Source organism: Siphateles boraxobius, unplaced genomic scaffold (assembly GCF_051911475.1).
Source record: "Siphateles boraxobius isolate OS27281-9 unplaced genomic scaffold, OSU_SipBor_1 16, whole genome shotgun sequence".
NCBI classification, from domain to species: domain Eukaryota; kingdom Metazoa; phylum Chordata; class Actinopteri; order Cypriniformes; family Leuciscidae; genus Siphateles; species Siphateles boraxobius.
This window is the reverse complement of record NW_027508766.1, coordinates 11250509-11322597: the sequence shown is the minus strand read 5'-3', so window position 1 is coordinate 11322597 and position 72089 is coordinate 11250509. Positions and strand designations below refer to the sequence as shown.

General features: G+C 38.9%; 2 protein-coding genes across 4 annotated transcripts; one reads left to right on the top strand and one right to left on the bottom strand.

The window, feature by feature from the left end:
- Positions 1-1753: 1753 nt before the first annotated feature.
- On the top strand, positions 1754-12333 carry hapln1a (hyaluronan and proteoglycan link protein 1a). Of its 2 annotated transcripts, none has more exons than XM_077231595.1 (4): positions 1754-2318; positions 6646-6972; positions 9982-10284; positions 10393-12333. In XM_077231595.1, exons 1-4 carry the CDS (start codon positions 2255-2257, stop codon positions 10680-10682), a joined length of 984 nt encoding a protein of 327 aa, XP_077087710.1. In that variant the 5' UTR covers positions 1754-2254; the 3' UTR covers positions 10683-12333. The 2 variants fall into 2 exon arrangements, with proteins under 2 accessions (XP_077087710.1, XP_077087709.1); XM_077231594.1 differs by having other exon boundaries at positions 2069-2318; positions 9958-10284.
- A 1552-nt stretch (positions 12334-13885) lies between these two features.
- Positions 13886-62402, bottom strand: vcana (versican a). 2 transcript variants are annotated; one of them, XM_077231591.1, is made up of 11 exons: positions 62051-62402; positions 61113-61287; positions 60654-60781; positions 58936-59229; positions 23203-23316; positions 21972-22085; positions 19697-19855; positions 19486-19568; positions 16442-16586; positions 16042-16224; positions 13886-15464 (listed from the first exon to the last, which is right to left on the bottom strand). In XM_077231591.1, exons 1-11 carry the CDS (start codon positions 62400-62402, stop codon positions 15319-15321), a joined length of 1893 nt encoding a protein of 630 aa, XP_077087706.1. In that variant the 3' UTR covers positions 13886-15318. The 2 variants fall into 2 exon arrangements, with proteins under 2 accessions (XP_077087706.1, XP_077087705.1); XM_077231590.1 differs by lacking the exons at positions 58936-59229; positions 60654-60781; positions 61113-61287; positions 62051-62402 and adding an exon at positions 23449-30723.
- Between the last annotated feature and the right edge of the window lie 9687 nt (positions 62403-72089).

Sequence of the window (72089 nt, the reverse complement as noted above, 5' to 3'; positions counted from 1 at the left end):
GGCGTGATTAGACTGGTAACCCCATTCGTCGTCATCCGACGTAACTCGGAGTGACAACGAAAGGGAACGTCTACGGTTACGTATGTAACCCTCGTTCCCTGAGTAGGGAACGGAGACGTTACGTCTGCCTGCCACTTCCGCTGTACCGCGGGGATCGCCTGAGCTCAGTCTTGGCTCCTCAGCGAAGAAACATATCTGCTTGCTGCCGGCTTCCTCCTTTTATACCCACGAGGTGGGGCGGAGTTACGCCATGCAAATTCCGCAGACCCATGGCATTTCCTTGCCATTGGCTCGTTTTGTAATACTCGAAGTTGATAGGCTTTCTAAGCGAAACCCCATTCGTCGTCATCCGACGTAACGTCTCCGTTCCCTACTCAGGGAACGAGGGTTACATACGTAACCGTAGACGTTTTCTTTTAGCTTAACAACTCAAAACTACACCTTGTTACACCTTTTAACCAAAAATAAAATGGCTCCAAGAGCAAACAGTCAAATTGCCTAAACTAGCTTCCATAACTGCCATAATTATTTCTGCAAATTGGTTTTGTTTTTAAGTGTTTGGATAGAAATAAGCAACTCATGACATCATCTGGGGTAATCAAGAATTAATAAGTGTTTTAGACCCAAATTTCCAGTCAGTCATGCTGCAACCCAGAGACCCTTCCTCATTTTCCATAGTGTGTGTGTGTGTGTGTGTGTGTGTGTGTGTGTGTGTGTGTGTGTGTGTGTGTGTGTGTGTGTGTGTGTGTGTGTGTGTGTGTGTGTGTGTGTGTGTGTGTGTGTGTGTGTGTGTAAATTAGTCACTGTGTAAATAAGTCACTGTGATGGTTTTGGCATAACGGCCTGTCGTCTGTGAGGTTTTTTTTTCAGGGTGGGGAACATATGGCTCGATGGAGCTTTAGTCTAAGACAAGGCCTTGTGGGGATGAAGGGTGTCTTCTCACCTAGAATCTGTAAATCACAGCTGAAATAACTGTAATAATTTGCATTGAACAGGTTCCACCCTTTCACCATCACTCCACTGAGAAAACATCCTTGATGGATACATTCTCCTTCCACATCCCCATCCTATCTCTTCTCCAGTGATAATGAGGTATTTTTAGAGTCCAGACATACTTTTGTTTAGGTGAAGTGGGCTATATCTTTACTTATCAGTACAAGCTTCCATATAATCTGAAAAGGGGGTTATGTCAGGTGAAGAAGAGTTTTCAAGAAGAACCAAGAAGATGGGCAGATGGGAAGGTGGATGTTTTTTTTGATTTCTTGGCTGATCAAAAATATGATGTACATTATGTTAATCATCATAACACAGCAGCTAGAAACACATGAAAAATCAATCAGCAAAGTCACACTGCACTAGTCATGTATTACAAGCATGTTGAGAGGTTGTGTAATTCAGCATTTGGAGAGCATGAATGGCGTTCAAGGTTTTGAATTAATATATTCTTACCGGGGAGTCCATTTTTTCCAGTGAGACATGCTCACTGTTGGACAGATTTACTTTGAAGACCTTAGACTAAATGCTGAGAAAGAAATATTTAAAGGGGGTTTCTGGTATTAATATACAATTAGACAAGATGCCTGTATAAAGTTGATCTATCAACATTTGGCGAACTTAAACTGTATTTAAAACAATGTGATGTCACAAAAGCCTTTAAAAAAATATTTCCATTCTTCAAAGCTTTTTTCTTCTCATTTTAAAGACATTGTTACATAATAGGCCTTATATAAATCCTGTTAACCATACTGTAGCCAGCACAAACAACACATTGTAGTCTGCACGTCTCCCCTTAAATCTAAACGGAGAGCCATGCATGGCAGAAAGGGAAGCTGTTCTTAAATGAGGGAGTCCACACACACACACACACACACACACACACACAGAGAGAGAGAGAGAGAGAGAGAGAGAGAGAGAGAGAGAGAGAGAGAGAGAGAGAGAGAGAGAGAGAGAGAGAGAGAGAGAGAGAGAGACAATGTAGGGTGATGGGCTGCATCTCTCTCTAAGGGGAGGGGGAGTGGCTACATTTGGCCAGGGCTTCAATATAAGCTTTTTGAATGGACCTCTTAGAAGCCCAATCTTTCTTGTGGCACAACTACCAACACCTACATCGACAACAACGGGAAGAAAGTATTTTTCTGGATTCACCAGTTTTATTGCCCAATTGCATTTGTATCTTGCCCCTGTTTTTTATTTTATTTTTGTTAATTTGCTTTTCTAGTCAAGAGGCCTTTAGACAAAGAAACAAAAAGACAAGATGATCACTCTGTTTTCCTTGGCAATGTTTTTCTTTGCAAGCAGTCTACATGTTGAAGCACAAGGTAAGAACCACTTTTGATCCCTTCTTGCATGAATGAATGAATGAATTTACGTTACAGAAAGCATCTGTGTATGTGTCTATGTGCAGATGAGAATGTGGTAAGATAAATGTAATGCTCAAAAACTACACAGTAGCCTATAATTTATAGAAATTAGATTATCAAAGTTAAACGCTAATTAGAATAAGGGATAAGACAAAAAAATATGTACCATGGATGAACATAATTTCCTCAATGCTATCACCAGATTTGAATTGTATTACTCCACTATTCATCTCTAAAATACTCCAAGACTCCCACTATACACACGCGCACCCACCCACACACACACACACACACACACATACAAAGATTCAGCTCACCACAGACTTTCATAAGCTCTAAAACATCTGCTGCAGGTAATTGAACAGTTGTTTTACAGTTGTTGACAGTTAGTGGAGGATGTGAGCCAACACTGAACTGACCGTGAAAAATGACTTGGATGATTACACCTGAGTGCAGATCTATTACCTTTCCTTGAGGCTAAATGCAAGATCAGTTCCTGACAGCCAGTGATGTCAGGAGCATATTAGTGGCTGAAGAGCCACACAGTGGGCCTTTATATTCCCAGCTGTATGCGGGCCGTTGCCAAATCCATTGATTTTACTGTGAAGACACTGAATGTATGTATGTGACAGGAGCTACAGCAAGATTAACAGCCTCTGAAAATGTAAAGTTACTTTCCTTCTGATGTAAGGGTCTGTAAATCATGGGTGTGTATGGATCGGGCTGGACTGGGGCTGGTGGAGAGAAGGTAGGGACTGGAGGAAGAAGTGAAAATTTCTTATAGTTTTGGGCACTTGGCGACTGCTCAAGACAGGCCTGATTCACGGAGGCTCTGTTCAAGACATAATGCAGCCATTAGTCAGGCATGGCTGAGTAGGGGGTGTGTGAAAAAGAAAGAGAATGGCTTTGTGTGTGATGGGCGAGAGAAAAGGGGAGATAATGAAGGAATGACTTTTAAATAAACTCACAATAACACATGAACACAGAGGGAGAAAGAGGCATAATCTAAATGTCAATGCTCAAGTAGGATGGTTATGATAGGGGGAGTGCTGTCCAGCTGTGTGCAATAATTCATGTTCATATCCCACTGACCTCTGCCTGCTCAGCAAACTGTCGGAAGTGAAGTTTAGCCATCAAGACTGTCTGACTGTGAGGAAGCGATTCCATATGTCACTTGTATACACAGATGTGAAGCTCTAATCAGTGTGCTTGTATACATTTAGGGTTGTGTACCTCACAACCATATAAACTGTGGGACTCCAACCCCATTTATGCAGCAGATGTGTACAAGATGCCAATGGGGCCCAAACACATGTATTACATGGTAATATTAAATGATTGTTTTATATTGAATTTATATCACCCTCTCTGTTTATATTTCAGTTTGCAAATGTCTCTGATGACCTGGTTATATAACCTATTGTCTAACTACTTGAAATATTATTTGGAGTCTGCTTGCTTACTTTACTTTTTCTTTTTTTTAATAAATTGTCAAGCATTATTTTATTTGAATATTTTTATTTTAACATTTTAATTTTGTTATTCTCTTGCTCTATTTTTCTCTATAATTGTTTTATTAAATTAACTGGTAACACTTTACAATATGGGTACACTAATAAGCATTAATTCATGCTTAGCTAATGCACAGACAATACTGAATTAATGTGTAACTAATGATTATCTAAGCTATTCATTAATGATTGCCACATTAGGACCTAATTAAGAGTCTGTATGGTTAATGTATTAGTTCATACATGAATTGTTATTAATTAAATATGTAAATGTGAATGAATTCCCAAATAACTCAATTATTTAACTAATAGTGTTAATTAATATGTTAATTACCAGAATGAGCCAAAGCCTTGTATTTCAACTTCCAGATTATACAGGTACACATTAATACATAATTAATTACTTCATTGTTAGTGCAAATTCATGTGTAAATTACTACAATTACTAAATGACTAGTTAATAATGATGTGCCTCAACAAGTAAAGTCATAACATAATGATACCTTTGCAAATCATTAGCTAATGATTAATTAAAGCAGACAACTGGTAGTTGAAGTGCATAGCTTTGACTAATTGTGGTAATTAACACATTAATTTACACTATTAGTTAATAAAATATGTTATTAAGGAATTAATACACAATGACACATTGAATTAATAGCAATTCATGTATTACTTAATCTATTAATCATATAGACTCTTTATTAGTTGCTGATGCAGTAATAATTAATTAATGGTTTAGTTCTTCATGAATCATACATTAACTCATGATTATCTGTGCATTAGTTAAACATGAATTAATGCATATTAGTGCACCCGTATTGTAAATTGTTATCAATTAACTTTTTAACAATATTAATATATATATATATATATATATATATATATATATATAGAGATTTATTATTCCTATTTGTTGTTATCGTTTTGTAACACATTATTTATTATTATAATCATTTTGATTATTACTACATTATTATGACTCCTTCAGTCACGAACCTCAATTACAGTTTTCTTTGGGGAAAAAAAATCAATTTATGTTAAATTAATATATATATACATATCCTTTCTTACACCAAATAGCTGAATTCTTGGTGGGTGGGATAGAGGCACTTAAATATTTAAACCAACACGACACTTCCATTCTGCTGTTCAAGAGTAAACACTTTCCTTCTGTTTGCTTACAAGAGCAGGAATAAAGGGTGGGTGGAGATGGGGGATGGGGTGTCACGGGAACTAATGGGAGTTGGGTATATGGAGAACATTATGGGTTAAAGGATTTGAGATGATATTTGAGAGTTGTGCAAAACTGGTACAAAATCACACCAGCAATGGTGTACAGATAGTCAGCCAACAAAGAGAACTCTTGCATGTGTGGAGCCCTAATCCAAAAAGCTTAGTTATAAATTTCCAAAACTGGTAGCTGCTGTCATTACTGGAGGGTGTACTTGATCATTTGAAGGGAGATTATTAATCTGTTCCTTCTGGTTACAGCATGACACTTTGGCACACAGTCTCTTAAGCAAGAGTTTATTTGGAAGAAATTGAGAGTGAGAAAGAGAATGACTCACAATGAAGTGTAAAAAGGGATCAGATGTGTTAATGATTGTAAGAAATGGGCTAGGATTTAATTACTTCTGGAAAGAGGAGAATATTTCAGCAATTGGTCATAATGTGAATTAGGTGCTGTATAATTTAAAGTGGAGAACAGTACAGTTTAACATGGCTTCTGATCCATGAAACACTCAGATGTTAAGAACATTCATTCTGAGCACAGGTTGGGCACATGTTATTATGGTTAAGAAGTTTCCAGCTTAGTCGAGTGAGGAGTAATAAAGAACTACGGTAAAGTATATGGTTTGATGCAGAAGACAGAAAGTCTTGCAAATGAGTGCCATATTTTGAGCATATGGGAAAGGTTTTCCTGCAGATACACTTCACCTGAGTGTAAAGGTTATTTGTAGAACATGCTGGTCAAGGCTTAACAGAAAAAGTGCCTTTGCCTTTGTCTTAATCTTTTTAGATTAACAGGTTGCCCAGCCCATGCTTACCTGAATCAAGATAAACAAAAAGGATTTGAGTTTACTTGATAATATGGGTTGAATGATTTGGCAAAGCACATCTGTAGACAGTTTAAACCATAGAGAAAAGAGAGACTGAATGGTGCCTTAAGCTAAATCGAATTATGTCTGCTGTGCAATCGACACTTTGATAGCGGTGTATAGCTGGCATGGAGAATTCTTGGGTCGATTTTAGTTTCCTTGATATCTATCAAATCTTCCATCATGGAGCTGTGATGGATTAGGGCCTCCCAAGGCTCAAGCAGAGATCAGGAAACATCTTGAGGAACTGAATGAGACAATTATGCCCCTAACCAGCAGACATAGGAACTACTACCAGAGATACAGACACAGCATCAGCTAGCAAACAGTTTAAGAGGGGTCGGGGAACATAATGTCCTAAAAATGGGAGAACAATGTCTCTGGTATGTTTGTGTGCAAGAAAACCATCTGATTCCATTAAATTTTAGTATTTCTTCGGCTGAGATTTGTGTGGTACTGTGTTTCTTCCTGTTTTGTGAAGATTGCAGGCTTTAATACCTTAAGACAAAACATATGGATAGCAATAAATTCAAATCAATAAAAGGATGGAAGGAAATATCATATAATTAAACTCATCCTGTCCTTGTAAACATATAAAACAATTATACTAGACCTACTGTGTGGTTTCAATACAAACCATTGAGAGAGAAACCTCTATTTGTTTCATTTTAGATGATGAAAGAATCAAGGTCTACGCCAACAGAGGAGACAATATCACTCTGCCCTGCAGACTGGAAGGTCTGTCCAATTTGTTCGGAAACAGAATCAAGTGGACAAAGCTTGAGGATGACTCGACAGAGACCGACGTGTTGATGTCCATGGGGTTCCACAAGAAGAGCTACGGAAATTTCGAGGACCGCGTTTACCTGTTGGAGGCGGATGGCAATGATGCTACCTTGGTTATTACAAACCTAGATCTGAAGGACTATGGCACATACAGGTGTGAGGTCATCAATGGCTTGACTGACAAGATGGTTGAAGTGGACCTTGAATTGCAAGGTAACTTTAGTTTTTCATGCTGTCACATAAGTAATCATTTAACCTGTAACATTTATATGTATTCATTTAGCAGGCTCTTTTCAACCAAAGTGACTTAATTGAAATGAAAATTTCAATTAATGAAAATTTAACAATCAATAGCCAAATGGTCATAAAACAGAAGCGATTTTACATATGTGACCCTGGACCACAAAACCAATCAAATGGGTATATTTTTTTATTTATTTAGATATATACATCACATGAAGGCTGAATAAGTAAGCTTTCCATTGATGTAAGGTTTGTTAGGATAGGGCAACATTTGGCCAAGATACAACTATTGGAAAATCTGGAATCTGAGGGTGAAAAAAAAAAAAAAAAAAAAAAAATATATATATATATATATATATATATATATATATATATATATATATATATATATAAATTTATATATATATATATATATATATATATATATATATTATTTAATACTGATGATTTTGGCATACAGCTCATGAAAACCCAAAATTCCTATCTCAAAAAATTAGCATATTTCATCCGACCAATAAAAGAAGTGTTTTTAATACAAAAAAAGTCAACCTTCAAATAATTATGTTCAGTTATGCACTCAATACTTGGTCGGGAATCCTTTTGCAGAAATGACTGCTTCAGTGCGGCGTGGCATGGAGGCAATCAGCCTGTGGCACTGCTGAGGTGTTATGGAGGCCCAGGATGCTTCGATAGCGGCCTTAAGCTCATCCAGAGTGTTGGGTCTTGCGTCTCTCAACTTTCTCTTCACAATATCCCACAGATTCTCTATGGGGTTCAGGTCAGGAGAGTTGGCAGGCCAATTGAGCACAGTCATACCATGGTCAGTAAACCATTTACCAGTGGTTTTGGCACTGTGAGCAGGTAAAAAAAAAAAACAGATCGTGCTGAAAAATCAAATCTTCATCTCCATAAAGCTTTTCAGCAGATGGAAGCATGAAGTGCTCTAAAATCTCCTGATAGCTAGCTGCATTGACCCTGCCCTTGATAAAACACAGTGAACCAACACCAGCAGCTGACATGGCACCTCAGACCATCACTGACTGTGGGTACTTGACACTGGACTTCAGGCATTTTGGCATTTCCTTCTCCCAAGTCTTCCTCCAGACTCTGGCACCTTGATTTCCGAATGACATGCAAAATTTGCTTTCATCCGAAAAAAGTACTTTGGACCACTGAGCAACAGTCCAGTGCTGCTTCTCTGTAGCCCAGGTCAGGCGCTTCTGCCGCTGTTTCTGGTTAAAAAGTGGCTTGACCTGGGGAATGCGGCACCTGTAGCCCATTTCCTGCACACGCCTGTGCACGGTGGCTCTGGATGTTCTACTCCAGACTTAGTCCACTGCTTCCGCAGGTCCCCCAAGGTCTGGAATCGGTCCTTCTCCACAATCTTCCTCAGGGTCCGGTCACCTCTTCTCATTGTGGAGCGTTTTTTGCCACACTTTTTCCTTCCCACAGACTTCCCACTGAGGTGCCTTGATACAGCACTCTAGGAACAGCCTATTTGTTCAGAAATGTCTTTCGGTGTCTTACCCTCTTGCTTGAGGGTGTCAATGATGGCCTTCTGGACAGCAGTCAGGTCGGCAGTCTTACCCATGATTGCGGTTTTGAGTAATGAAACAGGCTGGGAGTTTTTAAAAGCCTCAGGAATCTTTTGCAGGTGTGTAGAGTTAATTAGTTGATTCAGATGATTAGGTTAATTGCTCGTTTAGAGACCCTTTTCATGATATGCAAATTGTTTGAGGTTTTCATGAGCTGTATGCCAAAATCATCAGTATTAAAACAATAAAAGACCTGAAATATTTCAGTTGGTGTGCAATGAATCTAAAATATATGAAAGTTTGATTTTTATCATTACATTATGGAAAATAATGAATATTTATCACAATATGCTAATTTTTTTGAGAAGGACCTAGATATATATAAAGGTGCTGTGTTCACTCACAAACATAAATGTTTTATATATTTAAGGTAGGAAATGTACAAAATATCTTCATGGGAAATTATCTTTACTTAATATCCTAATGATTTTTGGCATAAAATAAAAATCGATAATTTTGACCTATACAATGTATTGTTGGCTATTGCCACACATATACCCGTGCGACTTGTGACTGGTTTTGTGATCCAGGTTCACATATGTGTCTGCATTGGCATGTATAGTAAAAAGTTGATGATGTGTCTCCAGTTCCTTACACTGTAGAAAAATGAAGCCAAAACAGAAACCCAGAAATGGTCATTGCCGGTTACATCAGTTGGAGCACAAGTCTGCATCAAGGTCCTGCCCATATTACCACTCCCACAGATTCAATCACAAGCACAGTTTGAAAGATCGAGATATTTTGGCTTCATTTTTCAGGACGTGTGTAGCACACTTGACAAATGAACTGACTATAATGTAAAACACATTGCCATTACTTTACAAATATATTTTATTTACTTTCTATATAGTTCAGAATTTGTATTTGAACAGATAATTTTAGTAAACAGTCATCAACATTATCACAGAACTATACATATACACTTGAAATGTGAAGATGCTCTCTTATGCCTGTTTCAACTTTTGTATGTGCCACTTATCATTATCTCCTTCTCCTGTAATACCCTGTAGTTCTTGTTCTTGGCCAAGTCCACCATTGCAGACTTGGTTCCAGAGAAACAATGGGGATCTTTACACAGAAAAGTGAGGTGCATGAGCATAATGAAGCAGGCTGGCATAACTAGCCATTGTTACTTTGTAACAAAGGAGTATAAGATTGAAAAGCCTAAACCCTGCACATAATTTCTCTCTTTTTGAATAGCTTTGTTTTATAACACTGTACCATGTAAATATTTTTAACTAAACTCTGTAAAACTAAGGCTTTTATTAATATAGCTCTGTGTTCATTCATTCATTTGGGCAGTCATAAAATACATTCATCTAATCAACGTAATGTTAAACACAGTCAAACTTTTCCTCAGGGGAAAATTCACTTTCATTCACAGGGGTTGTTTTCCCATACTCCCCTCGTTTGGGGCGGTACAACTTCAACTTCCAAAACGCAGAGGCTGCGTGTCTGGAGCAGGACGCTGTGGTCGCCTCTTTCGAGCAGCTCTACGAGGAATGGAGAAATGGACTGGATTGGTGCAATGCCGGCTGGCTCAATGACGGAACCGTGCAGTATCCCATCACCAAACCCAGAGAGCCCTGTGGAGGCGCAAGGACCTCAGCCGGACTGAGAAACTACGGCAGGAGGGACAAGTCCAACAGCCGCTATGATGTGTTCTGCTTCACAGCCAGCCTCAAAGGTGGTTTAAACAGTTAAATTCTTCAATTCTAGTATAAAATGGTCTATAACATTTAGCAGTGTCTGTGTCCACAAATCAGACCCTGAAACTCTTTGTTTTACATCACAGGCCTCTTTTACTACCTGATCCAGCCCAAGAAGCTGGACTATGAGGAGGCTGTTAATGCGTGCGAGAGAGATGGAGCTGAGATTGCAAAGGTGGGGCATATGTATGCTGCCTGGAAGCTGCATGGATACGACCGCTGTGATGCTGGTTGGCTGGCCGACGGTAGCGTTCGTTACCCTATCTCCAGGCCCAGGAAGAACTGCAGCCCCACGGAGGCTGCGGTTCGCCTTGTTGGCTTCCCCGACAAAAAGCAGAAGCTGTACGGTGTCTATTGCTACAAACCTCAACCGTGAAGTGCTTGATGTCACGTTAGCTGTCACCAACCAAAGAGCAGCAATACATCCGTGTCCTTCTCCAAACTTATGAAACTTTTATTGCATGAACTAGCCTTAACTGTGACAATGGTCACCGTGAGTTTGCCAAGTAAGACATGTTCCTGGGTCAATATAGTTTGTTTATCCTGAAACAGCATTCTTGCCCGAAAATTTAGTCCTACCCCTAAACCTTACCCATAGGTTATCCCTAAAAACAGAGGGATATTACAGGTGAATAACACTGATGTAAGCCTAAACTTGACATTAACTTTAAACATGTCCATCAAATCTGATTGGTTGATTGGAATGTTGTTCCAGCACCAACAAAGATGTTGCTCCAGGAACATCTTGCATTAGGTGAAATCACGTTCATCCTGTGATAACTATTATAGAAAGCAAACTGTAAAGACCGTACTGCAACATTCACATCACAATATTATTGTAAACAGTTATTTTATCTATCAGTTACATTTTATATAGATTTGTACACCATATGTATGAAAAACAAACACAAATTGCATTCATGAAGTATATTCAGCTGGAAGGAAAGTTGAAGTCACACTATTTTGATGAAAACCCCTTTTAGTAAGTAGTAAATGTGAGTTTGTCAACAATCTCAATTGTGACATTGCAATAAAATATTTAAACATAACAAATAGTATAAACTTGACAGAAAGTTTTTTAAACTTTCCCAAACAGAAAAGCAAAGTAAATGAGTAAATGGACCTGACACCTTTCTATTCCTGAAACACTTTTATGATCGTACTCAAATTCTAATTTCCTTAATAGCTTTCTTTTCTTGTGTTGGTGCATTATCCAGAGCTCTGAACTGTGACCTTATTTTATCTGTTTGAAATATCAAATGAATGTGTTTGCACTGTAATGTTAAGGCTTTATATTCATAAATAATTCCATTGTTTCACTATTCATGTCTACCCTTTGTTTGCAATATTGTGATGTACTTTCTCACCTGTTACTTGCTCTATTTTATTTTATTTTTTTCAATCATGAGAGAATCTATTTCTCAGTTTTGAACTTGTTGGCCTTTATTTCACCAGAGATTGACAGAATTTGACAAACTGCTGATGATGCATTGAGCTTTGCTATATGGCAGAGAACTGCACACATAATTTACTCTAGGAGAATCATTTAGGACCCAGTTGTATTTTTGCAACAATATTTCAAGACTAGCTTCAGCCTTAGTTGCTTTAGTGTATATGTAAATTTCAATTTAATGATGTTGTAATGCCACTGTTCTCTGTAAAAAGGGGGAGACAGCTCTAAAAACCACATACACATACATACAGTTTGATTCTAATAGATTCTAACATTGGAATGTTATGACAGGCAAAGTGTAGCTTACTTCAGATAATGAGATCTGTGAACGTAACATCTATTAATTGTCCCTTTGTATTGATAGATGTTTGTTTATGGTATTGGGAGGGGGAAAGATTCTCCACCTTTAAGCTTTGAACTGCAGAAGCCACAGTGCACATAAATTACATTTTGTTTGATTTTGTCTATGCACAAAATATAATTTTCTTTTCTTTTCTTTTAATCTGAAGTGCAGAGTACGGTTTATGAATGAAATCAATGTTAAATGAAAAATAAAAACCCATAAAAACTGAAATGGCTTTTGTTCTATTCTCCACTAAACTGTGTTGTAAATCTACAGTGCCTATAACCATGGATGTTGAAGGGCCAGATGCTGAGAATGCAATGTTTGTTGCCGTATGGATGCCAGCTTGGGTGGGCATGGATTAAATTACCCAAAAAAAACATTAAAACAAAATGAAAACAAGATGAAATAAACTGATTGCATAGTATATTCCACTTCTTTTGGGAACAGTGAGTTCTCAACATGTTAATGATTTTGTGTGTGTACGTGTGTTAGCAAGCTTGTGTGTGTGCTTGTGTGTGTGTGTGTGTGTGTGTGTGTGTGTGTGTGTGTGTGTGTGTGTGTGTGTGTGTGTGTGTGTGTGTGTGTGTGTGTGTGTGTGTGTGTGTGTGTGTGTGTGCGTGCGTGCGTGCGTGCGTGCGTGCGTGCGTGTGTGTGTGCGTGTGCGTGTGCGTGTGTGCGTGTGTGTGTGTGCCTATAATATGAGGATATTTATTAAATACTTTATTCAGAGGAGCTCTGTCTCAACTTTAGATCTTTGAGAATCTCTATGAGAAGTCTGGGAAGCATTTGCAGGGAAAGTTGCTGATTATACAATAGTCTGTGACTAATTCTGCCCTTTTTTTACATGTAAATTAATACCAGTTGTTTAACGTGAATAAATAAATTATTTCTGCAATGGAAAATGGTTGTCTTCCAATACATAAATAATAAAACTACAAGTATTAATGAACAATGACACAGCGGTATACCTGCAGGGAAATTCATGTCAACTGAAAATATAGCAATGGGACTTCAAACAACCAAGGTCTTTTTTTCCTTCTACAGTACATTACATTGGGACTTTAAATGCAACATTTTTATAAAACTATAATCCACAAAGGTATGCAACTTGAGAACATATCCTAAAGTGCAATGTCTGACTGTTATTACAATAGAAAACACAATATCAAACCAAATGGGAAATGAGCAAATGTTTTGTTTTGTTGTTTGTCCTCAGAACTAACATTTAACTTTTAGATAACTTTTTTCAACATTTTTACTAAGGAACACTAATCCTGAAACACTAGGAACACTGTTTAACTAAGAACTAAGAAACCTTGAATTTTTATTTTATTATACATTTATTTTTTTGTGAAACATTTTAACTATTTTTTTATTATTATTATTGACTATCATTAATGTTTCAATGAAACTCAACTTCACAAAACATAATTTACATAATTTTGCTATCTGATAGAACTATTCACATGTTCAAGTGTCTTTGTTTTAGTGAACTGATACCATCTGGTGGTCAACATTAGGCACTGCTGATGAACTTTAGTAATAACTTTTTAATAGTAATAAAAATGTGTATAGTTATACTAAAAACATGAAGTGCAATGTCTTTACTCCAGTCACAGTGAATTTCATTATATTGATATATAGATTTATGTAAATTTAAAAAGAAATCGAATTACGTCCCATATTAACATGCTAGTTAACTATGTCTACCCTTAAGCCCTTCCCTATAGCTAAAACTCACTCTATATATCAGAATGAAAAAATACTAGGAACACAAGTATAATATAATAAACTTTGTTTACATAGAAGGCATAAAAACCTTCCTTACAATCTTTCCATTTCACAAACATTCTAGACGATCACATTTGACAATAAACAAGTTATACTATAAATATAAAAAGATATGTGCACTTTAAAAAAAATGACAACAAGTAAACACACAAATGAAAAGATCTTAAAGAAAAAATGCTTGGGGATAAACAAATGGATGACCAGTTCAACAACAAACTGTTACTATGAATCGTCTTCTTTTGGTCCATTGATGCACCCCAAATGTCATAATGAAATCCATCTAAATTCTGTGAGTTGCAAATGTCGTCTATTAGTCACATCAATGCCAGCTATTGACACACTGTCCTTTATTCTAATATACTGAATTCTGTCAATGTGCAGTTTGGCCAAGTTAAATCCTCTGTATGTTGTATTTATTACAACAATGAGAAGACAATGAGCAGCTCAAGAAATAAATTATAGGCATCTTGTTAAAAAGACATTTGTTCAAGTCTTTTAAGCATCTCACAAAATACATTCTCTTTAAAGTAGTTTTAAAAAGTCCGAGAAAAAAAAATGAAAGTTGAAATTATGTGAAATACATACAGTAAGTTTCTTTGGTTTATAGATAAAAAATGGTGGAATTAAATGTATGTGAAAGAAGATTTGCATAGTAAACACTTGAAAGAGACATCAAACAGAGGAATATAAATAATTTAAAATCTACATGGCTTTTCAATATTGAATACCTTAAAATCAAAGTATTAAACATACTGTGTTGACTTTCAGATATCAAAACCATCCACTGCATTGTGCATAGAGGTGTTTTCATGATATTATTGACCTTTTTCTACCACAACAAACACTAACTCAAAGTGAGCCATTGCTCACTCTCTCTATATAAATATATCCGTTCACATGCATATGTATGATTTCTCATTTGTTCAGTAAGCAGAGGGATGTCTGCACACTGTGGTTCTTGTAAACTTGAAGAAAGACTGAAAGAAATCATACGGCAATTTTTAGTGTTAAAAATGTATCATTATGTTTGCAGGCTAAAATGCCACAAACTTTATAATATGATTCTGGTTGCACTATTATAGCTCACTATATCTGGATTGTAAAATGTTATGTATGAAGGCACTGCGTATTCCAAAGCAGAACAGATAGAGGGCAGGTCAGATAATCTTTTTGTGTTTTCAGAGGCCAGCTGAATGTGTCCTTTATATAGTTTATAAAAAAAAAATAAAAAAAACATCTCTCTTACAAGATAAAAACAAGGGGAAAAAAGCACTGTTTCATTCCAGTGATATTCCACTCTATGTTGAACCTATTTAAGTTCCTTTTCATAATATTTTCTTTTCGTTTTTTTTTTTCTTTCCGTCACATGTTATCAAAATACATTAAAATGGACCTTACATTATGGTTGTGTCACCAAAGCAACTATTGTTGTGTCCGGTTGTGTTTTACACCATGACGATGGTGTCGTCGTAGTGCATCAACTGATTTTTCTGCAGATCTCTTCGGATAACTGCGAAGGACTCTGTATGTCTGATACCGTTTTGTATATAACCTTTGGAAGTTGGAGGCTGGAAAGTAAATACAAGTACATTGAATTATTTTTCTTTTTTTTTAATAAAAACTATTCTAACAAGGCTACTTTAAATGTATCAAAATATACAATAAAGACTTTTACACTGTTACAAAATATTTCTATTTTAAATAAATGCTGTTCTTTTGAACTTTCTATTTCATCAAAGAATCCTAAAATTTCTTAAAATCCAATCCTAAAATCCAACTATTTCTACAACAATATTAAGCAGCACAACTGTTTTTAACACGGATGATAATACGTTTTTAAATGTATTTATTTATGTATGGACCACCAGATCACCGTATTAAAATGAGTTCTGATGGATCATGTGACACTGAAGACTGGAGTAATGGCTGCTGTAAGTTCACCTTTGTTTTACAGGATGAAATTACATTTTTAAATATATTCAAATAGAAAACTTTAATAATATTTGACAATACTAATGTTTTTACTGTATTTTTGATCAAATATGTAGCCTTGGTGAGCATAAGAGAAAAAATATATATAAAAAATAAATGTTATATTGGGATGGTTACTTAAAAAGCTTTGTTGGATTTTCACAGAATACTCACGACTCGTGCAGGAAATCCTAGGCATGTCCCATGAGCCGTCTCCTCTGCAGCGAACGGTGGGAACATGTCTCTGGATGAAGCCGTCCATGCACTGGTACCTAATCAGGGAGTTGATCTCATAGCGTGGGCGCAGCTGGCCAAAAGTGCGGGCGTTATGGACAAGAGGAGGCTGACTGCAGGACACTATTGACAACAGAGTAACCATCAGTGGAGCACTGAATCTGAAATTTTCTTTTAAAATGTTAGTTGCTTTAAACCATTATAGACATGATTGTAAGATGAGAGCAGTTTTAGATTTTTCTGCAAACCACCACAGATAAACCTTGACTGAAAATAAACATATACCTATACATGCCCTATTATTCTATAAATGATCTTCATCCAGAAGCTGAAACCTCACCTGTGCCTTTTTTGCAGGTGAAGGTGAGGTGGTAGTTGCAGGGAACATCATTCCACTGACCGTCCTCATGCCAGATCATTACCACACAATCTTCCCCTGAGGAGAAGAAACTGTCCGGCTGGTTCGGTCTCCAGTTTTCATATTGCTGTAGGGGAACCATACAGCTAGAGATGAGAACGGCAATGTGAGGGAGACAACAATCCTAAAAAGATTGTTTTAGATCTTATAATAATTATATGATGTACACTTATGCCAGTGTTTAAAAATAATTTGATTGTTACAGCCACACCACTTCAAATTCAATCTGGCTCAAAAACAGCAATATACAGTACTGTTACATTAAAGTCACTGAACACAGTGCTAAAGCAACGAGTATAGAAGCACCAAGAGGCAAAACTCAATAGAACGTTCCATTGCAACAAACGCACCCATGCGCAGAACTGCAGCTCCGAAAAGCTGAAAGCAACACACCTGTCATAGAATTGAACGGTACTGATTCCAATTCAAAAGCGGTTAAGTTTCTAGTTTTTTAATATCTCTATAGCCTAAATTAAAACGGTGTGTTGAATAATGTACAACAAAATAATGCTTATGGATCGGTTTATAATTAAACAATTTCATCATAAAGCATGAAGCTGTCAAATAGGCTATTTATTTACCCCAATAACTTTTGGGGATAACTCCCGTTTTCAAACACAGCGCACTTTTACAACACCAGTAACAACAGCCCATGTTTCTCATGAAATGATTGACAAATTCCTTGAAAAAGCCAAAACACAATGAACAGTGAGTAGGTGAAAGGGACAACACATTAGTCAAGAGAGACTATTTAATAGTAATAGAAGATCATCACAAAATGAACAGTAAAAAATTTGGTGATGGTAACTAGATCACCACATCATTTCTGCCTGCATTACACACAACAAATCAAACAATGTGCAAGTAACAAAGTGCACACATTTACTACAAATAGAAGGAGTCAATGGTAAGTATAATAGCTGTTCTATATGCTTTAGTCTTTAGTTTTATTATAATTTAATTAATCTTCACTGATAAAAACTTTGTACAACACATGTTACATTTGATACAGAAAGAGAGAGTTAATGTACAGATTTACAGATGAAACAATTTCTGTTGCGCTTCTGTTTGGGCTGTGAGAGTTGTTGATTTTGGGTCCGTAATATATGATGGATTCTGACTCTTGAATAGTTTCATCATGTATACAAGAGTGTTTTTGCACTTTTCCTTGTCACACACAACTTCCCTGCACTCACTGTTGTACATCCATGCCGCTATTTATGTATGGAGACGTACGTACGCTGCTCACTTTAACGTTAATAAAAACCTTTTTCTAATTACCTCTCTGGATCTTTGGGGAATCTATGAAATGCTAGTTGATTGTTTGTACACTGGTAGTTGTTGCAGATGATGGCAGAACACTGTTTTCTTTGTTTCCAATTATTTCCAGACATAATGCTGTACAGTTGTGCTAACGGTAAAACCATTGGTTCAGTCCAAAATGGTGACAGCGCGACAGCAGCGCCATCTAGCGATTGTTGTCAAAACTGCAACGGAGTTTCGCCTCTTGGTACAACACCATACTCTTTGGTTAAAGCCTTCAAAGGCTTTCAAGCAGAGAATGTTCATACTGGGACACATAGGAGGTCATTAAAATGACAATGATACAGACACATCAGTAGGGGGCGCTGAGTACATTTACTAAGGTGCAGAGAGAAGTGTATTTGAAAGATTAAAAAAAACCTCACAAAATACAAACAAAAATTGTTTTTGTTTTTTCAAGGAAGGATTTGATTTAGTGGCCGTATACTACAAGAGTAGGTCTAATATAAGGTCTAAGATACATTTCAAAGGAGGGATTATTCAAGGTCATGCCAGCATCTGTGCACACTTGCCCTTGAAGAAGTAGACAGCTAACTGCTCTTAAATGTTACAGAGACATTTTAAAAACAGTCAACAGTCACGGTAAGAGTAATTTACAATCATGGACAAACTTTATTCACTATATTTCTCTGCATCCTCTTTTTTTCTTGTCCAACTACTATATTTCCCCCCTGCAAACACCACATGGTGCAAATGTGATGTCTGCAGTCATCTTTCTCAGCTGTGGACAGATGCACTGTGGACAATATACATATGTGTTTCAATGTTTATTGGCACTCTTCTATATCTAGGGTATCTAATTTTTAGCTTAAATTAAAACTGCAAAGTTTGTACATGTATTAAAAATAGCGTAGGCTAATTATATCTGATTGACGTAGGCCGGAGCTACGATCTTTCAGCAAGCCAGTGAATATTACCTTCTTCAAACACAATTCACCTAACGTCCTGCTATTATCCTCTTACAAAAGGAATGTGCGCTCCCTGCTTGGAAATTGACGTAATGCAGTTTTTGACCGTCTGGATAACTCCAATGGCACATACTTAAATGCATGAAGAAACAAACTCTTAATAGAGTAACTCTTCTGTAAACAGAATAGAAAAAGAGTAGAGCAAACTCTAGTGGATTTGTTTATAGTAACTCACTAATACAAAATGGATTGAAATGTCACCCACTCACATTCTAGGTCTGTATTATCTTTAGTGCAGCCTGTTCCAGGTGCTGCTCATCCTTCACACCATCATTACCTGTCCACACCTGTAAGCTTCCTCTCAACTCATTTTATTTTTATCCTGAGAGGACTTCCACAGTTGAAAACTCCTATCTCGTGTCCCCCAGGGCTTTTTTGGCCCTTCCCCACAAAATGCTGCCATTATCTTTGAAGTGAGAGCCCAGTCAGGACTAAACAACTGTAATTGGCCACTTTCATGTTCAATGGAGGAACACCTCTAGAACCAGGGCGCTGTTTGCATATATCTTCTGTTTTCCTTTTTTTCACATCTACATATTCTTGCTTAAAGTTCCCATTGTTTTTATAGTAATAGCTTTTTAATGAAAAAAAGTTAACTTTGTATGTTTGCATCAACACCATTCTTTCAAAACACATTTTAGAAACTAATAAGTACGTTTTGAAGAATGTTCTTACCACAACTCTACCATCTGTCCACCGGAAATCATTCTCAAACATCTTATCATTCAGACCGATCCACTGGTAGTCATGGCCGAGGCCTACAAGAGGAGAGAGAAACAAAGGTAAATTCACTAGCAAAGTATCCTTCCTCATAAATAACCATCAGTAGTTTGCATGGAAATGTAACTGAAGGAGTAAATTAGAGTTGACGATAGACAGAACTCACGGTTGATGTAGTGCTGTTCATCATGGGACAAAACACTAGCAAGGTGTGCCCCCTGGAGACGACATTCACGCTCTGCTGTGTCCCAGTTACGTCGATGAGGATAGTATTTGTAGCAGTGGCCCTGGAACTTGTGCCAGCCGTAGCTACATGTTTCGGTGTCTGTGGAAAATCATGTATGCATTACTGTTGACTTACTACACATAAGATTGACATGTAGACCCTGAAACTGAGGTAATCATGTTGTTGCAAGTCGAAAAAACGGTGCTACATATTGTCTGCTGTCAATTTCTTTTTATTAGTCCTTACCTTTGGGCTTACACTGTAAGGCTGTTCTTATCAGTACAATAAATCAAACCTCTTTTGTTCAGGGGAACTCTTTTCAAGTGAGAATGATTTCCCGCTCACACTGGACCTGAGGGAATATGCTATAACTCCCTTTCATCCTCATTTTAAATTACATGCCAGTTCAGCAATATCACTTAGAGCATAAGTTACTCCCATGTGTCTATCATATCAGGAAGCCAATTCATTTTTGCATACGAATGTCTGCAGTGGGGAGAAGATTGGCTGCTTTGCTCTGAGGTATTGTTTAAGAAAGATATTATACCAAAGTAAATTATGTCAAACAAAAAGCCACTGTAACCGCTTGGGAAACTCAAAGAGTTTTAAAGTAAACATATTATTAACCCAGCAAGTTATTAGTCTTGTGTCTAGATCAGCATTTGAAGGCCTTACATTTGCAAATAAAGTGTGTCCTATCAGTAACAGTATGTTTATGTACGCCGTTACAATCAAGCTAGAGCTGGTTTTGAGCCACAGTCTTTTCTGGTACAACTTCAGTCAGACTAAAGCGTTCACATAATATTTCGAGAAGACAAATTATTTTTTTAGCTCAACTGAAAGCAAACTTTTAAAGTGCATGTAAACGCACTCACTGACTGTTTGTGGACCAGCCCTGCTCAACATCAGGCTGATAGCTTTGATTGCTTGTTTGAAATCACTGTGATTACAGCAGACTTGCCCTGACAGAACCACTAATTGGGGAAATATCTAAACCTTCAGCAAATTAACATACAGGAGAGAAAATGTCAGACCTGATGTGTCACTACTACACATACAACAAATAATACATCATTCCAAAGAGTAAAATCATTAAAACTATCCTTAACAAATTATTAACCATTATATTATGCATAACATCAGTAAAAATATATGTTAAAATATACATAATTGGCTTATGACTTAAATGACATAATTACTTAATTTTGCATAGATTGCATTCTACAGGTTTCAGCTTTTCTGGTTTCTCTGTAAACAGCTGTGTGCACTAACACTCTGAGGGGGCCTTCACAAAGAACTCCTCTTGACAGTTTAAAACAAGAGACACTGGTCAGAGGAATTAAAAACGTGTTTTATAAACAGAGTGTCATGTATGAGACATTGCAAAAGATGCCAGACGTGAGCCAGACAATGGTCAAACATGTCTGTCCAACGCATGTGCATAGTTAAGCAATGAAAAAGAGGCACAGAGGAATGCAAAAATTTGTTCTGTGTGAACGGTCCCTGAGAGTGAATTACATTATAAGTCACTTCTTAATCACTGAGTAGTAACAGGAGGCAGTTTCTCAACAAGAGACACTATTTCATATCTGTAATGTTGATGCTATCTCAAGTTTAAGATAAAGAGATTGTTCAGCGTACTCAAGACGGTAATGCACTCATGATGACAAAAGTCAGATGTGAGATGTGAGAGATTTTGATATTATTAGTATTTTAGTTTATGAGGCATTTTAATGTGTATAAACACTTGTAATGGTTTGACGGGGATAAAACTCTCAAGAAGGTAATCTCACTCATGTAAAGTGTAAATCAACGTATACAGTGTAATAAGGGAAAGAGTGATGGCTGATGGTCTTAACAGCTGTGCTCAAATGATCTGTGAGAAATGGTATCCTCTTAAATAGTGGAAAGTACAGCATCATTTTGTCTGTCTGCTAGCATAAAACAGTTTTTGGAACAAACCCAATTTCTTACATAGAATCAACATCTATCAACTTTCAGAATCTACCAAACTGTGAGTCACACGCATATGTCATCCAGCAATGACCTCATATGAAAGTTCAGAGATTCAGAGATTGTTACATCTCCACATCAACCTCAGTGGCTACAGTGGCGTCATGCAATAATCAGCAAGTTGAAAGATCTAGTATTTTGACTACAGTGATTACCTCTCTTAGGTATTGAACAAATGATTATTTGATAAATATAATCTTACCTTGCTCACACAGTGCTCCTGCATAACTCGGAAGACATACACAGGTGAATGAGTTTAGGCCATCAATACATGTTCCTCCATTCCGACAAGGGTTTGTATGACATTCATCAATGTCTAATAAATAAATAAAATTACATGATGAGTAAATAATGTACTGGAGTGCAATAAGATAAGTTCAAAAAGCCAGATGATGATGATTAGTTAAGGTGCACTACCAAGTATTTTTGTGTAAAAATGAACTAAATCCGATTCTTGACTAAGTACATTTTTAAAAAATCAGTTTGAAACAGTTTAAAAGTTGTCTAAGCTTGATCCACAACAGTGTATATGTTTCCATCCACCTATTCTTATGCTATTATAATTCTAAAAATGCGCATAAAAAACGTATGTGCTCATTTGAGTCGGATACATTTTTTATCCAATAAGAAAACATATGCATAAACTACAAAGGAAACACATTTACCAAATAAATTCCTCAATGCACATCAAACTTGTGACTTTTCGCGATGGGACGAAATAACTGGACTAACCAGCGGAACAATCTTTTTACACAGCATCTGAAATGCTGTTTTGATTGTTCTGAAATGCCTGAGCAAAGTCTTTTGTCAAAGTGGTTCAGTAAAATTACCGAACCGAAATTACCTTTTACACGTCTGTGTTCCCAAACATCAGCTTCTCCCTCCGAAAGCAAGATAGATAACATGTTTATTGCGTTTCGTCTGCACGCTCTGAGATGCAAGTAATTTATTATATATACTAAAATTATAATATACAGCAGCTTCTCCTACTTTTCTTAGTGATATTTAGTGCCAGTTTATCAGGAAGTGACAATTTTGTTCTCTTCGACTCGCTGGATTGAAATGGTGCTTTCTTAGCAAATGTTTTATGCGATATTATAATTTTGTGCATAAGTTACAATCGCAACTTTGGGTGGAAAAATAGCTGTTGGGATGTATTTGTTGGGAAATTAATGGTTTACATCATTTGCCTTGGCCTATTTATGCCATGTTCATAAACAGAGTAAAGAAGGTCCATCATTATAGCGACAGATATACTACTTATTTGCTCAAACTATCAGATTCTTCTGCGCAGAACAGCATTGCTGAAGCACCACGGATACAAAAATAAACAAGTAACATGTAATTTCATGTTTCGGCCACAGATGGCAACAGAGAGCCCAAAGTTATGCAGAGCACTTTTAATAAATAAATTACATATCACTGAAACGTACCCATTTCACAGTGTTCACCACTGTATCCAGGTAGACAGCTGCAGATCTGAGCACTTCCTATTTTTGCACAAGAACCGCCATTCAAGCAAACATGATCAGAACAGGAGTGAACACCTGCAGTAAGAGGGAAGATATAGTCATGCCATTGTGCACATGAAAAACAAGTATATTGATATAGGTATAGAAAGTACAGTAGCCTATATAAATTATGTTAAATTACTTTTTAAAACAGAGTTTACATCTTACCTGGAATATCTACTGTTTGCCCAATCATTGTGTATGCAAGGTCTGCTGCACTGCTTTCATTCTGTGACCTTGGGGGTGAGCTTTCAACCAAAGTGGCCTCAGAAACATCTTCATGAGAAGCAAATGGTGTTGCAGTCTCACTCAGAGTTGTAGGCACTGATGATGACATCTGATCTTCTGTTTCTTGAATAGGAATCTCAGTTGCAAGAGTTACAGCTTCCTCAATCTGACCAGCTGCCTCTTGTTTCCTTAAGGCAGTTTCCTTACTGACAATCTTTACATCAGTCTCAGGTGTTAGAGGTATAGATGAGGTTGTTGCAGTGGACAGAATCCCTGCCTGAACCTCATGAGATGATGGGATATATGTGATAACTGAATCCTCTGAACTGCTTTTCAAGATAGTGGAAGTTATAGAAGCAGAACTTGGTTTATCTGTGACATCAAAAAGTCTTGTTGTGATGTGATGCTTATTGGATGAGACTGTGTTCACCTCCCCAGACATGCTTCTATCTGAACCGCTTGTTCCACTGGTTGGTGAGCTGGTGAGTGAAGTATCACTCACAGTTCTTGAGACACTCTCAATATCTGGTTGCATGGTTATCTCAAAGTGTTTTTCAATGTCAAGATGAGAGGTGGTCTCTTCTGCTTGTGTGTTTTCATCAATATTTGTTGCACTATCCTCGGGTTTTGTAGAGATCTCAATGCCAATGTAAATTTTTGATTGTGAAATGGTCTCAAATCTAGTCTCAACTTCAGACTGTGAAGTGGACTCAAAACGAGTCTCAACATCTGGCTGTGAGGTGGTCTCAAAGCTTGTCTCAAAATTAGGCTGTGACATGGTCTCAAAATCAGTCACAACACCAAGCTGTGAGGTGGTGAAGCTCTTTACCCCTACAGGTTTGGTGATGTCATCAATGCTGGTCACATCTTCCGAGCTAATGTCTAAGGCAGTCTTATTCACAATGTCTGTTATGTTCATGAAATCTGGTATGGACTCAACTTTGTAAGGTTCAGTTTTTGTGTCATAATCTATTTCTTTCCCTTCCTCAGAGAAAAGCGGAGTTTCTGTTTTGTCACCCAGACCTTGTATGGATGTAGATGAAGGAGACCCCACTAATGTTACTATGTCCGTAGTCATGTTAATTATTGATGCAGATATACGAGGTGTGGGAATGGTTGTTGATGGCAACGGCACGTCTTCATCCGTCATAGTGTCTGTGTTGGGCTTATGTGTCACTGCCATCTCAGACAAAGCTTGCTGATATGGATTCCCATCAGTTACTGTGATTGTTTCAGGCAAGGGGGTCACAAACACAATATCAGTCTCCACAGATGTTGAAACTGAATCATCTGCATCTGTTAAAGGAGAGTCTGTTGAATCAGACAGTCCTTCAAACATTTCAATAGTTTGATCATCTGAGCCATCATCTGATAAAGACAATAATGCACTTGTGGTTTCCTCTGAAATACCAGATGCAATATCTGTGTTTGTTAATTCACTTCCCTGAATTACCTTGTCAGAAGTGGGACTATTTGATACAATGTCATCAACATTTGTGATGTCTAATGTTTCCTCTGTGTCAGCTATTAAATCATTAACATCTGTTACAACTGCTGTTTCAGTGTGTGTACTTGCAGGGGTGTTGGCAGGTTCAGCCATGCTAACACTTTCTAAATCCATAAGTACTGTTACTGAATCTGTGACAGACGTTTGATCTGATTCAGTATGGAAGGATGCAGTGTTTTTTAAATCTGATACTGGAGAGACTGACTGTTCAGAGTCTGTGATCTCATCTGAATGTTGAGTAGAAACATTCTCACCAGAAACTGATGAGGCAGAGGTTGCATCATTTCCAGTAAAGTAATTTGATTCTTCTGGTAAAACAGAATCAACATATAGAGAACTACTTGTAACAGCAATGGATGAAGTCAAATGGTGACTGGACATATTTGTTTGAACTAGTTCATATAGGTCTGTTAGTTCACTTGAAGCTTCCACCTCTAAAGATATTGTAAGAAGGGGTAGAGGTGGTGTCTTTCTTTCTAGGGCTGTTGGTGACATTGTTTCCGTTCTGGTCTTGGAAGCCTGTGTTGATAGGGTCTGAATGTTTAGAATATCCTCATATCGGTGCTCTTCAGTTGAAACTATGTCTATGACTCTGTTTGTGGCCACTTGAGATGATTTGGGGGTTAAAGTGGAAGTTTTCACATTATAATCTTTAGTAGACACTGTGTCTCTCGAGAAGTCGTCAGTCAGTGTCTCCATTGTAAATTGTTTGGATTCTGTGGAGGTCTGACTATTGTGATTTATTGTGTGTTCATTTACATCAGCATCAGTAGCCTCAGGAGTTTCTGTTTGTGTTGCCTGTGTTTCCTCATCTACATATGTTGAACTGCTCTGCGGGATGTCCGGGGTTGATGTTGTTTGTTGAACTATTAACTCATCTGTAGAGGTTCCAAATGGCACATGTAACTGAGGTAACTTGGTGCCATCCATTCCAGATCCTTCTAGTTCTTCTGTCATAATGCTTGAGGAATGTGGCATCATGAAAATTGGGGTTACTCCACCTGCTTCTTCTGTTACAATTGTGGGGGCAAAAGGTGAAGACTGCTCTAAAACAGACATAGTATCTGCATCAAGGATAATTTCATCCTTAGTGATAACATCTGGGTTGATCCTATGATCTCTCATACTCTCTGTTACAGCTGAAAACAACATATCTTCATCTTCCTCCTCCCCTGTCAATATTGAGACTTGGTTTGTTGGAGGGACTTGCTGATCAGCATTGTCCTTAGAGAAGACAGATGGAGTTGGGGTGGACACAGGACCTTGAGATGTCACTAAAGAAGGCAATACAGTGTGGCTGGTTACCACATCAGAAAGTGTTTCAGGAGCAGTAAAGCTAGTGGCTGTTGACTCTGAGACAGAACCACCAGAAGGTTCCTTCTCTGTCTGTGCTGTCTCTGAGACCAGAGTGAAACCTTCAGCATTTGTGCTTGAGAACACACTCTGCATTTGAGGTGTTGTGGTTCTGTGTGAAACAACTTTGTATGTACTGTATTCTCCACCTCTGACTGAGCTAACGGATGTAATGCTAATGGTTGTTTTTTTCATTTTTGAGAGCAAAGGTGTCGATGTCACAGGAGTTGTGTCATCACCTGATCCATAATCTTCTGCTCCATCCCCCTCTGTCGAGTCTTCCCCACTGCCATCCTCTGATAGTGAAGTTGTAAATGTTACAGTTGACAAGGTGGAGCTCAGGGATGAGGGAAACTGGGATAAAGTTGACTGATGTATGAAGTCTGTACTACCAGTGAAAGACGCAGCAATTGAGAATCCTGCTTTCTCCTCAGGTTCATAAACTTCTGCCTCATCAGTTCTTACAGTTAGGTCCTCATATGACTTAGTTGTTGCTGTTTTAGATATCTCATCAGTAGGATCTTCAGGTGAGGAAAATTCCTTGTCATATTCTGTGGTTAATAATGAAAAACCATCGAAGTTGATTTCTGTAGTACTTTGCTGTAAGGAACTCTTTTGTCTCTCTGAAACGGACGAAGCTTCAGATGTGCTTGACACTACTGCAACAGGTGCAGCTTCAGTTCTCTGTGGTTGTGTCTCAAGAGCTGCTGGGGATATTTCACCACCAGAGCCAGTATCTTCATCAACTTCACTTTCAGCTGTGATTTCACTACTTTCAGTAGGTGAGGATGTCACTGCTGTTTGGACTGTGCTAGACAGTAATGTTGACTCAGTTGTGAAGGATGTGGAATGGGAGGAAGCGGAAAAACTCACTGGCTCTGACGTAAGGTTAGCCTCACTGATTTCTACCTTATCTTTGGCCACAGTATTATCATAGTAATTATCATAGATTTCAGCTGTTGGACTCACTCTGTCCTCCTCACCAGAACCGTCTTCGTTAGTGGTTTCCTGGTCATCTTCAACAGTACCAGAGCCCTCTCTGTCTACCAAGGTAGATGTAATGGAGCTCAAACTTTCTGTTGTAGTGATGGCCCTGTCAAGTTCTGTAAAGCGATTGTTGGTTATACGAACTGTAGGAGAACCAGTCTGCATTTTGATGGCTGCTGATGAAACATGCATGACAGGGGACTCCCCTGATCCTTCATCATCTGCTGTGTCATCCTCTGAATCTACAGATGAGATTGTTGTGAGCTTGCTAAGGCTTTTGCTAGAAGATGGGGTAAACATTGTTCTGGTCCTGAGAAGAGCTGAAGTTGCTTCGTAACTTTCAGTGACTGTTGATGTCTGGCTGTGCTTAAAATAACCAGGTGTTGTTTGGATAGCTGGAGGTACAGTGTGGCCAGATTCATGTGTTGCTAAAGAAGTGTGGCTAGGTTTACTTGATCCAATTGCAGTATGACTTGATTCTGTGGTGTGACTAGTCAACTGTGTCAATTCTGTAATAGTATGAGAAGGTCTGGAAGACACTGGGGCTGTCTGGGTGGCAAAATCATACTCTGTGAATCTTGTACTAACAGGCTGTCTTTTTGTGTAACTTGATTCATATTCGGTTGCTAAGGAGACAATCTCTTTTTGAGATGTCATGACCTCTTGACTTGTGACTGATCTAGCTTCTCCCATCACAGTTGTTTTAACATCTATTCTTGCAGTTATATTTTCCGATGGCTGCACTCCAAAATCAGTAATTGACTCAAAACCAATAACAGTTGTCTTGTCCTTTGATGGTGTAACTTGGGAAGGAATTGATTCTACAACAAAAGAAGATATTTCACCAGAGCCACCATCTTCAACCACTTCATTTTCAGAAAGGTCTACACTGCCTTGTTCAGATGATGAGTCTGTAACCACTGTTTGGACTGTGCTAGAAAAAAGATCTGTTGTGGATGATGTGGAATGTGAAGAACTTCCATACCTCAATGGTTCTGATGTTTGGTCAGTCTCATGAATTTCTGTCTCATCAGTGGCTACAATATAATGATCATATGATTTTGTTGTCGATGTAATCCTGTCTTCATCACTTGAAACCTCTTGTTGAACTGTTTTCTCTGAGATGGTAGAGGGAAATGTGGAGAGGGATACTGTTTGATGTTTCTCTGTTGGCTGAATTATTGGGATCCCTGCATGAGTTAAAGTCCACACTGAGCTTGCATTTGTCATGTTAATAGAAGGTATTGTGGAAAGGGTTGGTGTGGCAGCTTGCTCTGTTTGCATTTTTACAGAAGCCGTATTGCTGCTGATTTCATCATCTGATTTAATTGTAATATGAAGCGATGAGCTTGTTGTGAACTCTTTACCGAACGTATGAGAGGTGTCATCTCCTGAACCATCATACTCTGAAGATGGCAAAATGGAAGCTAAACTTGACAGTGACAGAAAATCTATGGATGTTGTACTCTTTGGTAGCATTGTACTTTGTACAAAATGTCCAGTCTGAGCATAGGAGAACAGAGTCTCTGAAACATCAGTGACGGTGGACTCGGATGGTTTTGCTGACAGCTTTTTGTCTTCCAACACAGTTGCTGTTGCCTTATGTGATGTGATATCTTGACTTGTGACTGTTCGTCTGGTTGAGACCCCATTGCTTAATGTAAATGTAAGTTCTGTGCTATTCACAGTAGAGTCAGGAGAGGAAATAGGTTCTCTACTATGTGTCTCAGTCTGACCTCTTGTAGCTTCAGCATCTGTTGAGCTGGACACTGAGAATGTTTCTGCTGTGTCAGGGGTTGTTGTAGTGAATTCTTGGTCTGATTTGTTTGTGCTGTACAAAGGAGAACCTGATGTCATAAATTCTTTGGGAAACATGTCAGAGGTGTCATCTCCTGAAGCTTCAGACTCTGTGGACAGCAACACTGAAGCAAAACTTGAGAGTGACACTGCATCTTTTACTGTTGTTTTCTCTGAGGTCATTGTGCTTGTGACAGTGATTTCAGATAATTTCTCATTCAAATGTCCAGGCCAAGCAGAAGAGAAAAGAGTCTCTGAAAAATCAGTGATGGTAGACTCAGATGGTTTTGCTGACTGATCTTTGTCCTCCGTCACAGTCACTGTGGTTGTTGCTGTATGTGATGTAATATCTTCACTTGATACTGTTTGTCCTTTTGAGTCCCCAGTGCTCAATGATGTAAATGAATGTGTGGTACTAGTTACAGAAGAGTTAAGAGTGTAAACAGGTTTACTACTATGTGTCTCAGTTGTCTGATCTCTTGTGGCAACTGTCTCTGATGAGCTGGACACTGGGATTGTTCCTGTGGTTTTGGTAAGATCTTGGTCTGATTTGCTTGTGACGTACAATGAACTTGCTGTTGTGAACTCTTTGCTAAACATATTAGATGTGTCATCTCCTGATACTTCAGACTCTGTTGAAAAAATTTTTGAAGGTGACAGCATATCTTTGGGAGTTGTCATCTCTGAGTTCATTGCGACAAAGCTTTCGGATAATGTCTTTTCTAAATGTTCAGTCTGAGCATAGGAGGACAGAGTCTCTGAAACATTAATGACGGTAGACACAGATGGATTTGCTGATAGCTCTTTGTCCTCCATCACAGTAGCTGTGGTTGTTTCTGTATGTGATGTAATATCTTCACTTGTGACTGTTCCTCCTGTTGACTTCACAGTGCTCGGTGTCAATGTTTGTATAGTACTAGTATCAGTAGAATCAAGAGTAGAAACAGTTTCTCTACTGTGTGCCTCAATTGTCTGATTTCTTGTAGTTTCAGCATCTGTTGAGCTGGAAACTGAGATTTCTGCTTTATTAGATGGTGTTTTGGTAAGTTCTGGGTGTGATTTGGTTGCAGTATAAATTGAAGAACTTGTCGTTGTGATCTCTTTGATCAAATTATAAGAGGTCTCATTTCCTGAACCTTCAGACTCAGTTGATGGCAAGCTAAGAGACAAACTATACGGTGTAAGAGCATCTTTGACAGTTGTCTTCTCTGATGTCATTGTAACTGTCCTTACAGATAATGTCTTGTCTAAATGTTCAGTCTGATCGGAGGAGTAAAAGGTCTCTGAAACATCAATGATGGTGGATTCAGATGGTTTTAATGACAGCTCTTTGTCCTCCATAACAGTCACTGTGGTTCTTGCTGTATGTGAAGTAACATCTTGGCTTTTGAATGTTTGTCCCGTTGAGTGCTGAGTACTCAGTGATCTTAATGTATGTACTGTGCTTGATGATGTAGAGTCAAGAGAGGAAACAGGTTCTCTATTATGTGCCTCAGTTGTCTGATCTTGTGTAACTACAGAATCTGATGAGGTGGACACTGACATTGTTTCTGTTATGTCAGATGGTGTTTTAGAGAGATCTTCATCTGATTTTATTAAAGTATGAATTGAAAAACTGGTGGGCAAATCTTTGCTAAACATTTCAGAGGGTTCTTCTCCTGATGCTTCAGACTCTGTTGATGACAAGTTTGAAAAAAAACTTGACGGTGAAAGCAAATCTTTGGCAGTTGTCATGTCTGAGGCTATTGTGACAATGCTTTCAGATAATGTCTTGTCTAAATGTTCAGTCTGGGCAGAGGAGAAAAGAGTTTCTGAAAAAATATTTATGGTGGACTCAGATGGTTTTGAAAACAGCTCTTTGTCATCCATCACGGTCGCTGTGGTTGTTGTTGTATGTGATGCAATATCTTCACTTGTGACCGTTTGCCCTGTTGAGTGCTCAGTGCTCAGTGATGTTAATGTATGTACTGTGCTTGATGAAGTAGAGTCAAGAGAAGAAACAGGTTCTTTACTATGTGTCTCAGTTGTCTGATCTTGTGATCCTACAGCATCTGAAGAGATGGACAATGAGATTGTTTCTATTGTGTCAGATTGTGTTTTAGTGAGATCTTCGTCTGATTTTGTCGTAGTATGAAGTGAGGAAATGGTTGACAAATCTTCGCTAAACATTTCAGAGGTATCATCTCCTGATGCTTCAGACTCTGTTGATGGCACGCTTGAAAAAAAACTTGACGGTGACAGCAAAACTTTGGCAGTTGTCATCTCTGAGGTAATTGTGACTGTACTTTCCGATAATGTCTTGTCTAAATTTTCAGTTTGAGCAGAGGAGAAAAGAGCCTCTGAAACATTAATGATGGTGGAGTCAGATGGTTTTGCTGACAGCTCTTTATCCTCCATAATAGTCACTGTGGTTATTGCTGGATGTGAAGGAACATCTTGACTTGTGACTGTGTTCAATGATGTAAATGTCTGTATGGTACTAGTTACAGTAGAGTCAAGAGTGGAAACAGGTTCTCTACTATGTGTTTCAGTTGTCTGATCTCCTGTACCCACTGCATCTGATGAGCTGGACACTGAGATTTGTCCTGTTGTTTTGGTCAGCTCTTGGTCTGATTTGCTTGTTATGTACAATGAACTAGTTGTTGTGAAATCTTTGCTAAACATATCCGAGGTGTTATCTCCTGATGCTTCAGACTCTGTTGATGGCAAGCTTGAAAAAATACTTGGTAAAAACAAATCTTTAGCAGTTGTCATCTCTGAGTTCATTGTGCCAGCGCTTTCAGATGATGTCTTGTCTAAATGTCCAGTCTGAGCAGAGGAGGAAAGTGTCTCTGAAACATCAATAATGGTGGACTCAGATGGTTTTGATGACAGTTCTTTGTCCTCCATAACAGTCACTGTGGTTGCTGCTGTATGTGAAGTAACATCTTGACTTTTGAATGTGTGTCCCGTTGAGTGCTCAGTGCTCAGTGATGTTAACGTATGTTCTGTGCTTGATGAAGTAGAGTCAAGAGAGGAAACAGGTTTTCTACTATGTGTCTCTGTTGTCTGATCTTGTGTAACTAAGGTATCTGATGAGCTGGGCACTGAGATTGTTTCTGTTCTGTCAGACATTGTTTTAGTGAGATATTCGTCTGATTTTGTCGTAGTATGAAGTGAGGAACTGGTTGACAAATCTTTGATAAATGTTTCAGAGGTGTCCTCTCCTGATGCTTCAGACTCTGTTGATGGCAAGCTTGAAATAAAACTAGACGGTGACAGCAAACCTTTGGCAGTGGTCATCTCTAAGGTCATTGTGACTGTACTTTCAGAAACCGTCTTGTATAAATGTTCTGTCTGAGCAGAGGACGAAAGTGTCTCTGAAACATCAATGATGGTGGACTCAGATGGTTTTGATAACAGCTCTTTGTCCTTCATAACAGTGATTGTATTTGTTGCTGTATGTGAAATAACATCTTGACTTGTGAATGTTTGTCCCGTTGAGGGCTCAGTACTCTGTGATGTTAATGTATGTTCTGTGCTTGATGAGGTAGAGTCAAGAGAGGAAACAGGTTCTCTACTATGTGTCACATTTGTCTGATCTTGTCTAACTAAAGTATCTGATGAGGTAGACAACGAGATTGTTTCTGTTCTGTCAGACAGTGTTTTAGTGAGATCTTCGTCTGATTTCGTTGTAGTATGAAGTGAGGAACTGGTTGACAAATCTTTGCTAAACATTTCAGAGGTATCATCTCCTGATGCTTCAGACTCTGTTGATGGCAAGCTTGAAAAAAAACTTGACGATGACAGCAAACTTTTGGCAGTTGTCATCTCTGAGGTCATTGTGACTTTACTTTCAGATAATGTCTTGTCTAAATTTTCAGTCTGAGCAGAGGACAAAATAGCCTCTGAAACATTAATGATTGTGGATTCAGATGGTTTTGCTGACAGCTCTTTGTCCTCCATAATCGTCACTGTGGTTCGTGCTGTATGTGAAGTGACATCTTGACTTGTGACTGTTCTTCCTGTTGAGACCCCAGTGTTCAATGGTGTAAATGTCTGTATGGTACTAGTTACAGTAGAGTCAAGGGTGGAAACAGGTTCTCTATTGTGTGTCTCAGTTGTCTGATCTCCTGTACCCACTGCATCTGATAATCTGGACACGGAAATTTGTCCTGTTGTTTTGGTGAGCACTTGGTCTGATTTGCTTGTTATGTACAATGAACTAGTTGTTGTGAAATCTTTGCTAAACATATCAGAGGTGTCTTCTCCTGATGCTTCAGACTCTGTTGATGGCAAGCTTGAAAAAATACTTGGTGAAAGCAAATCTTTAGCAGTTGTTATCTCTGAGTTCATTGTGCCAGCTGTTTCAGATAATGTCTCGTCTAAATGTTCAGTCTGAGCAGAGGAAAGTGTCTCTGAAACATCAATGATGGTGGACTCAGATGGTGTTGATGACAGTTCTTTGTCCTCCATAACAGTCACTGTGGTTGCTGCTGTATGTGAAGTAACATCTTGACTTGTGAATGTTTGTACCATTGAGTGCTCAGTGCTCAGTGATGTTAACGTATGTTCTGTGCTTGATGAAGTAGAGTCAAGAGAGGAAACAGGTTCTCTACTATGTGTCTCCGTTGTCTGATCTTGTGTAACTAAAGTATCTGATGAGCTGGGCACTGAGATTGTTTCTGTTCTGTCAGACGTTGTTTTAGTGAGATATTCGTCTGATTTCGTTGTAGTATGAAGTGAGGAACTGGTTGACAAATCTTTGATAAACATTTCAGAGGTGTCATCTCCTGATGCTTCAGACTCTGTTGATGGCAAGCTTGAAATAAAACTTAACGGTGACAGCAAACCTTTGGCAGTAGTCATCTCTGATGTCATTCTGACTGTACTTTCAGAACCCGTCTTGTATAAATGTTCTGTCTGAGCAGAGGACGAAAGTGTCTCTGAAACATCAATGATGGTGGACTCAGATGGTTTTGATGACAGTTCTTTGTCCGCCATAACAGTCACTGTGGTTGCTGCTGTATGTGAAGTAACAGCTTTACTTGTGAAAGTTTGTCCCGTTGAGTGCTCAGTACTCAGTGATTTTAATGTATGTTCTGTGCTTGATGAAGTAGAGTCAAGAGAGGAAACAGGTTCTCTACTATGTGTCTCAGTTGTCTGATATTGTGTAATTAAAGTACCTGATGAGCTGGGCACTGAGATTGTTTCTGTTCTGTCAGACGTTGTTTTAGTGAGATCTTCATCTGATTTCGTTGTAGTATGAAGTGAGGAACTGGTTGGCAAATCTTTGCTAAACATTTCAGGGGTGTCATCTCCTGATGCTTCAGACTCTGTTGATGGCAAGCTTGAAATAAAATTTGACGGTGACAGCAGACCTTTGGCAGTTGTCATCTCTGAGGTCATTGTGACTGTACTTTCAGAAAACGTCTTGTCTAAGTGTTCTGTCTGAGCAGAGGAGGAAAGTGTCTCTGTAACATCAATGATGGTGGACTCAGATGGTTTTGATAACAGCTCTCTGTCCTCCATAACAGTCATTGTGGTTGCTGCTGTATGTGAAGTAACATCTTGACTTGTGAATGTTTGTCCCGTTGAGTGCTCAGCACTCAGTGATGTTAATGTATGTACTGTGTTTGATAAAGTAGAGCCAAGAGAGGAAACAGGTTCTCTACTATGTGTCTCAGTTGTCTGATCTTGTGTAACTAAAGTATCTGATGAGGTAGACACTGAGATTGTTTCTGTTCTGTCAGACGGTGTTTTAGTGAGATCTTCGTCTGATTTCGTTGTAGTATGAAGTGAGGAACTGGTTGACAAATCTTTGCTAAACATTTCAGAGGTGTCATCTCCTGATGCTTCAGACTCTGTTGATGGCAAGCTTGAAAAAATACTTGGTGACAGCAAATCTTGGGCAGTTGTCATATCTGAGGTCATTGTGACTGAACTTTCAGATAATGTCTTGTCTAAATTTTCAGTCTGAGCAGAGGAGGAAAGTGTCTCTGAATTATCAATGATGGTGGACTCAGATGGTTTTGATGACAGTTCTTTGTCCTCCATAACAGTCACTGTGGTTGCTGCTGTATGTGAAGTAACAGCTTTGCTTGTGAATGTTTGTCCCGTTAAGTGCTCAGCACTCAGTGATTTTAATGTATGGTCTGTGCTTGATGAAGTAGAGTCAAGAGAGGAAACAGGTTCTCTACTATGTGTCTCCGTTGTCTGATCTTGTTTAACTAAAGTATCTGATGAGCTGGGCACTGAGATTGTTTCTGTTCTATCAGACGTTGTTTTAGTGATATATTCATCTGATTTTGCCGTGGTATGAAGTGAGGAACTGGTTGACAAATCTTTGATAAACATTTCAGAGGTGTCATCTCCTGATGCTTCAGACTCTGTTGATGGCAAGCTTGAAATAAAACTTAACGGTGACAGCAAACCTTTGGCAGTAGTCATCTCTGATGTCATTCTGACTGTACTTTCAGAACCCGTCTTGTATAAATGTTCTGTCTGAGCAGAGGACGAAAGTGTCTCTGAAACATCAATGATGGTGGACTCAGATGGTTTTGATGACAGTTCTTTGTCCTCCATAACAGTCACTGTGGTTGCTGCTGTATGTGAAGTAACAGCTTTACTTGTGAAAGTTTGTCCCGTTGAGTGCTCAGTACTCAGTGATTTTAATGTATGTTCTGTGATTGATGAAGTAGAGTCAAGAGAGGAAACAGGTTCTCTACTATATGTCTCAGTTGTCTGATCTTGTGTAATTAAAGTACCTGATGAGCTGGGCACTGAGATTGTTTCTGTTCTGTCAGACGTTGTTTTAGTGAGATCTTCATCTGATTTCGTTGTAGTATGAAGTGAGGAACTGGTTGACAAATCTTTGCTAAACATTTCAGAGGTGTCATCTCCTGATGCTTCAGACTCTGTTGATGGCAAGCTTGAAATAAAATTTGACGGTGACAGCAGACCTTTGGCAGTTGTCATCTCTGAGGTCATTGTGACTGTACTTTCAGAAAACGTCTTGTCTAAGTGTTCTGTCTGAGCAGAGGAGGAAAGTGTCTCTGTAACATCAATGATGGTGGACTCAGATGGTTTTGATAACAGCTCTCTGTCCTCCATAACAGTCATTGTGGTTGCTGCTGTATGTGAAATAACATCTTGACTTGTGAATGTTTGTCCCGTTGAGTGCTCAGCACTCAGTGATGTTAATGTATGTACTGTGTTTGATAAAGTAGAGCCAAGAGAGGAAACAGGTTCTCTACTATGTGTCTCAGTTGTCTGATCTTGTGTAACTAAAGTATCTGATGAGGTAGACATTGAGATTGTTTCTGTTCTGTCAGACGGTGTTTTAGTGAGATCTTCATCTGATTTTGTTGTAGTATGAAGTAGGAAACTGGTTGACAAATCTTTGCTAAACATTTCAGAGGTGTCATCTCCTGATGCTTCAGACTCTGTTGATGGCAAGCTTGAAAAAATACTTGGTGACAGCAAATCTTTGGCAGTTGTCATCTCTGAGGTCATTGTGACTGTACTTTCAGATAATGTCGTGTCTAAATTTTCAGTCTGAGCAGGGGAGCAAAGAGCCTCTGAAACATCAATGATGGTGGACTCAGATGGTTTTGCTGACAGCTCTTTGTCCTCAATAATAGTCACTGTGGTTCTTGCTGTATGTGAAGTAGCATCTTGACTTGTGACTGTTCTTCCTGTTGAGACCCCAGTGTTCAATGATGTAAATGTATGTATTTCACTAGTTACAGTAGAGTCAAGTTTGGAAAGAGGTTCTCTACTATGTATCTCAGTTGTCTGATCTCCTGTACCCACTGCATCTGATGAGCTGGACACTGAGATTTGTCCTGTTGTCTTAGTGAGGTCTTGTTCTGATTTGCTTGTTATGTACAATGAACTAGTTGTTGTGAAAACTTTGCTAAACATATCAGATGTGTCATCTCCTGATGCTTCAGACTCTGTTGATGGCAAGCTTGACAAAATACTTGGTGACAGCAAATCTTTAGCAGTTGTCATCTCTGAGTTCATTGTGCCTGCGCTTTCAGATAATGTCTTGTCTAAATGTTCAGTCTGAGCAGAGGAGAAAAGAGCCTCTGAAACATTAATGATGGTGGACTCAGATGGTTTTGATGATAGTTCTTTGTCCTCCATAACAGTCATTGTGGTTCCTGCTGTATGTGATGTAACATCTTGACTTGTGAATGTTTGTCCCGTTGAGTGCTCAGTACTCTGTGATGTTAATGTATGTACGGTGCTTGATGAAGTAGAATCAAGAGAGGAAACAGGTTCTCTAATATGTGTCTCAGTTGTCTGATCTTGTGTAACTAAAGTATCTGATGAGGTGGACACTGAGATTGTTTCTGTTCGGTCAGACAGTGTTTTAGTGAGATCTTCATTTGATTTTGTTGTAGTATAAAGTGAGGAACTGGTTGACAAATCTTTGCTAAACATTTCAGAGGTATCATCTCCTGATGCTTCAGACTCTGTTGATGGCAAGCTTGAAAAAAAACTTGACGGTGACAGCAAACCTTTGGCAGTTGTCATCTCTGAGGTCATTGTGACTGTACTTTCAGAAAATGTCTTGTCTAAATGTTCTGTCTGAGCAGAGGAGGAAAGTGTATCTGAAACATCAATGATGGTGGACTCAGATGGATTTTCTGACAGCTCTTTGTCCTCCATAATAGTCACTGTGGTTGTTGCTGTATGTAAAGTAACATCTTGACTTGTGACTGTTCGTCCTGTTGTGACCCCAGTGTTCAATGATGTTAATTTATATATGGTACTAGTTGCAGTAGAGTCAAGAGTGGAAGAAGGTTCTCTACCAGGTGCCCCAGTTGTCTCATCTCTTCTAGCTTCAGCATCTGTTGAGCTGGACACTGAGATTTCTGCTTTATCAGATGGTGTTGTGGTAAGCTCTTGGTCCAATTTGGTTGCAGCATAAATGGAAGAACTTGTCTTCGTGATCTCTTTTTTAAACATATCAGAGGTCTCATTTTCTGAACCTTCAGATTCTGTTGTTGGCAAGGTTAAAGAAAAACTTGATGGTGTAAGTGCATCTTTGGCAGCTGTCATCTCTGAGGTCATTGTTACAGTGCTTTCAAATAATGTCTTGTCTAAATGTTCTGTCTGAGCAGAGGAGAAAAGAGTCTCTGAAACATCAATGGTGGATTCAGATGGTTTTGCTGACAACACTTTGTCCTCCATAACAGTCACTGTGGTTGTTGCTGTATGTGAAGTAACATCTTGACTAGGGACTGTTCGTCCTGTTGAGTGCTCAGTACTCAGTGATGTTAATGTATTTACTTTGCTTGATGAAGTAGAGTCAAGAGAGGAAACAGGTTTTCTACTATGTATCTCATTTGTCTGATTTTGTGTAGCTAAAGTATCTGATGAGGTGGACACTGAGATTGTTTCTGTTGTGTCAGATGGTGTTTTATGGAGATCTTTGTCTGATTTTGTTGTAGTATGAAGTGAGGAACTGGTTGAAAAAATTTTGCTAAACATTTCAGAGGTGTCATCTCCTGACTCTGTTGATGGCAAGCTTGGAGAAAAAAATGACAGAGTAAGAGCTTCTTTGGCAGTTGTCTTCTGTAAAGTTGTTGTGCTTTTATGTGTTTTTTCATCCATATATTCTGTTTTTGTTGAAGAGAACAGAGTCTCTGAAACATCAACGATGGTGGACTCAGATGGTTTTGCTGACAGTACTTTGTCCTTGATCGCTGTGGTTGCTGCTGTATGTAAAGTGACACCTTGGTTTATGATTGTTTTTCCCAATGAGACACCAGTGTTCAATGTTGTAAATGTATGTATGGTACTATTTACAGTAGAGTCAATGATGGAAACAGGTTCTGTACTATGTGTCTCAATAGTCTGATCTCTTGTAGCCACTGCATCTGATGAGCTGGACACTGAGATTTTCTCTGTGATTTTAGTGAGTTCTTGGTCTGATTTGCTTGTGATGTATATTGAACTTGCTGTTGTGAACTCTTTGCTAAACATATCAGCCGTTTCAACTCCTGATGCTTCAGACTCTGTTGATGGCAAATTTGAAAAAAAACTTGATGGTGACAACAAATCTTTGGCAGTTTTCATCTCTGAGGTCATTGTGACTGTACTTTCAGATAATGTCTTGTCTAAATGTTCAGTCTGAGCAGAGGAGAAAAGAGCCTCTGAAACATTAATGATGGTGGTCACAGGTTGTTTTGCTGACAAGTCTTTGTCCTCCATCACGGTCGCTGTGGTTGTTGCTTTATGTGATGTAATATCTTGACCTGTGACCATTCGCCCTGTTGATTCACTAGTACTTAATGTATGTACTGTGCTTGATGAAGTAGAGTCAGGAGAGGAAACAGGTTCTCTACCATGTACCTCAGTTGTCTGATCTCTTCTAGTCTCAGCATCTGTTAAGCTGGATCCTGAGATTGTTTTTGTGGTTTTGTTGAGCTCTTGGTCTGATTTGGTATATAATTCTGAACCTATCGTTGTGGTGTCAAACATATAAGATGTCTCATCTACTGACACTTCAGACACTGAAGACTGTAAAACCGATGAAAAATGTGATGGTGAAAGGTCATCTTTTGCTGTCGTCATCCCTAAATTCTTTGTTGATGGCATCATGGATTGTGAAGCTGCCTCTTTCTGCATTTTAACAGTCTCACTCGATGATGGTTTAAGTGTAAATATTATGCCCAGTTTACTTGTTGTTGTACTATGTGCTTGAGTTGGCAGTGTCAAAGTGAACACTTCAGGTGTCTGAACACCTACGCCTGCTTCATCTGTATTCAAATGGTCCATATGTTCAGAAGTAGACTCTAGGGCTGAAATAACTGTGGGTGTTGTCGAATCATCTTTTTGAGTTGTCATTCCCATGACCTGTGTTATACCAGATGTATATTTGGCTTTGTCTTCTGTTATAGAGCTAATACTGTGCACTGAACGAGATATAGATGACTTAGTAGAGTCATCAAGATCCAAAGGAATATCTGTCGATCCTATTGGGTGTACATATTTTACAGAATGTTGTTTTTCAGTTGTTGTGGTTGAAATGCTTGGAATGACAGTTCCTTCAGATATGAGAATCTCCTCTTCACTAATTGTAATGGGAGGTGATGGCGGAGTGGATTCTACTACTATTCCTGCTAGAACAAAATTAATGTCTGGATCAAGGGTTGTGGAAAACAAGGGGGACACTGTTGAAGATCCTGACACCAATGATTCATGTGGTGTTCTGCCAGCCTCCACTAATGAACTATCAAATTCAAATGTTGTTTCCATTTGTTCACTTAAGTTGTTTACTCTAAGGGAATCACTTCCAAACTTATCTCCTCTAACTTCTTCTGCCACATCTTTAGGATGAAGTGTCACCTCAAGCTTGCCGTTTATGAAGCTGACTGTTGGGGTTATGGAAATGGCAAGAGAGGACGAGAAATCCCCACTTGCCACAACAGTCTCCTGATCAACAGGAAGAAGATCAGCAGGTATCTCAGGAATTTGTACCAACTGGGGAATGTGAGGATGTTGTTCTCCCAAAGGCATCAGGTTTAGATTAACTGTTGAAAAATGGGGGATCAAAGAAATATGGGATTAAATTCATTGGCTCTTTTCTGTGGGTGTGACAAAATGACAAACATTTAACCTGTTAGCCAGCACCCCCGCTTTTGAAAAAATCCCCAAATGGCATACCCAAACTAAAACAGATACAGTTCATGAACCCTTTGCACTAAAAGCACAAGTATGGTCTCATTTGAAAGCAAACACTTTTGTTTATTGTAAAGTCAGAATTAATTATTGTCATAATGAAAAAATAGTTACAAATAGATTAGAAGTTTTGTAAAGTTATTAGAAATTTATTTTTATGAAATATATTTATGAGAATAAAATTAAAGTTGACATTGTATGAATCTAGAAATGCACTGCAGCTAAAGCCACATGTCTGACCATGTTATATTTTAAATCTGAAGAAGGTAAATCTATAAAACGTACTCGGTTACTAACGTAACCTCGGTTCTCTCTAGAGAGGGAACGAGTACTGCGTAATATCTTACGCTATGGGGAAAACCTCTTTTCCACGAGATATTGAAGCCAAAAATTATCCTTTAATTTTGATTAATGTAAAACGCTGTGCGGCAGCGTGCAGACATAGGCAAGACGGCTCGCGCGCCTATTGGCTGCCCTGCGGCAACAGCAGCAAGCCTATCGAGAGAGGCCCTGCGTGACGTGACATCCAATGGGGGTGCTTCGCGCCCATTTCGTCGCGTCCCGCCAGAATAGGCGTGGCCTTGGCCTATAAATACGCTCGACAGGCTGATACAAACTGGTTTTCAACGCTGAAGCGAACCAGCGCTGTTGTATGCACGGCAAGATACGCAGTACTCGTTCCCTCTCTAGAGAGAACCGAGGTTACGTTAGTAACCGAGTACGTTCTCTTACGAGAGTATCTCTCGTACTGCGTAATATCTTACGCTATGGGGAACACAATGTAAGACGCCGTGCGTACTGGGATCCGACACCAAAGTCCCAAGGGCAGTAGCCCGGGGCTCATATAGTGCATAATCACCGTAGACTCACAGAGAGTCGGAGAAGAGAGGCTACCAGCATCATTCCCCACGTAATAGCATCCCATAGGAGCTAGTTATGTCAACAATATATCCCGCAGACAGGGTGAACGCGTTCAGCCTGAACTGGGCAAAAATACGGGCCATTCAACACCCATGGAGGTGTTCCATCGATCAGTGAGTGATACTCAATCAAAACTCAGCATTTTGCGCCGGCGCAGCGGGACAGATAGTACTGAATTCTAGACCGACAGCAGCTTGGCCTGTAAGGCGGGAACTTCTAGGTTATAGAACCTTATAAATGTAGACGGCGAGGCCCAGCCTGCCGCCATACAGATATCATGCAAGGAAATCCCACTAGACCACGCCCACGAAGAGGCCACGCCTCTCGTGGAGTGCGCTCTGACACCCAAAGGACACTGCAGGCCCTTAGAGGTGTAAGCCAGCGCTATGGCATCGACTGTCCATCTGGATAGGCTCTGTTTTGATGCGGCCAGTCCCTTGGAGCGTCCGCCAAACAAAACAAAGAGCTGCTCGGTCTGCCTGAAGACAGACGAGCGGGACACATAAGCTCTCAGCACCCTGACGGGGCAAAGGAGATTAGCATCCGCTTCCTCATTGTTCACCGGGAGGGCGCACAGGGAAATAACCTGGGCCCTGAACGGTGTGTTGAGGGATTTTGGCACGTACCCGTGCCTTGGTTTGAGTATGACTTTTGAGTCATTAGGCCCAAACTCAATACAGGACGCGCTTACTGAAAGCGCTTGCAAGTCCCCCACGCGCTTCATTGAAGCAAGAGCCACAAGAAATACCGTTTTGAAAGACAGGTGCTTCATGTCTGACAAATGGATTGGCTCGAATGGGGCACCTTTCAGGGCTTCCAGAACCGTAGAAAGGTCCCACATAGGGACTGAGGGAGGTCTGGAAGGATTCAGCCTCCGCGCTCCCCTGAGGAATCGCACGACAAGGTCGTTCTTCCCCAGTGACTGGCCAGACGTCGGTTTTGCAAACGCCGCTATGGCCGCCACGTATACTTTGAGCGTGGACGGGGTTCTACCCTTATCCAGCAGCTCCTGAAGGAAGGAGAGCACTTCCGTAACCCCGCAGTCTACGGGTGTAAAGCCCTGAGCTTGACACCAGGTAGAGAACACTGACCATTTCGAGGAGTAGAGCCGTCTAGTAGACGGGGCCCTAGCCTGCGTGATCGTGTTTAACACTCCCTCCGGGAGGTTAGCGGGTACCCGTTGATGGCCCACACATGTAGGGACCATAACTCCGGGCGAGGATGCCAAATCGAGCCCTTTGCCTGAGAGAGGAGGTCTCTCCTCACCGGTATCGGCCACGGGGCAGTGCTGGCCAGCTGCATCAGGACTGGGAACCAGGTTTGGTTCGTCCATAGCGGAGCCACGAGCAGCACTGGGCATCCATTTTCCCTGATTCGTTCCAGCACTTGGGGCAGGAGCGAGACGGGGGGAAAAGCATAGAGGGGGCGTCGGGGCCATACGTGGGCCAGCGCGTCCCTGCTCTTGGAGAAAAAGACCGGACAGTGAGCGTTTTCCTGGGACGCGAACAGGTCCACCTGCGCTCTGCCGAATGTCTCCCACAGCAGTTGGATCGTCTGCGGGTGCAGCGACCATTCCCCTGCTGGGACATTGTTTCTGGACAGTCTGTCTGGTCCCAGATTCAGGTGACCAGGCACATGCGCTGCTTTCAGTGAAAGCAGGTTGTGCTGAGCCCAGCCCAGGAGGCGTTTCGTCAGCCTGTAAAGGCTTCGGGACCTGGTGCCGCCCTGGTGATTTATGTATGCCACCACTGACATGTTGTCCGACCGGACTAAGACGTGGCGGCCTTTTATCTGGGGACGAAAACGCCTTAGCGCGTTGTCTACTGCCAGCATTTCTAGACAGTTTATGTGTAGGAGCTTCTCCCGTTCTGACCACTGGCCAAAGAACGGTCTGCCCTCGAGCAGTGCTCCCCACCCCGAGGTGGAGGCGTCCGTGGACACCACCATCACACTCGAGGGAGTCCCCAGACTCACGCCTGACTGGTACCAGTCGGCTTTTTTTCCAAGGTTTCAGAGCCGAGACGCATTTCCTGTCGACCCTGAGGCGAAACAGACCAGCGGCCCAAGCCCCGGGCGGAACTCGTGCTTTCAGCCATAACTGCAGTGGGCGCATGCGAAGCAGGCCCAGCTGAAGTACTGAAGATGCTGAGGCCATAAGGCCCAGCATTTTCTGAAACCGTTTGAGCTGGACTATAGAGCCGCGGCGGAAGGATTTCACGGCGCGCTGAATGTTCAGTCCTCGCTCCGGCGACAGACGTGCTGTCATAGACAGGGAGTCCATCACTGTTCCCAGGAAGGAGATTTCCTGGCTGGGAGACAGCGAACTCTTCGCCCAATTGACTGTGAGACCCAAATTCTCGAGATGCTCGAGTAATGCGGTCTTGTGTTCTATGAGCTCTGATCGTGATCGAGCTAGAATCAACCAGTCGTCCAAGTAGTTCAAAACTCGCATGCCCTGAAGTCTCAGGGGTGCGAGAGCCGCGTCCATGCACTTCGTGAATATACGGGGTGCTGGAGACAGGCCGAACGGTAGGACTGTGTATTGATATGCCTGGCCCTCGAAGGCGAATCTCAAGAATCGCCTGTGACGTGACGCAATCTGTATTTGGAAATAGGCGTCTTTCAGATCTATTGACATGAACCAGTCTCCCTGGCGCACGTGCGCGAGGATTTTGCTGGTTGTCAGCATTTTGAACTTGCGTTTCAGAAGCGCTTTGTTCAATTGTCGCAGATCTAGAATGGGTCTGAGACCCCCGTCTTTTTTCGGTACCAGAAAATATCTGCTGTATACACCCCCTTCGCTCTGAGATAAAGGTTCTATGGCCCCTTTGCTCAGTAGTTTCGCTATTTCGGTTCGAAGTAGATGAGATACTTCATTGTCCACCGTGGTTTCGACACGCGCCGTGCAACGGCGGGGACGTCGAGCGAACTGTAGCGAATAGCCTCTCTTTATAGTGTTCAACACCGATTCTGATACCCCGGGAAGCATTGCCCATGCATTCGCGTGGATAGCTAGAGGCAGAATGATATCCGGGCTCTGGCCGCGGCACAGCGGCGGCTGCAGAGCTTCGGTGTGCTGAGACATGAACACTGTGTTTAAAGTGCGCGAGGCGGGGGGCGCGCCGATCACGGCGGGCAGCCTGTTCGCACTCGCTTTCTCTATGACAAATTGTGGAGAGAGAACGAGCGGGACAAACCCCGTAGGGTTCAGCGTGTCTGTGAGTGAATGTGGGCGCGGGACAGCGGGCACATTTACTGCACTGAAAACACCGTCGGCTTGCGCTGACTGAATATGTGTTGGTTTCGTTTTTACAGAAACCGTGGGACACGAACTGTGTAGTGTTTGTGGGCACTGTGTCGTGGGCACATTCACTACGTTTGCACAATCGACATGAGTCGATTTTATTTGTGCTAGCCCTGAACTGTGGCGGGCTGTGTCTGTGTGTGGGAATGGGCACTGTGACGTGGGCATTCTTACAACACTCATAACACCATCGGCTATGGCCGGGACACCAGAAAATACACTCTTTATTGGATTTATCTGGGTCGCCGTAAAAATGGCGTTAATGTGCAGGCAAGCGGGCTGTGGTACCGGCTTGTTTACTGCGAAATACACTGGAACAGTCACATTGTTTGGAACTGAACGAGCGAGAGGTTTCGGTGGAGTCTGGCCGCGGCGAGACTTAAACACCGTGGGTCTTAGCTGACTGTATGTGTGTTGGTTTCGTTTTACAGAAAACGTGGCACATGCAGCGTGTAGTGTTTGTGGGCACTGGGTTGTGGGCACATTCACTACATTTAATGCACAATTGACATGAGTCGATTTCATATGTGCGAGCCCTGCACTGTGGCGGGCTGTGTTTGTGTGTAGAAATGAACACTGGGCTGTGGGCATTTTCATTACACTCAAAACACCATCGGCTGTGGCCGGAATACCAGACAATACATTGCTTATATGATTTTTCTGGGTCGCCGTGGAAACAGCATTTGTGTGCAGGCAAGCGGGCCATGGTACCGGCTTGTTTACTGCAAAATACACTGGAACAGTCACATTTTCTTGGAACTGAACGAGCGAAAAGTATCAGTGCAAGTCTGGCCGGGCGAGACTAAATTTTATCTGCTGCGAGAGCTGGGATCGAACACGGGTCTCCCGTGCGATGGCTGTAGGTTTCGCCACTGAACCACAGGGGGAAACGACAAAAGCCTAAAATAGCTCGACCACATAATAGAGCGTCATCACAGTTTTGTGTGTGTTGGCGTTTGTTTGCATGTGTGCGTGTTATACAACAGGCTCATAGCTGCAATATTGACATTTTCAGCCGCTCAAACTAAGAGGAACTGAGAAATGTTTGAGGAATGGAGATTGGTCCGGCCTCGGCGGGACTAAAAATACACTCTATCCTCATTTCGCCGATGACGCATGCCCACGGGGGGCGGGGTAGCTTTCTTATAACGTAAAGAAAAGCTAGCCGCGGTTTAATGCTGGCCCGTTTCCCTGACGACTCGCGGGCAGAAGGGGGAGATCCACAGAGCTCGCCCAATCCTCACTGTCCGACGCGGGGATATAGCAGCTGGCCTCCTCTACAGATGCAGCTATCTCGTCGTCATTAATGGCGGAAGCGGCGGCGCGCGGCGGCCGTTGTCCGTCAGTGAGCGACTCGATTGAAGCTGGTGAAGCTGGCGGGCGAACCGGCGAGCTTTCACGGCTGGAGAAGGATCAGGGACCCGCTGAGTACGGCGCTTTGCGGCGCGGCACTACAGCGGGCGGGAGTCTCACTCACCATGGCAATAGCTGGCCTCCTCTACCGATGCAGCTATCTTGTCGTCACTAATGGCGGAAGCGGCGGCGCGCGGCGGCCGTTGTCCGTCAGTGAGCGACTCGATTGAAGCTGGTGAAGCTGGCGGGCGAACCGGCGAGCTTTCACGGGCTGGAGAAGGCTCGAGGACCCGCTGAATACGGCGCTTTGCGGCGCGGCACTACAGCGGGCGGGAGTGCAGACTCGGAGAGAAAATGCCAGGCAAGTCCTCAGAGTCACCATGGCAATAGTTCCACAGGAACGAAGCGTCTTCAAAAAGACGCTTGCTCTTTTAGAACAGATACAAAACAGAGATAGAGTGTGAGTCGCAGCGGCGAACACACACTCAGCAGTGAAAAGGATATGAACGCCGGAAAGCGTAGCAGGTACGGCGGCTGAAGGCGGCGAGGTGTAGGCCAGCGACTTCAGGCTCGAAGGCTCGTCCCGCAGAAGGCTTACAATCAGACGGCGCGGCTTCTCACTCCGGATCCAGCGATGCAGTAGTGCTTCGCTGAAGAGTTGAAAATCAGTTTGTATCAGCCTGTCGAGCGTATTTATAGGCCAAGGCCACGCCTATTCTGGCGGGACGCGACGAAATGGGCGCGAAGCACCCCCATTGGATGTCACGTCACGCAGGGCCTCTCTCGATAGGCTTGCTGCTGTTGCCGCAGGGCAGCCAATAGGCGCGCGAGCCGTCTTGCCTATGTCTGCACGCTGCCGCACAGCGTTTTACATTAATCAAAATTAAAGGATAATTTTTGGCTTCAATATCTCGTGGAAAAGAGGTTTTCCCCATAGCGTAAGATATTACGCAGTACGAGAGATACTCTCGTAAGAGAACTGAGTTTTATTAAATATTTTTAAAGATAATCTCGTGTGATTTTTTTTTAGAAGACTCTAAAATGCTTACTGTTGGTTATTGTCATTTTCTACGCATCAATTCAGTGTATTGTCTCTATTGTTTTGTGGTGCAAACGAGCCCCATTCAGTCTACGTCTTTCCTGCACACATTTACACCTCTCCGGCCTGGTTGTGGCTCTAATTATTCTTTTATTTTGTCTTCATTATAATTACTAACGACTGTCTGTTCACGCTGTTTCAATCCTAATGTCTTTGATCAATGTTCTCACTTCACATTTGAAACAGTATCAAATGCCCTTCTTCAAAAAATAAACATTTCAGTGAGCATTCCTATTCAAAATTATTCATAAAAATAACAGCTACACTCTAAATAAATATGGTTCTTTATAGGTTCTTCAAGCATAGTAACAGTTCTATTTATTACCGTATCGTCCTGAAGAATCCTTTGCTGTAATGGTTCGTTGTGTTAGAGTTTAGGGTTCTTTAACCATGCCTTTTTGTTTTTCAAATCTGTAACTGTCAAAGCCTCCTTATTACTGATTTTCTGGAGCTCAGCTATACAACTACAGTTACTACACAGACTGTCAACATACTCTCAACAGGTAAATTATTTCTTTCTTAAAATGTCTATAAATTATAACTTCCAAAATTGTAACAATCATTTCCTAACAATCATGTATTTTTCTCTTTTAGTTTAGAAGAACATGTAGTGTGAGCTACTCTGTTCAGTTAAGGATACTCATCTTCTCTTCTCCACAAAGTAACTAGTGATATGGAATTTATGATCCATATTGTTCGATTTTTTTTTTAATTATGACTTTATGCCTAAACATACCCAGTCACAAAAAACATTAAAGCTATACCATGACGTTATATTACTTTTTCCTTTTAACATGGTAAAGGGCTCATTCTGTCAATTTTTGCTCATTTTGGCCTTAATGAACATAATTGTTTTTACATAATCAAATGGAAGATACATAATGTAACTCTAAACTCAATTGTTTATTTCAGATGTTGTCCCGTACCATAACCTCATCATCTGCATAGAGAAACTGCCAATCAGAATACACACATAATGAAGGAGGTAAAGACATCACTGGGGATTGTGAAGATATTTCACTGGAACTTGGTCTTCATTACATCTATATCGTGTTCAATGTCAATTGTTATTTATTGAGAAAAAGTTTAACTTTTGCATTTGGGTGGCTGTAACAGGGTCATTTAAAAAATGGGCGTGTCAAAATACACTCAAAAGACCATAAATCATAAATAAAAAATCAGAACTTCACAAAAATTGGTGAGCATATGTGTCATAACATGATGAAGAAGCATGCAAAGTTTCATGGCGATCGGACCATAGGTGGCGCTATAACTGTTAAAAAGCCTCAAAACCATGTATTTCCTATGGTAAATTGCCTGTATTAGCTGTAAATGGTCTTTTCCATCTATGATCATATAATGTTCATATCATAATGTTCAAAACCATCAAAAATCATTATAGAATGTAGCATATCATGGTAAATCATCCTATAACATGGTAAATCAAGGTAAACCAAGATAAATCATGCTAGAATCATATTAAATCATACTAGAATGTGTTCAATTGTGGTAAACCATGGTAGAACAGGGTAAATCATGGTGAATCATACTAGAACTTGGTATATCATGGTAAACTATGGTAAATCATGCTAGATTCATCGTAAATCATACTGGAACATGGTAAATCATGAAAAATCTCACTAAAATTTGGTATATCATGGCTAAAACATGTCAACCATGTCAGTGGTTAAATGCTTGCTACATAAAACTTAATATCTTTTGATGCTTTTGAGCTTAACTGCCTTAACTGCTAAAACACAGATAAATGCTGCTTGCATAATATGATAAATGCTTCATATATATATATATGAAGATAATATACTAATAGTAATGGAAATAAATATTGTTGAAAAGGTTATTTATAACACCATTAAGGTTCTATATAGCACTTTCAAAGCATGGTTGTATATGGAACATTATAAAAAGTGTTCTATTTACCAAAACCAAAAAGTTCTATTTATTCTGCTATTGTTACAAGCCGAAGAACCCTAATTTGGTACTGTTTAGAACCATTTTTCTTAAGAGTGTAGGAGGCAGGTGAATCTTAGGGCTCGCTAGCATGTTAGCTAGCACACCATCAATACATGACAATTTATGAGATTAAAACCATGTTTTTGCTCTAAACTTACTTTATAACACAAGTCAAGTGTTTTAAATAACCTTCTGTGATCTGATTTGGCTTTGAATCAAAATATCTGACAGAAAATATTTTATTTTATAGTATTCTGCACAACGATAAAGGCTATATCGATTAGCATTGCATTATAAATATCAAATAAATTATTATTAAGAAAAAACTCGACATAGCTGACCAGGTGTGTGAGCCAGTACCCTTGTCCATCCCAGAGGGAGTTTTGGTGGAATTGGACTCCCTGGAGTGGCTCATTAAATTTAAACACACCCCTTTTTCAATGTATAGGCACATTATAATCTCAAACAATTTAATAGTAGAGGCTGTGTATTTGTGCCATATAAAAAGTCTTGGCCCAATAAAGCCAAAAAGAAATGTGAAATGTTTTGAGTAAACTGCCTAAGTTATATACTGGATCCAACAACACAATTGGGCTATTCATTGCATCCACACCAACAGACCCCACAATAACTGATCCTTTCCACAAAACATCCTTGTTGTGACAGTGTCATCAGAGCCCAGAGAAAGACAGACATCCGGTCCCTTCTTGACTTAGTAAACATGACCGGCTGCCACAAATTAAAGCCCTAAATCTACCATTTCATCTTACAGGAAAGTTGTTCATATCAGTTAAACATCCCACACAACTACTGATATACATTTCAAGGTTGGAAAAGGACCAATATTTCCCACAAGCCAAACTTAATTTAGTTTCCAGATTAGTAGCTGATGTTAGTAGCCTACTGGGACATAGCTTAATATCTGAAGACACCTGGTTAAGCCAATAGGAGGCTGGACAGACTGAATACAGAAAAAAAAAATTCCCCACCTCTCATTGTCATTTGTTTGCCTATTGCCCAACTTTCAGACACAGGGGAATGGTCAAACCCAAAGTTCCCAGCATCATTTATGCGTCTGTTAAAACAAGCTGGAGCATGCTCAAAAAAGGGAGCAGTGCATAGAGCTGAAGGCAGGCACAAATGTGCTTTTGTACCTAAATCATTACCTCACTGGCCTAAGCATCCTGGATAATGTCCTGAACTCATTAGTTTAATCTTTGTGTCATGATATTTTGACATTCAATGTGTAATATATCATTATTACACCCTTTCTTTCCTTTGGTCTTATGCTTATTTCTTACAAGCAAACAAGTAGGCCAACATAAAAAATGCTATTCTCACATTCTCTTCACTACCACTTACTCAGTCGTCTCTATACAGATGAGACTCTGCTGTAGAGATGACATCAGCCATGTTGTAGTGTCCAGACATCAGTGCACTAACAGAACTCTATGTCTATGCTGGTAAGAGTCCAAAGCCTCATTCTGCCAAGCCTGCTGTCACTGACAGAAATCACAACTCTCTAAACCAAATTTTATCTGTACTGAAAAAAAGCCAAATGGAGATAAACAGTCTGAATTAACAGATCAGACCTGCCAACTTGTGCTGCACCTGGGTGCAGTGTAAGTAATGGTTTCTGTCCTTGAGCTTCAAAATTGCTCAATCGTAATTTCATCCCAGCATGAATGTGTGTGTGTGTGTGTGTGTATGTGTGTATGTGTGTGTGTGTGTGTGTGTGTGTGTGTGTGTGTGTGTGTGTGTGTGTGTGTGTGTGTGTGTGTGTGTGTGTGTGTGTGTGTGTGTGTGTGTGTGTGTGTGTGTTTATAAATATGCATGTGTTTTTGATTGACCATATACTTGTTTTTTGATTTCCTTTTTCTTTTTTTATGCTAAGTCCTATTGAACACAACGTGGACCAGTTTGAATCATCATGAAAGCATCTTTTTTTTTTCACAGATTCACAGTGTCAAAAATCTGTTCCCCAGTACAATTAAAGTGAAGACTTCACAAAAAGCCTCTAAATGCCACCTCTGTCAAAAATGAGATGATGATATTGAGCGAATGCTCTCCGCACATAGTATACGTTCATTATATACTTTCCCTTCAAACCCGCTACATCCCAGCCTTAGCCCATTCAGAAATACAGGTTCGTTTGCAAAAACTGATAAACGCTACTTCCCTTTGTCAGCAAAAGCCTCTAAGGTCCCAGAACCAATCAGAAGACGTCAATCGAATAATATGATTTCATGATTTCAAGATTTCAAATGACGGTGTGTGTATAAACTGTCTTTCAATTATCGAGATTTTTTATCCTGTTTAAAGACATTTTTAGTCAAATAAGATTTTTAAAAATTTAGAAGAAGTTTATGCTAGAAATGTACATTTTATGACAATGGATTGTTTAGATTTGACTAATATCAGTTTAATGTTTACTGACTTAATGCACCTCTTAATGCATTAACTTTAAGAGTAAGAGTAAAATGTTATAGTTATTTATTTATTCTTTTTTATTTATTTTTGATACATCAAATTTATATATATTCTTAAATATATTTAATATTGTATATAGTTTATTATATTTTAAATATAAATTATGTTATATATTTTATTTATTTTGAGCGTAGTGGTGTAGTTATTATATAAAGCCTTCTATTTGTCTTCTGTTTGTTGTTGTTATCCAATAAAGTGTGCTGTCATTTTTTACCATATTTTTAACCGTTTTTCCTTTATTCAGAAAGGACAGTGAAGAGAGACTGGAGAGAGATATGCAGTGATTGGGAAACGACCATGGGTCACATTCGAACCTGGGTCCCCTGTGAGAACTTGGACCTGAATACGATACGGACGTGACAGAAGTGATTTTGCAACTGCTTACTATATCTTGTCCAAAAAGGTGGACATAGAGGTTTTTGCACAAATAAACACGCATGGACTTAGCTGGTATTGCAGCAAAAGACAATAAAAATTGGCAAATACCAATGAATTGACTGAAGTGTCATTTTTGAAAATAAGGCATTTCAATTACTGACTAACAATCTTTCCTTGCCACTGAAGTGAAATTACAAAACCTAAACATAGGAGCCTGATAAAAAAAAGAATTTAAAAGAAAAAAAGAAAAAAAGAAAAATGTCAGACGGACTTGGAGGTTTGTGCATCTGAAGTCTTCAAGTACTCCTGAATCCAATATAAAGAACACAGGACTAAATCTTTGCTGTGTGGCACTATGGTATCCATCCAAAATCTGACACGCTGTGTAAAATCCTGCAAATACGGCAGACAGTTCTGTTTCGAGAAGTGAGAGAATTTTCAGACAGAGATAGAACAAAGAGAGTTTTGATAGTGCCAAGGAAGTGCCAAGTTCTCAGGGCTTGACAGAATTAGGGATTTTGGATACTGATAAATACCTCTCTATAAACATTTTCAATGTATAGAGGTAAACATTTTTGGACCCTAAACAGCATTGTTAAGAGCCATTAACACAAAGAACAATCATTCTAACAATAATTTTAAAGGTTTAATAATCATTAATTATATAAGACCACGGAAGTCCACAACCCAGCTATAGAGATAACGACGCAGAGAAATGGTAATGTTGGAATCAATACTTTTTTTCTCCCAGCTGATGAATGATAAATGCTTTGACAGCAATCAGAATCTACCTGACTTTAAAGGGCTTGAGCATTTAAAGCACCAGACAGTATAACTGCAGCGTGTGTACACAGAACAAAGAATGTTATTGTCTGTTGGTGTGGATGCTAATATAGTCATATCTTTATAGTTATTGTTCTTAGTGTGAACACTCCTTTAGCAGTTTTTGGCATATTTATATTGAACCACAATTACTGAATAGTGGTAAAATGATGACCATTATTATTTCTGTGCTGCAAAATTTTTTTTCTATAATTTGTTGGTCAATAAACCAATAATAAACAATGATCAGACAATGAACTGATAATAAATGAAAATCACTGAGGATGAGAACATATACTATTCTTTTCATGTTTCATTTATCTTATGATAGTTCTGGGAATTATGGCATTTTTAAAATATGATGTTGAAGCCAATGCCTTACACATCTCTTTATTAAAAGTGATTAATAAGACGAATATGTCAAGCCACTTTCAGAAAGCATGTGAAAACTTGAAAAGAAAAAAAGAATAAGAAAAAAAGAAAAGCAAAGATATCATACCTAGGTCTTTAGAATCAGTGGAGGTGTGCATGGCCTCTGTTAGTGTCTCCTTGGGTGCCTTTGAAGGGCCTGAAGCGCCTTCTTCTGTGATGTTCATCTGTGATGTTTCTTGGTCAGTAAGTGAAAGTGTTGTTATCTCTGCTCCAGAAGCAATTGTGCCTGAACTAGTTGTAGTTAAACCTTGTGACTTTGTCACACTGTCAATCAATTCAGCAGTTTCACTTTCTGAATAGCTGGTGAATGTTTGAGACACTTTTTGTGTAGATTTGGAGGTTCCAGTTTCTCCAGGTTTTTGCATAAAAACAGTGGGTGTAACTGTAGAATCAGTGACGGTAACTCCACTGGAGGTCTCTGAAGTTTCAGGTTCTGAGCTTGTGGATCTCTGTGTAGACAGAGGTTGGGGGTCCGCCATAACAACCCCAACCCCAGTCTCATCTTCATACTCAGAGAAAACAGTAGACCTAGCACTCTCAAGAAAAGTGGCCTCTGTTGCCAATGAGAAAGATGACTGTGTGGAAGCATGTGATTCAGCTTCGACTTTACCATTACTGGTCTCACTAGCTGAGCGAGTCGGAATCTGGGTTGGGAATTTGTCATGATCACTTTGAGTGATGGATTCGCTAAGTGAGGATGATTCAGTTGTGTGTCCAGATTCTACATTGTTTACTAATGTTACCACAGAGGACTCTGGTTCTAAAACTCTGTCTGTTGTAATATCAACCAGAAGAGATTCCTCTGTTTTCCCGACTGCGAACATTGGTTTTGTGCTTAGTGAGGCTGACAGTAAAATATCAGGTAGAACGGTCCTCACTTCAATAATACTCTTATCCTCTGGTTCCTCCATTAGTACTTCCGTGGCTGTGGGAGCTGCAGTAGTAAGCTTGTCACGGACCACATCTCCACGAACCTTTGCTTCATCATCAGCCTTCTCAGTGCCAAAATCACTAATATCAAAATCTGGAACTTTTGTTGTGGGGAAGCTTTCCTCAGATTTCACACTGACTGGAGCTGCATATGGTGTATTGATGGATTCTAGTCTGTCAGGGAAGTGGCTTGTCTTTGGTGGTGCCATGCTTGTAGAAAACATAGAAGGGGCGTCGGTAAGAGACAGGTCATCATAAGAGGTGGCCTGTGATGTGTGAGAGTTACTGGCCTTAGAAGCCTGGCCTCTCGTGGTCTCTGTGGCAAAGAATGTAGTGGTGGGCTCTATAGTTGTACCACTCTTGATTGCGACATCCACCCAGGAGGACTGGTTGAATAAAAGCTTAGAGGGGCCTATAGGGAGAAAAAAAGTGTCACAATATTTACCCAATATTTTGATCATTTGTATTATAGACATGCACTAAAACATGAGCAGACGAGTGCATTCAATCAAAATACATCAAAACATAAAAATACTATCACTACCTTTCAAACTTTTTTGGAAATAAATAAATCACTATTTATGCATTAAATATGCATTAAAGGCTTTCAGATTTTAAGAAGGATAATTGTTTAACATTGATAATAATAAGAAATGAGCATGAGCACCAAATCAGCATTTCAGCATGATTTATGAAGGATCATGTGACACTGAAGACTGAAGTAACGATGCTGATAATTCAGCTTTGACTTGACAGGAATAAATAAAATTTAAAAAATATCTTTAAATATAAAACAGTTATTAAATTATCAAATTATTAAATTATTAAAAATCTTCATTATTAAATTAAAACAGTTATTAAACCGTTAAACAATATTTCACAATATTACTGTTTTTACTGTATTCAAAGAAATGCAGTCTTGGGGAGCATGAGAGACTTCTTTCAAAAACATTTAAAAAAATCTTACTGACCCCAAACAATTGAAGAGTGGCAGTAGTTTGAACCGAATAATTGGTTATTAGCTTGCAATCATTTAATCTGATTGTTTTTGTTTATAAAAATATAACAAAGTATTACCACTTTACTTTCTTTTGTTGTCAGATGGTTACTATGGTTTGATCTACTGGTATGTATTGTCTACTTTTCGCCACTGTATCAAAAATTTTGTAAACAGGATTTTTAGATAGATCTCTGCTATGGAAATTTGTTCCGTTTTCACACAGCAGCTTGCACATTATGGACATTGTGCTTGGTTGTATGATTATTTTAATTAAATTATTATGAAACATTATCCCAGTATTGCCGAAACAAGGCATGATTTGGTTATACCGTTTCTCAGAATCGTTGAGAGACCTATATTCCTCACAATTGTTGAAACACACTTAGGTCATACATTTTTTTAAATTGTTGCAATCTGAAAGTGATTTTCACCTTCAAATATGGGTCATTTTAACAAAGTTTTCTAAGTAGGCTACATTTTATTGTATGCAATGCTTGAGTTGACGAGAATAGCTCATCAGATTACCTCGGATTAATTTGGCTTTAAACTATTCAGTGGATTCCTTTTATCTCAGTGTCAGAATGGTTCCAACAACCTAACAATTATTTTGCAAATTGAATTTCATTCACACAAACAGCTTACATGCTCTTAATGGCTGTTTAGCCCTTAATTACCCTGTGTTCACAAAAAAGTGTAATATTCAAATACAACAGGCTAGCAGCCAAGGCTCCAGCTGTTCTCTATTATCTCCAGGCTCTTTCTATTCAATCTGATGTCACCCACAAGGTACTTTTTCCCTTAAGAAAAATGCGTGTCATTCATGTGATGCATTGTCTGATGGTTTGTGGGATGTTATAATGTGGCAAGGTGTGGTGAGGGGCGAAAACATCCTAACATGTGTCATCCTAATCCAGCCTGATTAGCTCATGTGATTTTATGCACATCTGCCACTATATCAGACATTCGTAGTCATCACAGGGCAAAAGAGCATGAGAATCAAACCCTTCATGTAAGAGAAAAAACTTGAACAGCACTCAATGCCACATGGATCAGAGAAGCTTAACAGAGTTGAAACAGACCAAACTAACATAGAGGTCACAGTGTCGAGGTTTAGGGTGAACCCCAGGTCCATTACTTATCACAGCAGTCAGTGGCTGTCATTCTGGATGAGTGCCCTGCCTGGCAGGGGGTAGGTTGTCTAAATTAACCTCAGTTGAAAAGATAAACCCCCAGGTCAGGGGTTAGCGAGACGCACTGATTTTAGCTCTGGTAGTAGCCCTCTCCTTTATCCGCATGTCTGTTCAGATAAGTGCTGGTGCAAATGACAGGAAGAACTGAAAGTCTGACAGTGTAAAGAGTCAGAAAAAAAGGAGCAGGTAACACCTACGCACTTTTTTATGTTTGTTGATGGCTATAGGTCTTTACTGTGCATCTGAAAAAGGTATTACAGAAAGGGTATTAGCTCTGTATTTTACAACTGAAGGCCAGATTTACTTACAGCTTGCTCCAGCGCAAACTCTCTATTGGCATTAAAAAAACACTCAGGATATACTAAAGACATGCAGTGAAAACATTTGAGCTGAAAAGGCATGGACGTGGTTATTTTTACGGCTGACCTTTTGCATATGCATTTGTAGGAGTTTCAAAATGTATGGGAGGAGAGTATCTTGCCAGTATGGCATTACTATGGTTTGTGCCACTCAGTTTACTGATATTTGCACCCTTATTTAACGTCAGATGCTAATTTGCGTTGCTCTTGGTAGATTGCGTTGGTCATTACGGAAATGATCCGGCTACGTCTGTGTTCTTTAATTTGCATGTCATCAGTAGATCACACGCACAACTTTCCACTCCCATCAGCACTTTTTCTGGAATTGCGTTCTCACGTTAATTTGCCCTGTTTAGTAAATCTAGCGCACAATGTTCTTTGACGAATGGCTTAGATAAACATTAAAGGGATCATCATTTACTCACTCTCAGGTTGTTCCAAATCTGTTGATAGAACAGTTGTTGGGCCCCATTGACTTCCATAGTATGGGGCGAAAAAATACTATGGAATTTAAAAGGGCCCATTAACTGTTTGGTTACCAATATTTTTCAAAATATGTTCTTTTGAGTTCAGGAGAGAAAAGAAATCCAGACATGGTTGGAACAACTTAAGGGTGAGTAAATTATGACAGAATTTTCATTTTTGGGTGAACTATCCTTTTAATGGCGACTCAAATAAAGGAATCCTTACCTTTCAGCGACAATTGTATATGCATTAACTAGACGTGCATGATTTTTTTTTAATCAAGAATTGAGCTAAAGTAGGACAATCTATAATTCCATTGTTGTCAGATTTTATTGTTGATCTATATCTTGATAAATAATTTTGGAGATTTTGTTTTTTGCCTGATACTATGGATGCACTATTTTTAAAAACTGGCTAGTACTGCTAAAATTATTATTTTTATGCCAAGATCGATAACCGATGGCTGATAATAAAATTAGGCATCAAAACATTATAATGCACAATATGAAAAAAGCATATTCATTTTGAGAAGTACATTTACCAGTGTTTTTAAATTATTAGTGTTTTTAAAGATTAACTTTAGGTTAGCATTTGATGAAAGGAAAGGTTATTGAAATGTAAAAACGTGAAAATTACATTTTAATATTATAATTTAAATATCCAGTACTGTTTGCTAAATAAATAAATAAAAACTCTAATAACAGTCATACCATAATACTTATTATATGTCTTGCATCTCTACCTGCAATTAAAATAGCTGCTCAGAGCCATTAGACAAGTTAGCTCTAGACTAACTTGACTTTTACGTGTCTCAGTGCTCTTTATCTTTTGAGAATGATGCCCCTCGTTGCATAATAGTGTTCTTATGAGGTCATCTCATCTTGGCCAATGAGAACATCAAGTATTTCTGAAGTCTCAGTACCTACAACACCACAAAGCAAAGTCTGACAAGCATCTGCCATTTTGCCATGAAGCACTACAGTGGCATAACGGACCTCTGAGTGTTTAAACCTTCTTGTTAACCAAGCCCAGTGTGGTTTCCTTAGAAACGGGCGGCAACCCAGAATGCAGTGAGTGAGGTCAGTGAATCGCTGGAGAATGAGCTACTCTCATGTAAACTTTTCCATACTCTGCATCTCAACCTAAAAGAACCTAAATTAACAAAAAGCGGTGCTCTCTAACTAATATTCTGCTTTGATTTACTGCCGTTAAGAGGCCTACACAGTAAGTCTGGAGCTCAGGTTTACGTGTGTAATGGGATAAGGGCTTCAGTTTTATGCTTGCTTTGAGAAATGACGTCAAAGCAGCTGGTAAAGTGGCTGTTCTTGCAACCATTCAGGTGTTCGTTTATTACACCATAAAACACTTCATGAGCTCAGTGAAAAGCCTTTACCTTTGAAACAGTATGCTCCTAGCCTCATACTGGGATCAGGGAAGCCTGTTTGGTTTCGGTAGCGGTACAAGGTGCGGACACCCAGCAGGCCACCACCACACTGACTTCTGGGTACTGAGACAGGGTGGCGGGCACTGCCATCAGACAGCCATCCATAATCGCATCGGTCAAGGCCCTGTCTCCAGGCAGCGTGGAGTTGACCAGGTGAGGCCAGCTCTGCATTCTTGCTTTCACACTCCGCCTTGGCCTCAGCAAAGGTCATCTTTTGCATTGTGGGCGCAAAGTAAACATTGCCTGGAGTAAAAACATGAAAGAAACATTAAATATCTGAAATTGGCTGCATTTTGAGTTTGTCATAAAAACAGCTTACATGTTAAAAAGCAATAATCATCATTATTAAAGTCTTGCTAACACATAAATGTCAAAGTGCCAGTCAATGAATCAAAACCCAGATCTTGGATATGGGAGGAGGGGGAATACCCTGAATAATATGACAAACGCAAATTAATTAAATAGCTTTCAGAAAATAAAATAAAAATATTCAAGCAAATGCTGTGGTGAATAGGATGAAAATAAAAACGAGGGGGAGCTGTTTTCGTGCAGCCTTGGGTGTTGCTTTCAAAAGCTAGAACTGAGGTTTTAATGACGTCTAAGTAATTAACAGCAGAACAGTAAAGACATTCCCAAATCTTCTTTTGTGAGGGAATGAGACATATTAAACACCACAGTATACAACAGGGTGTTCATTTTATGAATCAATTTTCCATTTGCTCTTTCTGATGTTAGTTGTTTTTCATGTATTTGTCACAACACTGAACTGAATATAGCACTCAATATTAAGTATACTAATACTCCTGACAATATATGAGAAAAAATAATTTGAAATATTGTTATTTATTGGTCATTCTGGCTTTTGAAAGAACTAGAATCTTCTACAAACAACAATTTATCATTATTATTAGAAAGTTACTTTAAATATATGTATGTAATTTTTAAAAGAATACTACCATGCAAACTATCAGCTATCAAATAAAACGGTAACACTTTACAATAAGGTTCATTAGTTAACATTAGTTCATGTATTAACTAACATGACCAAACAATGAGCAATACATTTGTTACGGTATTAATTAATCTTTGTTAATGTTAGTTAATAAAAATCCAGCTGTTCAATGTTTGTTCATGTTAGTTCATGGTGCATTAACTAATTTTAACAAATGCAACCTTTGATTTTAATAATGTATTAGTAAAAATTGAAATTAACATTAAATAAGATTAATTAATGCTGTAGAAGTATTGTTTGTTCATAGTTCAAGTTACCAGAGGTAGTTAACTACTGTTAACTAATGAACCTTATTGTAAAGTGTTACCAATAAAACTACTGACAGGATGTTCTGATAAGCTGATGTACACTCGGCAAAACAAGTTTATGTTCACATTAGACTTGGGATTGAAAAGAAACTCAGATTTGCATTTAGGATAGCTTCCACTTCAATGTTTAATACCACAGATGTTCATTGCCAATATGGTTGATATTCATTTTTGGTCATGACCGCAGTTTAAAACCACATGAAATATGTCAGCATAGAGCAAATATAACAGATAAACTTCAGCTCTTTCACATTACCACAGGACTGTTGGCCTTGTCAAGAAGTTTTATTTTATTTTATTTTGAAAAGAAATAAGTTGTAAGAAATAACTAAATACTAAACTCTTACCCTCAAGCTTATCCACATAGCAGAACACATCGAAGGTCTCTGTGGGCCTGCGTTTGCCATAAGACCTGACACCAGGTTTTCCAGGCAAATTTCCAAAGCAGCCAGGCCTTGGTCTAGTGATTGGATATCTACAGATAGAAACAATCCACACAGAGAGACAAGTTTCTCACGACTGAAAAATAGTACACAATTATAATTTGTTTAGCTTTTGCAATTTCCTTTTTGTATCAACATGTTGACATATTGTTTAGTACTTATTACTGAGATTGCCCAGTAGAGAACATAGAAGTGCAGGTCGTTTGTGTGTGCGCACGTCTGTGTGTGTGTGTGTGTGTGTGTGTGTGTGTGTGTGTGTGTGTGTGTGTGTGTGTGTGTGTGTGTGTGTGTGTGTGTGTGTGTGTGTGTGTGTGTGTGTGTGTGTGTGTGTGTGTGTGTGTGTGTGTGTGTGTTGCTTCTAACCTCACTGTTTGATCTGCAATCCAGCCAGCATCACACTGGTCAAATCCATCCTCATGAGCAGCTCTTAGCTGTTCTGCTGTAGCAATGGTGGCTCCGACATCGCTGCAGGTCTGCACAGCTTGTGCATAGTTCAGAATGTATCTGCTGACCTTTGACCTGTAGTGAAACACCACGCCTGTTCAAAAGACCAAATAAAACAAACAAAAATTAACATCTCCTAACAAAGACCATTCCATCCATTAACAGTTTCATTAAATAGGGGCATATTGTATTACTGCCATTGTTGTCAGTGACCGCCATACATTTGAAGACTAATACAAACTTCTTTAGTCCCGAAGAGGTCTGCAAGTTGCTTATAAACAAATTAATAAAGCAAGCAGTGTTGGGACATTCATTTGAACGAGGGGACATTCCATCCACCCCCATAATTGTCGCTTTGAAAAAAATTCAAATTAAATGAGTAATGGATCTAATTAAAATGGCAGTGTGTCTTTGCTAAGAGCAGGGTGGTGCTGCAATTCTAGAGCCAAAGCAGTTCAGGGATGACCCATCCCATCCTTTCACATGGCCTGTGCATAAATCATCCTATACAAGATGTCTCCCAGTGTCAAGATGCAACACAGTGTATCCAAGCAGAGGGAAGACATTAAGAGAGGAAAAGTTTATTGGAGTGCATTTCACTTTTTACGCTGTAACATTATTCTGGGAGGATCTAAAACAACCTTAAAATCCCTCAACAATTTAGATAATCTGTGTTTGCGGGTTTTCTCCCATCAACAGTTCCACTTAACAGACTCAACTTTCATTTAACTATAATTTACTTTGGTTATGACTGTCAATTTCCCATATTGGCAGCATATGTGCTTCACAGACAACAGTGGCGTAATCTTTAAAATTTGAGAGAAAGCGAGAAGACTAAGGTATTAAAACAATCTTACCATCAACATTTAAACTAACTGTGTCTTGCGTGTCCTCAATCCCAAACATTACTTCACAGCGGTATGTTCCAGCATCACTTGCCCGGAGCTTCACCATAGTTAGAGAAGCATCGCCAATGTCTTCCGGGTGACTCTGCACAGATACGCGACCCCTGTGCCCCGAACCAATCTTAATGACGCCGTTCTGGGTGACAAGAACAGTCGACTCCACACCCCCCTCAATTTTTGTCCATTTGATGCGCAGGTAATCTGTTCCGGAGGCATTTCTGTTTCTAGGTCCAACAGTTGGGATGATGGAGAAGTAACATGGAAGGGTCACTTTCCCGGACAACAAGCCGCTGACGGGACGCATCTCCAATAATGTGCTAGAGACTGAGAGAATGAAAGGCATGAGACGTATACACACAGCTGCATCCACCGCAAAGCACAGGAAATCATGCCTCACAGTGTTTATGATAATTGAGCTAAGAATTTTTTTACTGCCTCTGTGAAGCCTAAGGGTAAGTATACCAGATACTATTTTCCTGTAGAAGGACAGATAACCTTGAACGGGGGACGCTGAATGGATCATAACTGTCAGAAAAATCACTATACGCTCGGACCAACAATGTGAGAAATGCTTTGGACAGGTGGGATTACCCCTGAGGGTAGCATACCACCGTGTGTGAGCATGGCCTCAGAGTGATGAAGTCAAGCCATCTGTTTGCACCAGACTACAAGAAGTTCCTAATTAAAAGGTATAGGTGCCTGGAAGTAAACCATTAGTGGCAGCTAGGGGACAACAGTTGTGGGAATGTAGGGTCTGCTCCACAACAGTTTGACCATTTCGGGAGATCCATTTAAATAAATTTTACAATAAAGAGATAGTTCACGCTAAAATGAAAATGTTATCATTGCTTACCCTCAAGTGGTTCCAAACCTTCCAAAGATTTAATTTCTTCTCTTGAACACAAACATATATTTCAAAGAATGTAGGTATCCAGACTGTTGATGGCACCCATTTACTTCCATAGTAGAAAAAAAAATACTATGGAAGTCAATTGGTGCTGTCAACTGTCTGGTTACCAACATTGTTTCATCATCTTTTGTGTTCAAAAAGAAACGCATATGGGTATGGAACAGCATGAGGGTGAGTAAATGGTGACAAAAAATAAATAATTTTTTGGGGTGAACTATCCCTTTAAGTTGATTTTTGTTATCAAATTAGCCCTAAAAACAGAACAAAAAAGAAAAGCATGACTACATTAATTTAGACACATGTAAACGTCAGTCTTGCATGAATAAATCCAATTTCAAGTATTACATTCACCAGATAAATACTTTTGAAATAGTAAAAATAAATAAATGAAAAGCTTACCTGGTCCAGTCGTTGTTTGGTAGAAGCAGATCAACCACAATATGTGTCTTATATTTAGCAACATCTTCATGGCTAGGAGGTGAAGAGAAGAATCATTGATTTGATAAATCACTAAAATCTAGAAGTAAACTGAGCTGAATGACTGAGACATTTGCTATCTATTAAGCCTCGTATTTGCTGAACGGCGTTTCTCATCTCACTGGGGATGTGGTGGCCATACAGAGTGCTTCCTCTCAGAGGGTGGGTGGCGGAATTGAGTATTCAGTTGTTATAATCCCCTGCGGGGGGTGAGGCACAAACTTTTGCCACCACACCACTACAAATGTTGGGCTCGTAAAACAACCAGCTTAGATTAGAGATAGGCTATAATTAAAATATAGCTTAGCCTACTACTGTGAAAGTTAAAAGACGTTGATATAGGTGAAAATTAGGATTTGTTTCATTGTTTCTTCATATAGGTACTGCCTTCATGCATTTGTTTTGTTTATTTTCCTTTCGTTTGATATACAGTGTGGGGATTATAAAAAAAAGTCACACTGAAATTGCACAAGTAGCCTGTTTTGCCGCCTCAACGTTTAAGGATAAATCAAAGTGGTAAAAACGTGCAGTGATGAAGTCATCACACTTTTGGTCACTCTGAATTTCATTAACCTGGAATATTATAAAATCGAGTAGAAATTGCAGAAATTGTGACGAAAAATGAATATAAACAAATGTTACATTGCACGAACACACAAAAAAAGTGTGCCAATATGGAAAACCTAATATTCAACAAGCAATATGGCAAAATAATCTTTACTAGACTTAATCGCAGCTACACAGAATTTTATTTATAAAGAAACTAGCCGATTCATGAATTACAATTCTCAGTGTCATCCAAAAACTCAGATGAGAGACCATCGCTTCTTTCACGCATGTCTGCGCGCTCTTGTATTTCAGTCCCTTAGCCTACTGCAACTGGAAGTTCCTCACTCTACAATAATTAAAATAGATGTCTATAGTTAATGTCTAATAGTCAAATACTAGAATATATGTAAATATAGATTCAGACAGGTCCTGGCCCTAGCATAACGGAGCTGGAAACTATTAGTCACGCCCAATGATGTAGCCTACGGTCAGCATCAGAGATGAGAACTTTTAACGAGTCTTTTGCCTACTACTATTTCATTTCAATTGTTCTTTTTGGATAATTTTACCCCTGTGTTCTGGGTACACTGAGTGAGGTCATGGGGAATTTGAGATGGCTATACTTTCGTGCGACGTAGGTTCAAATATTATAGCATTATTTACTCCGTGTCCACTTAATGTTGTAAAAAAAATATATATATATAGGCCTAATTTGAAAAACAAAAATAAATGAAGATAATAATCATTAGAATGTTGAAAACATTCGTTTAAAAAATCACATCTAGTCAATTAAATTATTTTCTGATTCAAATTTAACCATCATGTATCGTGATAGGCTATGCATAAATCGACTGCATAAGTTTAGCGATTAATAACTGAATCACTCTGACTGACGACACAGTCATAAATCAATACAGAGAAAATAAAAAATGAATGAAATACTACTGTACCTTTCCTGAAAGTCATAATTCCAAAAGAAAATAAATGTTATTTAATCCCAGTTCAATGAGTCCACATGAAACCTTCACACGTGTCCTTATCAGTTTAAATCTCTTTCTTTGACCGTGTGTTGCTTGCTGTGGTCTGGTCACAAAATGTGAACCTAACAGCAAATTCAAATCCATTTTACACTCTAAATAACTTTAGGGGATTTAGAGGAGGGGCTCACAGCCCACCCGAAAAAAAGTGAGTGGACACCACCTAGAAGGGAGGTGCGGAGAAAGTGGCTAGGACGCGCGTCACAGGTGCCCCAATTGACTAGACAAGACAAGGCACACACACACACACACACACAAACACACACACACACTAAAAGAACAGAACATTTACAACTAAATAGGAAAGAAAAGAAAGTGCCACTTTTTCGTATTCGCTCCGACGTGCTGAGCACTTAAGTAAATAAATGATACCTTGATAATAGCCTATTATAGCAGTGACATTGATTTATGTTGTGCAAATAAAACGATTCCTCAAATAGAAATTAAAAAATAAAAATAAAATTTAACTTTTGCTTCGTCACTAAGCCTTGTGGCTCGTGGTTGGGTAGACTGTGTACAGTTTAGACACCTATTTGCGTGCGTATGGGATTAGATTTCTGTCACAATTCTGCGCGCGCAAGAACACATTTTGGGCATTTTGCACGCGCGTGAACTGAGTTTTGCGGAGAAATGTTCATCTCGCAGACAAGAAAATATTTCGAGCGAACGAAAATCAATTTTGCATTTAAAATAAGTATTTGGATGTGCGCAGAAGTTCTCTTTCGCATGTGCAAAGTTTCACTTTCTTGCTCCTTTCATCTTTCATACCAGCCGTGCTCTCTGAGCGCAGACAGCTCTTGCTCAACACAACCCAGCTGCTAAATTCTGATTGGCTAGCTTGTCAACCAATCACAAGACTCCCTGCATCACCGACTGTGGAAGAGGAAAAATACATGGTGGAAGATATTTATTTTTAATGGCTTGATTTAAGTTCAAAGGTCTACCACTCGACGACCACAGTTTATTTTTTAGCTTATTTTAAGCTATTTTTTTTAGCTTATTTTTAATCGAAATCAAATCGTACTATTACTGTACATAATGACATGTCCCAGTGTTTGCTGCCCCTCAAGTGGTAGTTCTAACTTCTTTCTGAACTGCAAGTTATGTAATTAACATTAGTGAAATATGAATCTGACCGAGCTGGGGTCTCAAATTTTACACATTTTCAGAAATGAAGATGGACAGACTTTTCCCCTTTTAATGAAATAAGTGTGTAAAAACGGTACATCACTCACATTAGAATAAAAAAGCAATCAAATAAACGTTGAAATGCAATGCAATAACGTTAAAATAATAATCAATCTACTTGATATCCTTGGAATTATTTAAACAAAAACATTCACAGCAGAGATGTTCTGTAAAACAACTATCATACTAAAAAATATACTTTATTTTCTTATATACTATTTTAGGATAGATAGTGTGCACATTGGGATGCAGGCTTGTTACCCTCTCTGCAAAAAAATAAAAATCTAATTATGAGAGTAATTATATAGAAGTCGTGTGAGTCACACACCCAAGATTTTCACTTACAGTTATATTTGCATATGTTTGCATTGTTACCCACATCTTTTTCTTTCTTTTTTTTTTTTTGCAGTGAGAGGAACAAGCCTGCATACCAATGTGAACACTATCCATCCTAAAATAGTATATAAGAAAATACAGTAAAAAAATTTTAGTATGATAGTTGTTTTTACAGAACTTCTCTGCTGTGAATGTTTTTGTTTACTTGAACTTAAATTGAAGTTTTCAATCCATTAAACAAATTAAACATAAACATCTTTCACCATGTATTTTCCTCTTCCACAGTCGGTGATGCAGGGAGTCTTGTGATTGGTTTTCAAGCCAGCCAATCAGAAAGGAACAAGAAAGTGAAACTTTGCACATGCAAGAGAGAATGTCTGGGCACATCCAAACATCCAAACACTTATTTTAAATGCAAAATTAATTTTAGTTCGCTCAAAATATTTTCTTATCTGCGAGACGAAAATTTCTCCTCAAAACTCAGGTCACGCGCGTGCGAAATGCCCTTTTGCGCGCTCAAAATGTGATCTTGCGCGCGCAGAATTGTGACCGAATTCTAACCCCATACGTGCGCAGCAAGCACACGTTGTGATTTTTGCTGTGCACATGCGTATTAGTGTCCTCTTTGATCGACACTAACGTAAGCATCTCCGATCCGAAGATATCGGCAAAAGGTTTTTTTTTTTTTTTTTTTTTTTTTAAGGTAAGACGTTCACCTCGCCATGGACACTCCACGATGAATAGCCTATTATCCTAATGTGACTGTTAAATGTAACTGGTATCATCACAAACGTTATGCTGTGACCTAGAACCTTTTTTTTTTTTTTTTGCTGCTCCCTAAAACTGGCCTAGCCTCTTTCATGGTATTGTGGCAAGGTCATTGCACAATCTAGATAAATGTGCGAGGTGGCCAGCGGGGGACAGTTGAGACACACGTGACACGTGTATCAACTGTACCCCGCGATAGAGTTCTATTACGAAACACTGTTTAGTTGTTCAGTGTTATGATAACAGGTAAAAAGTCGTAATTAGCCAGCATATGACGCAAATGAAAATAAAATTTGATATTTGTGATATTTAAACGGTGTATTATTAATGAATATATTAAATATATTGTTCCTGTTTTAAACATTTTAACCAGTGCTAATTTAAATAAAATGAATGAATTTAAATGGATGAATAAACAAACATGTTGCCTAATTGTTATTTTCTTTATTTGTCTTTATTTATTATATTGGCAAAGAACCGTTAGTTACCTTTACATCATTAAAAATGGGTGTCTCAACTGTACCACATATGGGTACAGTTGAGACAAAGTTGAGACAAAAAGCTCCTTATTTTTATTTGCTAATTGTGGAAAATATAAACTACTTATGGTATTATTGATTGATAATATCTTAGTCTACAAGCTGATGACTACAAGCCTAGTCATCATTTATGTTAACACACACCCAGCCATCAATTGTTCCCGTATTAAGTTGATCTCAACAGTTATTTGGTGGATCACATCATCACAGCAACAGAGAGTTGCCCCTCCACACTGGGAAGAGCCAGGCCACGCTACTTAAGCACTGGGTGATAAGAGAAAGCAACCGGATATTTAAAAGGTTATAAATTGACTCATTGAACTTTGAGGAAGGTTCACGCTGCAATAAATGACAGCGCTTAATATAAATCACTTTGATATGGACTTTACTGTTTTGTTTAGATTTGTAATTAATTTGCAGTAGTGCATTTATCAAACTACCATTGTCCTGAGAGCACAGTTTCCTTTCAAATAAAATCCACTGTCATTTCACTTCACTGATTTTATTGTTCACTTGATTACCATACGGATAGGCTATAGCAAATAATATGGAAGTGGAAGATGCAGCATCATTTAGATATAGATACTAATCACATTTTTACAGACTTTATAGCACTTTATAATTCCTACCACGCACTTTTAATCTCTAAACTGGTCGAGAGGTGCATTTCCAGGTCGGTGCTTTTCTGGCTTACTTCCTTCCAAGATAACAGATCTCATTTTCAGCTGGATAAGCTCACACTCCTCACCCAATCCCCCGCCACATGGGTCAGTGCTTTAACCATTACTAATTTCTATTTACTTCAAATGACTAGAAATAGACATGCCTGTCTCAGAAAGAATCTTTATACGTCTTGCTGACAGATGGATGTCTACTCATCACTTTTGACTTATAATCACCTAACATACAGCACATTTCCCAAAAGCAATACTATCTACAGTACTAAAAAATTGTATTAACTTGCATTAACTTTCCAAGTAATCAGACTCATTTCATATTACAATATATCAAGAGATAAAAAGAAACTGTATACAAGAACAGCTATATTGGGTCAGAATGATAAGTTGTTGATGATATTTAATTATCTAAGGTGACTTTTTTAAACACTGGCAATTATGGCCTTATTTCCAAGACAGAATGACAATATTCTTTTTTCGTCATATCACCCAGACATTGATGCTGATTCTTAGTCAGATGACTCAGGTCTTACAGGTTGATCGGCCTGTTTTTCAAACAGTGCATCATAAAGGTATGGAATATTAGCTCAAACTAGATGATAAATCAAAGGACTACTGCTAGAAATTGTCTTTTCATTCACTGGATACTTTTAAAGGAACCTTTGTAACCCTAACTGATCCATACGTGCAAGTTACATTTGTGATTATGTACAGTAGAACAGTTATAGTTATAACAAAGGTATAACAAAATGCATTTTACAACAAGCAACAAGTGATCTGTCACTTTCCCCGACAACCCTTACCTGTTTGTGTTCAGACATGCCGCATAATCACATGACTTCTGTCAGGGAAACATGGTCTTTGGAAAAACAGATCAACTGTACAAGGCATAAATGCAAAAACAATAATTATAATCTACAACTGTGTTTATACCTTAAACATTCTCCTCAAGGTTCACAGAGTGTGGCAGTTGTTCCAGAATTAACTCTGAACAGGTCTGTCAGTAATGCTCTGTTAGCTCCAAATTTTCAATTTCCTAAGCACATTAAGGGAATAGAAAGTTAGGAGATGGAGAAGAGGGGGATCATTTATACTGTCCTGTCTGTGGAAAACAGGAACTACATCACAACGTGCTCATGTAGCCACAACATTTGTAAATCACTGAAGCAGTTGGGATATTGAGTGTAAAATAAAGTAGATAGGCCACAATGAGTGTTGTTGTTAGTTGTCAGTGTGTTGGAAAGGTGAAACAAAGCATAATGACCAAACAGTGTTTATTGCATTATTCCCACTGAACGTAAATCAGACAATCATCTTTGACTTTTTACAAATCTATTACATATTGGATCTTAAATGTATACTGAGCCCTTAGTGCTGGAATTTATAGGAGTAAAGGCCCGTTCACACCAGGTATATTAGCTACTGTATAACAATAACTAAAACCTATATTAGCATCCACACCACACGCATTTTGATTGGGTGTTCTTCTGTTCATCAGCTGGAAAAATTCTAAAATTCATATAAACAATGTTGTGTTATTTGTAGTGTGGATTCTGCTATCTTAAAATGTTAATGCAACTTTTTTTTTAAATGTTGTGGTGAAACTTATTGCAGTTATCGTTTTTCTTTTTTTTTTGTTATAGTTTTAACTATAGTTTTTTGGTGTAAAAGGTCTCAATTTAACAGAAGCTCCCATTGCAAATTTTAAAATACACTATATTATACTTACACATTATAAATTCAGAGTAGTTAGCAGTAGTTAGTTTCATTGAGTCTGCTTTAAATTAAAAATGTTTGAATGCCACTCCATTTGTTTGGACACATTTATTGTTTAATGCATATATGTATTCTTAAATGCCAAAATTACAACAATACTTTACTTGCATTTGGTAGTACTTTGGATCAATACCAAAGAAAGCTCACAATATGTATTCAAGATTCTGCATTTTGCTTGAGAGAAAAAAAATGGTCAAAGTGTTACTTTATTTAAAAGTAAGGGGAAGCCAGACATGCAAATTATGTTATATTATAAATGTATATATATATATATATATATATATATATATATATATATATATATATATATATATATATATATATATATATATATATATATATATATATATATATATATAAAGTTATACTGACCAAGCCTTTACCTCTTGAAGCTGTTGTACAGTACATGTCTAATATAGTTTATAATTTTTTAATCTCAATATGTTTTATTGTAATTTGCACTGAGAATAATCAGAGCTAGTTTAATATTATAATCCGTTAATAACATTTAATAATAGCCTCAGATCATTTTCATTACAGATGCAGGACCTTTATATTTATTAATTAATATCACTCGATTTGTTAAGCACAAATCCATTGCATTTGTCTTCATTATCTTTGTTCGTAGTCAACAGTGATCATCACAAATCAAAACTACATACTGTGTTTTCCTTACATTAACAAGTACTTGTGAACCTGTGTTCACTGTCTCTGTCTGGTCACGTCTGTCTTACAGCTCACACTTGTAGGAATGTCCTTTTTGCTTCTGTCAATGTGGCCGTAAAGTAATTAAGCAGTAATTAAGAGGTTTTCTTTGTTATGGGTGGACACAGGAGAATAAGGTCTTGAGCTATAGAAATGATTGTTGTTATAGATTGTCAGTATTATCTAAAATAACAAATGTAAATGTAAGTTAAATAAATATTGTACGACTGTTTACAATTTTGTTACTATTGTGTCTTCATTTAATTTTTTTTCTAAAACCTCTAGCCACAAATTTGTCAAATAAATGTACAAACAATAAAAACTTATTTTGCAGAGAAAATATTTCCATGTACTGTGCAAAAATCTTGTTCGTATTTTTACAAAACAAAGATTTAAGCCAGTTATTTATATATTTAGCTGTAGCCTGTCAGTAGGAAATATCAGTTTACATTTCCAAACATTCCTTTTGCTATTAATTGAAATAATCCAGTGAGATTTTTGTATGCACAAGGAGTCTGACAACAACCTGTGCTCCACACCGAGATCTGATCTCTCCATCATCTATAATTACATAAAGAAACAGGGAAAAAATTAGACAGACTAAATCCAGAAGAACTGTAGCAACAACTACAAGACGCTTGTAGAATCCTACCTCCTACCTATATTTAATTATAATTCTTCTTTGAAGTATCCTTTATAAGAACTATTAGGTGAAGCAAGTGTTAGCCAAAGTGTCCTCGGTTAATTTACAGCTGCTTGTACTGTGCGGAATATGTGCGGAATATCTTTTTGTGATTTAAGAGAGGGTGACCTGAGATAACCCTATTGACTCCATTGACACCATTGACACCACTCTGCCTGTGACCTTCAATTCAGGCTTTGACACCCTTCAAGAGAAGCAGTTGATCTAACATTCCACAAATTTAGGCGTGACAACCAATTACATTCTCTTAAATTTGGCTAAGGAAAATAATTACTATCTGGTTTTGGAGCCACTGTGTGCGAGTGGGTCTATAGAAAACGTGCCAT

Bases quoted from the DNA above. Each gene is read 5' to 3' on its own strand.
- vcana (XM_077231590.1), bottom strand. From the start codon at position 30,697: ATGTCAGTGTCCACCTCATCAGATTCTGTAGTTACACAAGATCAGACA. The intron at 19,569-19,696 runs GTGAGTTCTGTC...CTCCTCTTGTAG, and splicing joins TGAACAGCACTACATCAACC to GCCTCGGCCATGACTACCAG. The intron at 16,587-19,485 runs GTAAGAACATTC...GTTCCCCTACAG, and splicing joins GGACAGATGGTAGAGTTGTG to CAATATGAAAACTGGAGACC.
- hapln1a (XM_077231594.1), top strand. From the start codon at position 2,255: ATGATCACTCTGTTTTCCTTGGCAATGTTTTTCTTTGCAAGCAGTCTA. The intron at 2,319-6,645 runs GTAAGAACCACT...GTTTCATTTTAG, and splicing joins TCTACATGTTGAAGCACAAG to ATGATGAAAGAATCAAGGTC. The intron at 10,285-10,392 runs GTGGTTTAAACA...TTTACATCACAG, and splicing joins CTTCACAGCCAGCCTCAAAG to GCCTCTTTTACTACCTGATC.